Below are 72,089 nucleotides of genomic sequence, written 5' to 3' on the forward strand. Positions count from 1 at the left end.
ACACTGAATTTTTTTAATTACTCATGTATGTTGAGGAATTCTGATTTTTTTCTGTAGTTAGAATAGCTCTCCACAATATTAACTAACTAACTAAATAAATAAATAAAACAACCATTCAGTGGCTTAACAAAACAAATTTATTTCTCATCCATTTAGCTGATATATGTAAGCATTCCTATCTAACGTGGGATTGTTTGCTTTCTATGCTGATTCAGGAACCAAGTTGCTTCCAGAGTAAAGTTCTCCAATCCACTCGATATTTATAATTCTCTGCCCTCAGTCCTCAGTAGGAAAAAGATGCCTCCCTGGTCAACCTTCCTGGAAAGTATGCATATCATTACTGCTTAGATTTTGTTGGAGAGAAATCACACTACCATCAAAGACAATGGGTCAAAAAGAATGCCGTCCTAAGCTGAGAAGCCATCTTCCTAACAACAGCCATGTAATATGAAAGGGAAAAACACACTGTTATTGACGAACTTATCAGCTATGTCACAACTTCCACACAAATACTCAGGAAAGTTAAAAGAAAATTTTACCTCGGACACAGTTGATGTACCTCAGTCTTGTACAAAACTTAGAACTCACTAAGTCTGAAATAAGACTTTAAACTCTCTCTGAGGTGAAGTTGTAATACAGTGAGAATGATAATATATAGTACATTAGGATTTACTTACTCCTGTGTTGTTCTGGACTATAGACTGCCACACCTATCAGATGCACATGACTGACATGTATATCTTCATTTTGCTATTATTTGTGGTGAACTAATACAGGATTTGCTGTAAAAGTATAATAATGCAGTAGCAATATACTAATAAATCAATGCAGTTAATATACAAGTGCTGCTTACAAGTTACTGTGTATTCATCAAAGCCACAGAATTTGCAAATGAAATAATCTGTTACATAGTCTACAGCTTGTGAAACTAAAATTGTTTAAATTTAAGTGCAAATTCATTAAAACTTCATTTAAACAAGCACTATTTCATATATAATAACATAGAGATCTTCTTTGCTCAATTCTATATGAACACATTTCTACTCTGACTTCATAATTTTAATGTTCTGATGTTTTTATATTTATATTTTTATATATTTATTCTTATATCTTGCCTTGTTATGTTTACTATTGTTGAATTTACTAAATCTTTGACTGGGCTTATTTCAGTAGAAATACTTTTAGTTAACTGCAACCCACTAAGATTTTGGCTTCCAAACTACAGTATGGAAAATGGTAAATAGAATGCTAGGGAGTGACATAGTAAAAACTCATTAAAAACGCTAATTAGCAAGCTGAATCGTTCTGACATAACCACTTTACTAATCCACTAGCTAAATACATCATAAAAATGAGACTGTATTGCAAGTGAGCAAATATCCAAAGGAAGGCCTTTTTGAGTTTCCAGATTACTTTCAATTATCTGAATGCTGAATAGTCTACAGTATGATATGCTGTGTTATCAGAATTTTAATAGAAGTCCCTAAATGAGTCTTAGAGTCTAATCATACTATTTCCTTAACTTATTTAGAGCATTCTTGATGAATCCTATGTTCACTCTCACTCTTCCCCTTCCGCTCTTCAACCACTTAACCATTTTTACAGATTTTGGTACATTTATAACAACATTTTTCACATTTCATCTTTCATTATATTTGTATACAAATATTATCAGTTTTACTAGATAGAAAGCTCTGTGAAGTCAAGGATTAAATTCTGTCTTCTTAGTTACCTATTAATGCCCTGTTTAGTTTGAATTTGTATAGATACAGTACTATAGTATCTATACTGTGAGTGTTGAGTTTGTATAGATATTGTACTAGGCCTTGGAAAAGTAGTTCTGGAAGTTGGAGATGGTATCTGACTAACAGTCAAGTTAAACACAACTCTTTCCTTTTATTTTCATTACTTCTGTATGTATGAATGTGTGTGTGTGTGTAATTATATTCTTTTAAAATACAATAAGATTTCTTTATATTCAGTTAAAAACATTGACACAAAGTGGGGATTACGTGTTCCTTAAAGTCTAGTTTTGATAAGCCTCAAGGACTCACTGATCGTCATTTCTTTTTATGTGTGATGCTTTAAATTACCAGTGCATATTTTAAAGACTGATTTTGGATACTTTCTAGTTCCTCCTTAAATGGAAATTCCAATTTTTTATTTTTTCAGAGACACGAAATTCTCTTAGGTTTTCACCACATTAACATAGTTTCAAGGAGTTCTCTACTGAATATTCTGACCTGTACTCTGCACTTTAATGATCCTTGTATACACATTTGCTTACATAAGTTTCTTATTTCCAACTTTGTTGATTTGTCACTTCTGCCTTCCCTTTAATTTCTTGATTAGTTAGAACTTATAAGAAGCTTTTCTACGTTGTTGGTTTTTCCTCCCAAAACTTCAGTTTCAGCTTGCTTGTTTATTCTTCTCTCTCTCACTACCTCTCTCTCTTCTCCTCTGCTTCATATTCTTATATATTTATTTTTCTTTACATTTTCTTTTAGTTTATGTTGTCATTTGACTAATAATTTTTATATACTTATTTCTAAATAAATACTTTAAAGCCTAGGACATTGTACTGAATATGTTTTTGTTTGCTACATGCCACAGTTCTGATTTCGGATTACTGCATTTGGAGTCTAAATATCTTATAGTTCTAATTTGTTAGAGGGCTAACATTTCTTCTGTATTTAAGGTTCCACAGGAAATATCTTTCATGATAAGAAAAATTCATAAAATTTTCTCTTCACTTTCCTTACTCATCTCTCCCTTGGAGGCTGAGTGTGTTCACTGATTGCTCTCCGATATCTACTGGTCCAGTATTCCTGATAGTAACGTATTAATCTCTAAGAAGCCTGAAGGCTTGTCGCGGTGGCTCACGCCTGTAATCCCAGCACTTTGGGAGGCCAAGGTGGGTGGATCACGAGGTCAGGAGATCGAGACCATCCTGGCCAACATGGTGAAACCCCATCTCTACAAACAATACAAAAATTAGCTGGGCGTGGTGGCAAGTGCCTGTAATCCCAGCTACTTGGGAGGCTGAGGCAGGAGAATTGCTTGAACCAGGGAATCGGAGGTTGTGGTGAGCCGAGATCGCACCACTGCACTCCAGCCTGTTGATAAGAGCAAGACTCTGTCTCAAAAAACAAAAAAAGAAGAAGCCTGAAAGTACCAGAGGTTCTCCTTGTTTTGTTGACTCTTTCCTAAATTGATATGAAGCAATAATCCTAGTTAGGTAAGAATGTGCTACTCTCCTCAATATTTTCCAGGTTGAGAATCTCATTGTTTAGGCTGGAAAGATGGCAATTCATAGATCATTAGTCTTTTGGCTATAAATGTAAATCCATATTATATAAATGCATTTGTCAGTATTAAAGCATGCATCATAGTTTTAATGATCTGTCCCCCGATTTATTTTTTAATTTGCTTATATTCTAGCAGGTGTCTTAGAAGGCTCCTGCTGCTATAACAAAATACCTGAGCAATTTATCAACAACAGAAATCCATTTTCTCAAAGTTGTAGAGATTGGGAAGTAAAAATTCAAAGTGCTGGCAGATTCAGTGTCTGGTGAAGTTTTGATCTTTGCTTCCAAGATGGAACTTTGTTGTTGTGCTCTCAGATGTCGAAAAGTGGAAGGGGCGGAAGGGTCTGGCCTGTTCCCTCGAGCCCTGATAATAATCACCACCTAAAAGCTCCAAGTCTTAATACTGTTACATTGAGTCTGAGACTCCAACATATGAATTGTGAGCAGACACATACATTCAAACCATAGCAGGAGGGGAAAAAGTATATAACAGAATAGCACCTTAAAATTTTAACTTTTTAGTGAATTGGTCTGAAACCTTGAAGAAGAAAAATAAACAATGGACATGGAGCAATCTAAAGTCGTCCAAGTGGGTGGCTTCAAATTTTAATTTTAGTAAATACAGTCCAGGCAAGGTTTTGACAGCAGCAGTTCACTGAAGATTACTCTTGTTTTATCTCAATCACAGAGTTTATTTAGTAGGGAGAAGACTGACGTTTAATAGGTCACTGGCAAGCCTGGTAACTAAAACTATGATATCCTTTGCAACTGACCATTATCATTTATGTAAGTTTATTTTGATTAAGCTGGCATGGCAGAAGCAAGGATATATAGAGAAGAAAAGAGTCTTTTAGAATGCTGGTATTTTATATATTGAGGACTAGAAGTATGCATTGAAAATTTAGCCTAATTGTTTAAGGTCTGAAGACTTAAATTTACTCTGAAAAGAACTAAGTTCCAAATGGACTGCAGGACACGCTGTGTGCACTTTTTCCTGTGCAGTATTTAATGACATGCCTTAAACTTCCTTCCATTGAGTTTTGTTCTGTTTTCAGATCATGAGGGAAATTGTAGAAGGTTGTATCACTACTCTTTATGTAAACTACCCCTGGACATAATTGCACATTGGAACCTAATTAAAAGAAGTCCCAACATTGTTACACTATGCTAATTACAGAATCTCTGTGTACAACCACCCATTGTTCTGACCACCTTTCTCTGACTCTCACCCAACTCAAGTCCTTTAATCTTGTTTACTCTGCCTTAATTCATGTTTTATCATAATAATTAATCTGCAGACATGCTCAATTCCTTTCCTCTTCCTTGCTGTTTTATCTGCTTACCAGGAGCAAAACCCTACTTAAATACAATTCTTTACATTTTCATGCAACTGAAGAAACTGGAAAAAAAAAATGCTTTTCTGACTGCTCTCATGAAATTCTTGACCATGTACCTCAGGTAGGATTTTACTGAACAAAAATCATACAGCATTATTCAATTCTAAATAACCATTTCATATTTTTTCTTATCTTCTCAAATATCTAATACATTCTCCAATTGTACTATTTACTGTTGCACTGAACACTTTAAAGCAATCAGAAGAAAATTTCCACAATGAATTTTTGTGTGGTCACTGTGAGTACTAAAATATACCACTTTAAGGTTTCACAATCTATCATCAAACACAGTCTAATGCTTAACCAATCTATCTTCAAACATATTCTAATGCTTAACCAACAGATAAAAATGTTACAAGGGAAAACCTTTAATACATTTTCTCTTTTCTGGCATACTTCTAAAGTCATTTATTTGATTTCTGTATATATAATATAAATCCCAGATCACATCAAAAATTATTCTTAAAATATCTTTTATTTTGCATATATGTCATCATTACTCTTTTCCCCCAGTTTTTGTAATAGCCTGTTTCTATCAGATACCATTTCTCTGGTTTAAAAGAAAAAATATTAAAAAGCATGTTTTTATATTTTATTTCCTCTACAGCAGATCTGAAGAAAAATTTTTCAGCTTGCCTAAAGATGTATTTGTTTTGACTTTGTTTATGAAAGACATTTTCACTAAAATTCTAGGCTGACTCTTTATTTTTCATAATTGTTATTATATCATGCCATTGTTTTCTGAGCTCTATTGTTCATTTGCTGCAGTGCAGAGATCTGTTATTTTCATTGCATTTCTCCTTATACTGTTTTATTTTCTTCATCTAATGGCTTTTACATGTTATATTTTTTTTCAATTTGAATAGAGTGTGCATAGGTGTGCTTTTTTCTGCACATATTCTGGTTGGAATGTGCTGAACTCTTTGAATATCTGGGTTGATATCATTAATCAATTAAAAATACTATAAGACATCATTTCTCAAATATTTTTAACACCAATTCATTATATTTTATATTTCATCTGGGGCTCCAATAATACGTATATTAGACTGTGTGATATTGTCTCACAAATTTCAGATTATTCATCATTTTCTTCTTTATATATTCTCTTTTTCCCTTTTGTAATTCAAACTGTGTATTTTCTACCTGTTTTCAACATTATTTATTATTATCTCTGCTAATGAGTCAACAAACAATGTATCTATAACACTTTTAGTTTTTGGGGGTTTTTTTTCTTTTTTTTTTTTTTTTTGAGACCGAGTCTCTCTCTGTCGCCCAGTCTCTCTCTGTCGCCCAGTGGCGCAATCTGGGCTCACTGCAACCTCCGCCTCCTGGGTTCAAGTAACTCTCCTGTTTCAGCCTCCTGAGTAGCTGGGACTATAGGCACATGCCACCACATCCGGCTAATTTTTTGTATTTTTTGTAGAGACAGGGTTTCACCTTGTTAGCCAGGATGGTCTTGATCTCCTGACCTCGTGATGTAGCCGCCTCAGCCTCCCAAAGTGCTGGGATTACAGGCATGAGCCATCACACCCAGCCAACACTTTTAGTTTTGATAATTTTCATTTTGCTTTTATTAATTTTTAAATTTCACTTTTTCCCCTGTATGTAACGAATATTAATTCCCTTTATTGAATAGGTTTCTTAATGTATTTATCTTAAGTCTATCTGTAGTAATTTTAGAATTTGTTATCTCTCACTCTTGTTCTATTGACAGTTTCCTTTCTTGATGATGTACCGTATAGTGCCTTGTTCCTTTGTGCTTTGTAATCTTTTGCTTCATTGGATGCCAGACATTTTGATCATATAGTCTTACAAATGAAAGTAGGTTACATTTGTCCACAGAAAATTGTAGGCTTTCTCTTCTGTCAAGTTGAATACTTTTGAGGTAATCAAGTCTGCATTTAAACAGTTTTGTTTATTATTATTTTGCTTTTGTGGGGTTCAATTAATTGCATACTTCAGGTTTTTTTGTGTTCAGGACCAGAAGCTTCTGTTTTTCAAAAAGTCATATTTCAATTAGCTCTTTCGGCTTTTAGCCTTCAGCTAGCCTGAGGCAACTGCAACCCTGGAGAGATCTCTGCCAACTTTCTTGCCCCTCATCCAGATGCAGGTATCCAGTGTTTAATACTCACTGTAAGACTAGGAGAGACTTTTTCACAGTCATTAGTGAGCCACAGACTTTGTCAGCTCTCCTGTGTGTATTGAGCACAGACTTATCCACTATTTCCCCAACTGCAAAGGGTGGCTGCCTTGGACACAGTTAAAGCCTGAGGTGCTTATAGTGTTCATCTCTGTTTTCCAAACTTGCCCTAATATTTCTGCAGGTCTGATACATCTATACCACACAGGGTAGTATCTCCAGGTGTTTTGCTTTGCCTACAATCTGTCTGTGAATATATCCTGTCTTTAAATCTATGCCTGTGGAGAGTGCTCCTTCTTATGCTAGCCATCATTTTGCCTTTAAAGGAGTCATAAAAAGAATTCTCATTTTCTGTCTTCTTACCCAGGTCTGTTCTTTTTACATCTATTGCTCTATAAGGATAAAGGCAACTATGAGCCTCTTTGTGGGCAAGAGGTATTTATCAAATTGTACTTTAGTTCATTGGGTATTTTTGTGACATGAGTTCTTATATGCTTTTAAAAATTTGTTGGTTTTCTACTTACTTATTATTGTTAGAGAGGATTCATAATTATCTTCCACATGATAGGTAGAAGCAGCTTTTCTCTTTGCTTAAATTGCAATAAAATCCTTGGAATTATGTTGGAATGCACTAATTTGTGTCTACTTGATGTTTCAAATCCTTAATAGTATGTATTATTTAGATCTTATCCAAGATTTCTAATTTGTAAAATTTTTAAAATACTTAGAACTGACTCGTAATAGCTGTATTTTTGTTTCATATTTTTTGTCTATATATTTTAAAATAAAGATCTTGATTTTATTCCTGTATATATCTTGAATATTCTTAGTATATTTCACGTTGTTAAGTAACATTTTTTCTGTTGTGAATTTGTATTTTAATTATAAAATGTATTGGTTATCTTTCTTAGGTTTATCACCTAATTTTAGATTTGTTTTTGTTATTTTGGACTTCTCTCTCTTTTGCATACTCTTGGGTGCTCTCTCTCTCATCCCTGCTTTTCCCTCCTTTCTTCCTATGATTCTCTCTCTTAAATTTGACCTGTGAGGCTTGATCCAGGTTCTCATCTAGGTATGGAATGGGTTTAGTCCATGTTTTGTTGCAGGAGTCAAATTTTTGCCATCTGCCTATGGAACTAAAACTCCTTTAGACAATAGGATAAGTATGTTCGCTTATTTTTTTTATTGTTGCTCTCTTTTCATGTTGATTTATTGGTGGCGGTTTTAATTTTAGTTGTAGATGTGTATTCATTTTATAAGCCCAGTTTTGTAGCTTTTGTTTTGCCTACTGTCCATTGATGTATTTGCAGCAAATGTGATTGTTGATGTGTAAATTCACTGTACCACCTTGGCTGTACAAACCACCCCTCTATTTTTAACTATTTTTTTTTCAAGAAGCTCAACACAGATTTCCTAGCACAATTTGTTATCAATAGTGTTAAAAATACATATATATGATAATCATAGAGCCCAAACCTAATGCTATAATGTTGTAGAAAGGCCAAGGCTCATGGAAAAGCAGAGTAAATGAATGCTGATTACACAATGTGTTTGCTCTTCTCTTTGCCTTTCTCTTCACTGTGGCAGTAAGCAAGAGAATGTGAAAAAAAAAATACTAGTTAACCTCTTTAACTTCTATTAGCCTTTTCGCCTTCATGTTACTACTTAGTGTCTCCTGGATAATTTAGAAAACTTCTGCTTAATAACTATAGTGAAATTGGCTTTATAATTTCCTGAGGCTTCCATTAGGTGGAGGCAGCAATTTAGAAACTCTCATGGATAACATAAAACAGCCAAGTGCTGGTGCAAGACATTAAAACACAAAAGGCTTAAGCTGAAAAAAAGGGCTTTAAACTAAAGCTTATAAGATATTGGTGGGCTTTTCAAGTTTATATTCAAATAGTTAATGGCAGGGACTGTATTCTCACTTCCATCAAATTTTGTTTCAAATTTCCCTTAATGTGTAGTCCTTCAGTAGCCTGAAATTCAAGCCAAAAGCCCTTTACTATTTGAGTACAATTTCCTAATCTTTGTAATTTAACTGTTTGAATAATTTTATATGTCCTTTAGACTCCAAAAAGAGATTGCAAGCCACAGGACATGCTTTGTTTTAAACCAGCAGCTTAGTCTTTCTGGCTCTCTGAGACACAATGGGCACTGATATTGCAAGCTGGCTTAATGAATGAAGCCTTTGAATGAATGTCCAGAAGAAGCTAGGAAGTTTTTGTTAAAGTATCTGCTTTTGCTTTTTGAATCCCATTTTGCTGCTGTTTTGGCTGTTTAATATTTCTGAGATCTGTGTGACAATGATCCTGACTTTCTTGAACCAGTAAAAGAAATTCATTTCTTATAATGAGAATATTTGTTTCTACCTAGGATTGCTAAAGTCCTATTGCATGCTTTAAGATGCTTTGCGTTTGGTGAATTGAAGCCTGATATGTCAACATATTCTCTGTAAACACAGCAGCACAGAGGGCAAAGAAACACTTATCCAGCACCACAGCTAGGACAAAAGGAATTATTTTGACAGTAAATGGACTTGCAGCTTAAGTTAAGTGCATTAATATTGGGATGGTATTAACTATACAAAATTGTTTCTAAGCAAAGGTGACCAGATGTCCTAATTTGACTGACTAATTTGTTTGCTTAGTTAAATACCCTTGTAACTTGATTGTTTATAGATGTTTGCCTACTCTTATTTTTATCAATCTGCTAAGTGCTATGCATAGAAAAGTATATATTTGAAATTAACTATTTTTCATCACAATATTCTAGCTTATGTGCTTATTTTTCATAAACTATTTATCTAGTAATCACCATGAAATCAAATGGTTATTTGTAGTGGGATGGTTCTAAAAATATTAATGTGATATTTTATTTCTGATAGTATTTAATAAGACAAGTCCTAAATTTAAAACCATGTATTTCTTTATAGACAAATCTTTCTCTTTACTCACCAACTCTTTCTACTCTTTTGTAGTAGAACTTTTTGTCACCATTTTATTAGCTCATATTGTGAGCAAAGACACATTAAAATGGATAGAGAAGTTGATGTTGCAATTGCTAAACTGATTAAAATAACTGAATAATGATTTTAATTTACTCATTTTGGTTAAACCAAAAATACTTGTCTCTACCATCAAGAAATTGCAAAAGTGCATGTTTTGGAGCATGTTAATGAAATATATAATTTTTAAAATGAACAACATCAACAGTTGTCAAAACTTAAAGCAATAAAAATATAGATTTCATCTCTTGGCAGGGTAAAGTTTTCATGTTAGTTGAATAGTAAATGTTACTCTTTCAAATTAAGATGTCTCTACCAAATGGGGCATTTAATGAGAACTGACAATTTGGATCCATAGTTATTGTTCTGTGACCATATTAAATTGAGAAATACAGAGGTGTACACATATTAAAAATGTACACCATATGATTCCCAATTTAAGAAAAACTAAAGACAAACTATAAAATACATAGATCAACCACATGTTTTATTCATATTACTTAGCATACTTCCAATGAAGTTTCAAAATTCTACATTATTTGTGTCATGTTAATAAACCATACTATCTTGAATAATCATGAAATAAAATCAATTGAAATAATTCAATTAGTAAGTTAAGTGTGTATTTAATTAAGTCAATTGCAAGCATAATAAAGAAAAACAATAAAAAATCACAATTTTTATTCAGTTAGAGGTTGTAGTATTTGTCCCCAAAGGAAAATTAATCTATTCATAGTTGCCTTAATATTGGGGATAGTATTCTCAAACATTTTTAGGTGTACAAACTATGCCTTTTTGTTTATCTAATTTAAAGTTATCAAATTTACAGCAAATGTACTTTGGAATATAAACTCTCCTTCAATAATCCAATCCAAAAAACAAAGACTTATTTCTGAAATATACTATTAGAAATAAGGCATATTGGCAGGGCACGGTGGCTCACGCCTTAATCCCAGCACTTTGGGAGGCCGAGGCCGGCAGATCACAAGGTCAGGAGATTGAGACCATCCTAAGTAACACGGTGAAACCCCGTCTGTACAAAAAATACAAAAAATTCGCCGGGTGTGGTGGCATGCGCCTATAGTCCCAGCTACTCGGGAGGCTGAAGCAAGAGAATCACTTGAACCTGGTAGGCGAAGGTTGGAGTGAGCCGAGATCGCGCCCCTGCACTCCAGCCTGGGAGAGACCGAGAGAGACTCCCAGTCTTAAAAAAAAAAAAAAAAAGTCGTATTTTAAAAAAAAGAAGTAAGTGAAAAAGTAACTATATAACTAATATATTACTCTCTGAACTATGTAACAAAAATATTTCTCTACAAAATGCTATTATTCCTATAATCCATTTATTTCTATATACCATGTTTGTGTCACTATAGGTTGGTATGTACCCAGTTGTGACTAAACCAAAAGAAACAAATCTGGAAACTGAAGTACCAATACGTGAAAAGCGTTCTTTTGGTATTGGGAGTGCCGGGTATTTTTGCCATTGTATTTTACTTAGTAGTAATAGCTGGCTTTTTCTATTGAGAACGTGCTACTATAGAAATTTAAAGGGGTTATTTCTAATTTGGGAGAAAAATAGAACAAACAGCTTTTAATCTTATAAATAATCTGCTCATTGAAATGTCTTATTTAATCCAGATCTGTGCAAAATGAACTTAAAACTAATTTTTAAAGCAGTTCGAAAGCATCATTTAACAAAAGAGGTATCTGTCATAAATTTAGGTCTATTTGTGCACATTTTCTAAATTTTAAAATATAAATCAAATCTTTACAAATTAAATCATGTTTCGTTCTTGATTTATGTTACCATTTTAGAGTTGCTTTCCCTTGACTTATTGGTATAAAGTTGGAGATAGATATTAACATCTTGACTGTGTCTCTCGCAGTTGTCTTTGTTTCATGAACTACTTCTCCGTAATAGCATGCAGCCATCTTCAAGAGGTGAGAATTTCACTTAGCGGCTTAAACAGAAGTGTTATCTCAAGATAATATAATATCTGGAGGCATGTGGCTGCTACTGTTTGGTGAGTAATTCAGAGTAAAAGGGACACCATTGCTTGAGATTTCTGTGGCCTTTTCTATAAGATCTATCCTGTAACTTCAGTCATCGTAATCATATTCAACAAAGAAGAGAGAAAAAGATGGCAGAAAAATCACTCCCTTGGAAAGGAGAGTAAAAGTTTTCATTGAGGCCGGGCGCGGTGGCTCACGCCTGTAAACCCAGCACTTTGGGAGGCCTAGGCGGGCGGATCACGAGGTCAGGAGATCCAGACCATTCTGGCTAACATAGTGAAACCCTTTTTCTACTAAAAATACAAAAAAATTAGCCGGGCGTGGTGGCGGGCGCCTGTAGTCCCAGCTACTCCAGAGGCTGAGGCAGGAGAATGGCGTGAACCCGGGAGGGGGAGCTTGCAGTGAGCCGAGATCGCGCCACTGCACTCGAGCCTGGGCAACAGAGCTAGACTCCATCTCAAAAAAAAAAAAAAAAAAAAAAAAAGTTTTGGTTGGAGATTCCCAGCGGAGTTCTTCTCTAGTCTTCTCTAATATAAATTATTTCAGTGGTCATTTCTAGCAACACTGGAGAGTAGGCACAGGTATTTGGCTTCTCCAATTTCTGGAGTGAAGTTGATAAGGGAGGAATTATTTGGGAATGGGTGTTGGGTTAGCCAACTATTTTTCTGTCTCTGAAATTTTGCTTGACTCTGGCTTTTGTTCATCACTTCTCATGTGATACAACATTCACGTTGATACACACTCATCTACCTAAATGTTACCTTTTCCCAAAACTCTATCTATACTTCATCTCTAAGTTCCATATTCATACTCACATGCAGTACCAACCTGCTTCTCCCTCCTGGTATATATTAAATATATTAGACAACTCAATGTGCACCGTTTTGAAAGCCTGCCAAAAATCAAGCATCCCCTGACTCCCAGCAGACATATAACACAGCAATAACAACAACCCACCCAGGCATTAAACCCAACTCACGTGAATTTTTAAGGGACATCAATGCTAGAAATTCAGGCCGTGGCATTAACCTTCCCTCACCCCTTTTCTCTATCATGATCTGCTTAGAAAATCTCTAGAGCTATTAGAATTTGCTCAAATGCAAACAACTTGAAGGCAGTAAATCTTGTTTCTCTCTGAATCTTTGCAGCCTAGAGGTTTACATAGCCTGCAATAGACACTTTACAGAATGTTTGCTGAACATCAAGAGATTTATTATTGGTATACATTCAATGGTCTCATTTTGCACAATAGAAAAGACCTATATATTATAACAGACCTGATAATTTCCAAAGCTTTATAAGCCATTATTTGCTTTCTTAGAAAACAAATGACATTGAAAATTTTTGACTTAAATTTGGCTTATTGAAAAAACAATACATTGCTTTTGAGTTTCCTGTGAGGAATTACTTCTGAAATTGTGACAGCTTGCAGCATAATATTGCCACCAAATTAATTTTTAAAATCTACTACTTAAACCATTTTATTGTATCAATGGTTTTAACAATGACAAATAATTTATGCCCTACTCAATGTTCTAATAAAAATCAGAAGTTTACTCTGCACTTCATCGAAGCAGTCATCAAAATGTGCTCAAAATAATCTGTGGTCTTCCCCAGCCCCGTGCCTGAAAGTATGTGTGTTGTGGGTAAGGAAATATTTTAAGAGTTTAAATGAATATTGGCAATATCTTAAGATTGATAACTCTTATTTTGTATATTGAATAAAGACTCTCAGATTGATATGCCTCTTGGCATAATATTGCAGAAAAAAATTTTGCCTTGGAACTTAAACTTTCAATATTAGGTTAGTTCAAAGAAGCAAGTCACCTCTGACTTTGAAAGGAATACAAAATGTAAGACTTGCATTTGCCAAATGAAAACCACTTTATTATTTGTGTGTGGTCATTGACTCTGTGGTCATACTGTCAAACTTTCAGGTAGCTATTTGAGATGTCACATAATTGTTTTCATTTATGAGGTCTGTAAACAGGATCCAAATTTTTGTGGTTCAATATGTTACGTAAGTATGAAATTAGATATATTTTAGGTGATTTTCATTTCCTAAATGAAAGACATCAATCCCATTTAGATTGTTGATCTTGATGTTTTACTAGTGTTTTGGACTGAATAATTTCTCTCAAAAATGCATCTGTGGATGCCCTAATGCTCAATGTGAAAATATGTGGAGACAGGGCCCTTAAGGAGGTAATTAATGTTAAATTATGTGAAAAAGGTGGCTCAGCACTTTGGGAGGCCAAGGCAGGCGGATCACCTCAGTTCAACAGTTCAAGGCCAGCCTCGCCAACATGGTGAAACTCTGTCTCTACTAAAAATACGAGAACTAGCTAGGCGTGGTGGCACACTCCTGTAATCCCAGCTACTCAGGAGGCTGAGGTAGGAGGATGGCTTAAACCTGGGTGTCGGAGGTTGCAGTGAGCCAAGATTGAGCCACTGCACTCCAGCTTGGGTGATAGAGTGAGACTCTGTCTCAAAATAACAAAAGAAAAAATTGGGGCCCTAATCCAATGTGACTGATGTCCTTTTAAAATGAGGGAGAGGCACCAGAGCTCACTCTTTCTGCTGCAGCACAGAGGAAAGAAAGGCCATATAAACACACAGGGAGAAGGCCACCATCTGCGAGCAGAGGAGTGGGGCCTCACCAGAAACCAACCCTGCTGGCACCTTGATCCGGGAATTCCAGCCTCAGAACTCGGATAAAATAAATTTCTGTGATTTATTCCACCAAGTTTGTGTGATTTTGTTATGGCAGTCTGAGCAGACTAATACAACTTGTGAATCAATTTTCCATTAACCTTACCTGATAAATGGTATGTTGTGCTTTTCTATGAGACAGCAGAAGACCTAAGAATTGAGCGCACACCGTTAATTGACGTAAAGAAATTAGCATTGAAACTGCAATTTATGTGGCAGGTTTTTTTTTTTTTTTTTTTTAGATGGAGTTTCGCTCTGTCACCCAGGCTACAGTCCAGAGTTGCAATCTCAGCTCACTGCAAGCTCCACCTCCCAGGTTCACGCCATTCTCCTGCCTCAGCCTCCAGAGTAGCTGGGACTACAGGCGCCCGCCACCACGCCTGGCTAATTTTGTATTTTTACTAGAGATGGGATTTCTCCATGTGGGTCAGGCTGGTCTCAAACTCCCGACCTCAGTTGATCCACCCGCCTCGGTTCCCAAAGTGCTGGGATTACAGGAGTGAGCCACTGCGCCTGACCTTATGTGGCAGTTTTAATGGATTGCCAGATTATGGGGTAAAAATTACTGGATCTGAATATTTTAATTCATGATTATAGTTCGAATCTACATCAGGAGACAGTAGTGTAAATTTAATTCCCAGCATCAAATTTTATTTTTAATTTGTTTACTGCAAGTTCATTTTCATACAAAGAATGCAGAAAGACTAAATATATCAGTCATTTTTTTCATAGTTGAAGGGCTTTTCTTTTATGAAATAGAGATTGATAATGTTTGTTATATAATTTTAATGTAAATTTTAATAGACTTGATTAAATTACTAGTTTGTACAATCATAAACCTACAGTTAATCTCTATATAAAATGAATTTAAAAGAAATAATTTGGATATCTTTATTGACTTTTCCCCTCATTTATAGAATAGTATATTTTAATTATATTGATTAACAAAAACAAAGACACATAAGTAGAACAACTTAAAAATCCCCAGCATATCTACATAGTAGGACAACAGTGGACTTAAAAAGATTCCACTGAGAAAAGAATATTAAGAATTTGCAACATTTTTATCTATGTGGGAAGTTACTTTAGGTGCCTTTTTATGGTTATTATTATTGCTTGAAAATAAAAAGACTTAAAGAAATATGACAATTATGGTAGGTGCTGGAATTTTAGTAAATTTTCTGGCACTGACTCCAGGCTCTACTTTGTTTATGGCTTTGGGAAATGTATTTAACCTCTCTGAGCTTCAGTTTCTTCCACTGAAAAAAAGAAAATAATTATGGCACTCACTTTCTAAGGTTGGTTTAAAAATTGAATGAGATAATATACAAAAAAATGCTTTGCATAGTGGATGGCACTTAATAGACACTGAGTGAACATTGGCTATATAATCATGTAAGAAGATATTTATAATCCATTTTTCTTTGATATTCAAAATGAACTTTAACATGTTTATGTCAGGCAAGTAGAATTATACCAATTTCACATAATATACATTTCAGAGATAAGTCTAGCTCACTCACCCACTTATAATCATCTGAGAATTTGAAATTTTGGCCCTAACAAAAAGCATTTTACCTATAAAAATAAGAATTTACAACACCTTTCTGATACGTGTAGAGGAAAGAGTTTGCTTATGTTCTACCAATATGATAAATGCTTCCAAGATGCAGTTTCTGCATAATACAGAATCATTGAAATAATCAAAGTAAGCAGTCAATTATCAGGTTATCTTGATACCAATTTGTTTTCTCTCTCTCATGTTCCCTCTCTCTCTCGTTCTCTTTCTCTCTGTCTCAGCTAAAACAGCATCCCCAGGATAAACAGGTGAGGAATCACAGAGCAATTTAAAAAGTATTACAAGATACATAAAATCATATATTATGAAAGGAAACACTCAAGTGAAAATGCCATTTATACTCTAATAATGTAGTCTTACTTTGTATCTTGATACACACAAACACTTTCTCATTTGACAGAATAATATACCTTTGTTCAGCTGAGGGTGTTTTGGAATTAATAATAAAGAATGAGGTGGTTTATGGAATACTATGCAAGGAAACTTCTAACTTTTAAAAAAATATTACATGAGGGATTTAGTCAAGAGCTAAAAAAAAAAAAAAAAGGCAAGCATAGTGGTGAGGAAAAGATATTATCATTAATTACTTTTCAAGGTTGTCTGCTGCCTGCAGATTTGTTAGCTCCATCATGGAATATGTCACAAGGGAGTTACTTCTGAAGGAGTAACAGAAGTGTGTGAAAAATCTCAATATGATGCATGAGTGTAATCTCCTCTTTGCAGATGTTAATTCCCTGCTTGCTGCAACTAGGAAGCAAGTGCCAACATATTTGGGAATGCTCCTTCCTGCTGGACAGCACAAGCAGACAAGTTGGAAAGGAATCCTATAACAAGCTAGCTGCCATGCATATGGAATGAAGCTTAGTTAAAAAGTCTTTCCAAGTGCTTGAGTATTTTTAGATGATATTTAGCCCCCTTTAAATTGAAAGACGAAATGCAGCAATTGAAACTGAGTATGTACTCTGATCTTGGTGGGGAGGTAATTCCCCATAAGATGTTGTGTCTCTGATGAACTCTCAACAAATTCAAAATATAGGATGTTACCAAACTTGCCCTTTTTCACAGAGCACTTTCTTAAAAAAAATCATGATAGTAAAAGAAAAACTAAAGAAACATTTTCAATTTTCAAGGTCACATAGGATAACTTTGAAAGTCTAAGTTCATAAAAACAACAACAAAAAAATATAAAGAAAAGTAAAAACAAGGATCAGGAAAAGATCATAAAAAGATTGACCATCTAAACAACAAACATTGGCTTTCTAAAAGAAAAACATATATTTATTTGGGAATAGAGCATTGCAATGAGAATACTCATGCCATATTAAACCATGTGGATATTTAGAGATGTAAAGAAAAACTGTGGTTTCTAAAGGAAAAAGAATGAGGAGAATTACATAATTGTTTTGAAAGCATTATCCCTGGCTACAAAGATCACAAGGGTGATGCCAGTCTGAGTTTGGACAGGCAATTGCAGGGCAGATATCTTTGCAGAAGTATTTTGCGTAAGGTTGTGATGGTCTTTGTACAAGGGTGTGGTTTTTGCAGAGGTTACTGTGATACTTTTTGTTATTACGCATACAAGCATGAGGACTTTCTCCTCACTGCCTTTCCTGGCTCTATTTGTGGGGGATTTTTTTTTTAACATTAGTAATTCCATTTTGATTCTGACAATTTTCACAAGATTATAAAGTTTATATTTTTCCCATGGAAAAAATTAAATATATAACTTAAAATATAGAACAAAAAGTGGAGGATTTTTTAAAAATAGAAATGTTTTCGGTATTAATATAAACTTCTAACTGGTCACACATGATAATCCAACAGATGGCCTTAACTATCTAATAAAACAGTCATTCTATATGAACAAATGCAGAAGAAAATTTGTTTTCTAAGTGTTTTATTCAGTTCTAATTGTCCTAATAATAGCTTAAACACATTGTCCATGTACTGAGAACTTTTATTAACATCCCTTGGGATTATGAATATAAGAAGTAGAGAGCTAATATTGACTTTTTTAGTATTTGCAATCCACAATTTTATAAACTTCAAATGTGTAAAATAATTTAATTTCTAGATAACTCTAAAATACTCTTATTTTCTTAATTTGACACACGAGGAAACCGAAGAACAGCACAATCATTTTGCATTCCCTAGTAGTTAATTTTTGTCAGATCTGGGATTTGAACCACTGTTATGTATTGCCAAAATGGTCTCCTAAACCTTTTTGTAATCAGATAAATTCCAAGGATGGAAGAATTAAGAGTTTTTCTCTAGAAAAAAACAATGTATGTACCTATTATTTATAAATGAAATGAGAAAAAGAACAAGAAGAAGCAGGAGAGAAGCAATAGAGAGATAAAGAATTAGTTAATTAATTAAGAATTAATTAACTAAATTAATTTAAGAATTAATTAAATAATTAAGCCTGAATACCTACAGATAAAAATAAGCCAGCATTTCTCGAAAGTTCAAAGGTGTGTCTGTGTTGGGGGATGGGGGGGCAGGGGCAAAGATGGCATTTCTGTTAACAGTTATTTTGATATAAGCTTAATTATTTTCATTCTAGGCAAATCTAATCTGATTTTAAGATAGCAATATTGAAAAATGGGACAGAATGGCTTAAAAGTCACCATTGTACAATAATGAGGTGAACGCATCTCATTCATCTCATAAAACAGTGAAGTGTTAAAGCCAAATTCAGCTGTAATTTTCATTTGTTTTCTGTCTCTCAAGGAATACTACACTCTTCCTTAAATAACAAAAACTGCGGCTGGGCGCGGTGGCTCACACCTGTAATCCCAGCACTTTGGGAGGCCAACGTGGGCGGATCACGAGGTCAGGAGATGGAGACCATCTTGGCTAACACGGTGAAACCCCGTCTCTACTAAAAATACAAAAAATTACACAGGCGTGGTGGCGGGTGCCTATAGTCCCAGCTACTCGGGAGGCTGAGGCGGGAGAATGGCGTGAACCTGGGAGGCGGAGCTTGCAGTGAGCCAAGATCGCGCCACTGCACTCCAGCCTGGGCGACAGAGCAAAACTCCGTCTCAAAAAAAAAAAAAAAAAAAAAAAAAACTGGAAAATTTGTTCTAAATAGCTTAATGGGAAGAGATAATGAGCTATGCAGCTCAACATAATTCAACAAATATTTGTTGAGTATCTACTCTATACTAGAACCTGTTCCAGATGTTTGAAATACTTCAGTGAACATACCATTTTTTATAAAAAAAGAAAAGAAAAAAGACCACTTCCTTTACCTTTGTGGAGCTTGCATTCTATCAGTGGGAGACATACACTACACCATTGTTACACTAAGTAAGTATAATATTTAGCAAATTCTTATAAATTGTATGTTACCTCAGCATCCATTTTGAAAATAGGTTTAACTTGCACATACCAGAAGCTTGGCTTAGTGACCCTCAAAGGAGTTTTCACTTCCTCCAAAGTCCTATATGTGGTCGCCTCCCATATCTGCCTTATACAACTGTCTCCTGGTGACCACCTCCCTATGAGACAGCAGATACAACCTACCCCTCTGGCCTTCTCACCTCTCATGGACTGTGTAGATGCTGCAGTGGCCCCTGCTCAGTTACAGTGTGACTACTGGACTTGTTCCTGCTTGCTATAAGCCCACGGTATTAGTCCATTCTCACGCTGCTAATAAAAACGTACCTGAAACTGCGTAATTTATACAGAAAAGAGGTTTAATTGACTCACAGTTTTGCATGGCTGGGGAGGCCTCGGGAAACTTACAATCATGGCGGAAGGGGAAGCAAACACATCCGTCTTTACATGGTGGGAGGAGAGAGAAGAATGAGAACTGAGTGAAGAAGGAGGCCCCTTAAAACCATCAGATCTCCTGAGAACTCACTCACCATCAGGGGAATAGCATGGGGGGGAAAGGCTGCCATGATTCAGTTACCTCTCACTGGGTCCCTCCCACTATGTGTGAGGATTAGGGGAACTACAATTCAAGATGATATTTGTAAGGCCGAGCATGGTGGCTCACAGCTGTAACCCCAGTACTTTGAAAGGCCAAGGCAGGCGGATCTTCTGAGGTCAGGAGTTCAAGACCAGCCTGGCCAACATGGCAAAAACCCATCTCTACTAAAAATACAAAAATTAGCCAGGTTTGGTGGTGGACGCTTGTAATTCCAGCTACTTGGGCGGCTGAGGCAGGAGAATCGCTTGAATCCGGGAGGGAGAAGTTGCAGTGAGCCAAATGGTGCCACTGTACTCCAGCCTGGGTGACAGAGCAAGACTCCATCTAAAAAAAAATGAAAAAAAAGAAAAAATGATATTTGGGTAGGGACAGTGACAAACTATATCACCCACCAATTAAAACTTCCCTTGGAAACCTGCTTAGATAATGCCCTCAACCCCCAAAAAAGGCTTCAACTCACAGGTCTTTCTGCCTTTCTTACTCTCTACCTGATGGTTGAATGTGTGTGCTATATCGCTTCCCATTTCCTATTGTCCCTGCAAGACTTGCCCTTTTTTCTCTGGATCTGTAAGCAGTAAACTGCTTCTGTTATTTCATGTGTTTTCTTGAGTTGCCTCCTCTGTGGCTCACCTGAGCAACACACCAAAACCTATCTTCTTTCCTAGTCAGAGTGCTCCTAGAGAGTGGCTATGGTAGAAATAAACTGGACACAAGTCAGACAAGAACCACGAAAATGTCTGCCCATATAAATGAGTTTCCTGTGAAAGGGACCAGTGATCACAAATTGGATACCTAAATATTAGAATGTATACAGGGATAAAGAAGCATTCTGTGAAAGGCACATTGTCATATGTACAACCAAATACAAATCCTCTGGAGCCCCATCAGGGCATGGGCAGAGTTGATAGCTAATCTCCTAAAAGAGATCTTGAGACACACACAGGAAAAAAGCACTTTGGCAAAATACAATCATAGCAAGATTATGTTATGTATAGGCATCGGAAGTATGGATTATGATTTTAAAAGTGAGACTGTGGTAGGCCTCAGTAAGAAGAGCACATGTGAGCTAGTGAGTAGAGGTAAAAGCATTTGTTATAAAGATATCTGGGGAGACAACCAGTACAAATGCCGTAAAGTGAAAGTGTGGCTGGCATGTTCCAGGAATTTCAAGAAATACTCCTCCTTCCGTGCCCTCTGTGATATGAAGGCCATGAGTTATCGGGAGAGCAGAAGATGAGGTTAGAGAAGAATCAGAGGCCCAACCACACAGAGGGACTTGTACCAATGTAAGGATATTGTGTTGTTACTTTTAGTTACATGGAAACCTATAAGCAGGATTTTGAGCAGATAAGTGACATGATTTCACATATCATTAAAGAATCACTCCAGCTGCTCTGCTACAAATAGACAGCATGGGGGCGAAGATAGAGCACAGAGACAGTGAGGAAGCCACTGCAGAAGTCTAGACTAGTAATGATAGAGGCTTGGGTTAGAATGATGAGCAGTGAGATATCAATGAGATAGTTAGAAGTAGTCAGAGTCTGTTTACATTTTAAAGGCAGAGCCAGAAATGTTTCTGAGTGCCTGATGTGAAGGAAAAATATACTTAAGTATAACATCACATGCCATTTGTGTCTGAAGGCATGAAAAGCTGAAATTGTCATCAACTGAATTGGAAAAGGTGGTAGGTGAAGTAGATTTTGGGAGAGATAGGAAGGATTCAGTATTAGATATGTGGAATTTGAAATGTCTATAAGACACCCTAGTTGAGAAGTTGAGTAAGTAGTTTGACTAATCTGTATTTTCAAGAGAGAGGTCCGTATTGGACATGGTATTTGGAACTCATTGGCACATAAGCCATTTGATTGAATGAGATAACCAATGAGATAACCACTGCAGTGGAGAAGTAGAGGAGAGATTTGAGGATTGGGTCTTGGAAGTCAATATTATTGTGTAAGATATAAAAGAAGGAAAAGAAAGAAGACAAGAGTTAGGAAAGCAAACAAGAAGAGTAATATCCTGGAGGCAAAATGAGAAAAGTGTATCAAGAAGGAGATAAAGGTGGGCTGCATTAGAAAGGTGGGCAATATAAAATCAAATATTAGATTTAGCAAGGTAGAGGTCAATGATTACACCAAGAACACTTTTGCTAGAATGGGGATAAACGTATGATCAGTGTAGCTTCATGATAGGATATGTAAAGGAAATTTGGGAATAGTGTATCTACACAACTCTTTCAGGGAGGTTTACTGAAAAGGGAAACAGAGAAGTAGATTGGTACTTAGTAAAGGAAATAGGATCAGGTCAAGATAAATTACATTTTTAAATGAGAGAAATTTCAGTTCATTATTATGCTGATGACAATGACCTGATGGGATTGTTAATTTTATGTATCAACTTGGTGAGTGTATTGTCCACAGTTGCTTGGTCAAATACCAGTCTAGAGGCTGTTGTTAAGGTATGTTTTAGACATGGTTAATATTTAAATCAGTAAATTTGTATTAAAGCAGATTACCCTCTGTAAGTTGGGTGGACCTTCTCCAATCAGCTGAAGGCCTTAAGAGAAAAAATCACTGAGGTTCCACTAAGGGAAAAGAATTCTGACTTTAGATTGGCCTTCAGACTCAAGACTCCAGCATCAACTCTCCCCTGATCTCCAGCCTGCTGCTCTTCAGCATTCACACTTGCCAGTCCCCACAATGGTGGGAGCCAATCTGGGGGATACTGGCATTCAGTTTAACACCCTGCTCTACAGTGATTAAGGAGCAGTTAGAGGATGTGGTATAGATACCATACATGCATAGATTTGGTGACTGGAATCTGTAAGTTTGCTTTCGGTGGTGGAAGCCACAATTTCATCAGCTGCAACTTAGGAATAGGAAGCATGGAGGTTTGGAGAGAGGAAAGGACGTCTAATAATTAAGATTTAATGTGCTAAGGATATTTAGTATGGTTGCTAAAATGCATTAAGTTTCCACTTGAAGTTCACGTCAAAAATCTTCAGTGAGACCTGTCAATCTGGTTGTGTATTTTTCTCCATTCATGTCAAACTCCATGGGTGCAGATAAAAAACAGCTGGAGAGTTAGATTTAATCAGAGTGTGGTTTTGTCATTCAAGCAAAAAGAAACAAGAGAGACCATGGGAATCAAGTGTGTGACCATGGATTTCAACTGGGTAAAAAAGGGGGCAAAGACTTTAGAGGATAAAGAACAGTGAAATAACAGAATTAAAGGATTTATGATTCTTGGGGTCTGGGTTAGATAGTGAACAGTAAATACAGGAAACCAGATAATGTTATGTCTTTTCACAAAGGGACTGTATTTTTTAAAAACAGAGTGTTCTTTTAAACCAGTACTCCGCATGAAATAATGGAAAAGAAAGTCTTAAAAAGAAATTTCTACAAAAAAAAATTCTATAGTGATACAAGGATTGCCACCATGTCCAGTTGTAGGCCCTAGAAAACTAGTCTGAACCATATAAATAGTATTTTTTATTTGTACTACAATGTAAGTAATTCTGGTCCAGGTGTCCCAATCATGCAGACGGGCCAGAGGCACTGGATCACGGAAATATGTGCCCACATGTTTAGAGCAAATTGCTTTGTTACTTGGCAGGAATCAATAAAGAAAGCTGGAATATTCTTTTTTCTCACAGCTATGTCATTTCTATATTGCCTGACCTAAAGGAAAAGAAAAAAAGGGCCAATGTCCTCATTACAAGATAGACTCCTGAGAATGCTTATTCCAGCAAAGAAGAAGAAGATCTTCCTAAAAAGCAAGGTCTAACCAATGTTTTTAATATCATTATTTTTTTTTGGCTTGGTTGTGGAGTGAAATAAAAAGTCTTGCTCTCTCCTCGTTGTATATTGGGCAATGGGAGATTAAAGAAGGAGAGAAGATTAAAGAAGGATAGGATAAAGAGAATGGGAGATTAAAGGATAGGCACCAAGTCTTCTCACAGGCCTATGAATAGATATAAGGCAGGGTATATATAAGAATATTTTGGACCCTATGTACAATATCTGTAAATTATCAGAATTTCAAAACAATGTCTTTTAAGAAACTTTAAAGACATGCAGTTTACACAGTATCAAACCAGTAACAGAATATAAAAATGGTTTGATAAACATTTATAATTCCATAGAACTGTACTGTATCCAAGCAAGGGAATGTGTTGTATGTCAGCCAATGCCAACGAAAGCTAGGGTAAACCTTTGAAACACAGGCAATTCTCTGTGGGACAGTTCAATAATAATTGAACTATTGCATCTTTTCCATCGTGTTTGTAGATGTTTTTAGCTAAATTTGGATCTCAGGTTTAGCTTTGTGTGGTTTAAAGTAGCAGTAAATGTAAATGTCTTGAACCTCTAGGAGTATGGTGAAGATCAAATTACACAACATATATGAACAAAGTAAAACTTAAAAATTGTTAATATCCAAATAAAATATAAGTTTATTAGAACAAGTTATATATATATATACACATATATATGTACACACACACACACACACACACACACACACAGGTTTCCTCAGTTAAACATTGCCTACAATAAGTCAGTAACACAAAATGAAAATCAATATCAATGTCAAATAACTTTTTAAAAATATACCTATTATTTCATCAAATAAAATGCTACCTGCTGCCTGCTTTATAAAGTTAACCATTTTTATGTCAATTGACAATTTCAGTGAATTGGATAATCAACACATTTATTTTATCAAAATGTTTAATACGTCACTATTAAAATACATTTATGGATATAGGTATTTAAAATTAAATTGGCTATTGTGAACTTATTCTTTCAATATCATAGACAAGCCTCTACTCACTGTTTGCATACCCTTTTCGCCTTCCTTGCCTCGCCTTGAGAAAGAAGTGAAATATAATATAGTTTGGACAACAGGAATCGAAATAGTGCAATGGGCTAAGGATAACCCTTTTTTATTGTCTGGAGCAAGTGGAAAGAAAATGATGAGATGAAATGTTAGCACTGTATGTAAATGGGATAAAACAAAATATGGAAGAGATTCTCTTTTAGCAAACTTTCACAAGTGTTCAGAGCTTAGGGAAAACACTAATATGCTTAGCTCCTGAGTTTTGGTGTCAGTGAAATACAGGCATGCATTTTTCTTTCTAAAGTAAAATAAATCTTATTCTCGAGAAAGTTCATGCTGTTAAATAGGCAGATTCAGATGCAAGATAGGCACGGGGAGAGATTTTCTTCAAAATTAAAGTTCTATCCTTTATTAAAAACACAGTCTTAGTGAAAGAAACATGTTCCAGAAATGTGCTTAGTTATAATTTGAATGGAATTATTTGCACAATTCAAAATTATAAAGCTTTAGTTTATCGTAAAGATCATTTATATGTCTAAGGAATTATCTGGAAATATTTCCCATAAAAATACATATTAAAGTAACAGAAAATTATGGTTTATTAGGAAAATTATCTTTTATTATATGAATAGGTGACATTCTTAATGTGTAGGCAGATAATGAAATGTCCTTCAAAACATTGTAAGACAGATGCATTTATTTTTCAGTGATGATAACATGTTTACTATAGTCTTTTATTCATTAATTCAAAACATTTATATTTAATATTTTCTATCTGTTATGTTCTGTATGCAAAGTTTTAAAAAACATAATATACAGAACATAACATATAGGTGAGAAATAATGTATAGAAATTATTACAAACAAATTAGAATATTATGAATTCTGAAGAAAATAAAATGTGGAAAAAAACTCAGTTCAGAGTTAGCCAAAAAAGGAAAACCCCTGTCTTCAAGAGTTTAAATCCTGCAGTTCATTTATTTCCAAGTGTATAATGATATTGAAATGTATGTCACATACGATGTAAGAAATGGAGGTTAAAATAATAAATAAATCAGTTACAATTCTTATGTTACAGTTCTTTTGAAGACATTATAAATAGATACATGTATGTGTGTATTTTATTAAATGAATGTGTGTGTATTTAGATGACAAGTGATGCAATTACTATGGTGAAAAAAGTACAAACTGCTGAATATAAGGCTGAATGGATAATTTAGTCATTATGTGTCATAAGCAGATTATAAGTCACAGTCTGTAAGAAAAGAAAAAGTAAAACAAGATAGACTTCTGAGAACACTAATTCCAGCAAAGAAGAAGAAGATCTTCCTAAAAAACAAGGTAAAAAACAAGGGGATAAAAAGAAACAAATATATAATTCAGTTTTTGAAAAGGTACGTTGGAGAGCTTTGTGAGACCTCAAAGATATATTAGGAAACAAGAAATGTCTCTTGTCAAACATCAAGAGACAAGGTTGGGATAAAGTGCTGGAAGGAAGTTGCTATTCTTTCCATAGTGTTACTCTTTGAAACCAGAGTTAAAAAGTAAAATTGTCTATTTAAAAACTAAATTTTATGACTGGGAGCTGTGTCTCATGCCTGTAATCCCAATGCTTTGAGAGGCCAAGACAGGAGAATCGCTTGAAGCCAGGAGTTCGAGACCAGCTTGGACAACAAAGCAAACCCTGTCTCTACTAACAATAAAAAATAAAAATAAAGTAGCCAGGCACGGTGGTGTGCACCTGTAGTCCCAGTTATTTGGGAGGCTGAGGCAGGAGGGATATGTGAGCCCAGGAGTTTGAGGCTTCAGTGAGCTATAATCATGCAACTGCACTCCAGCCCAGGGAAGTGAGACCTCATTTCTAAAAATAAAAAATAATAATAATAAAGAATGAAAACACTATATATTTCACACACACGTATATTACATTTCATAACTATCAAGCACTTGAAATTTAATTACAGAACTGCATTGTGCAACTATGGAAAGACTGGGAGCAAAAAGGGCTCCAGCTTGAGTCCTAAGTTACTCCAAAGCTACATGACTATTAAAGAGGGAGCAAGTGGAAAAGGACACCAAGAAAGAAGAAACAAGAAGGGGGAGGGGTAGAGAGAGAGAGAGAAGAAAGAATTGGCAGGAGGAGAAAAGAGAAAGTGCATGAGGAGCTATATCATAGAAGAAATAGAAAAGATATCACTAACTGAAAGAAATAAATGCTGCCATGAAATCTAGTAAAGTATGGTACAGTGAAATATGTAAAAGTTGCCCTTCACTTTGGTGTGGAAATTGATGGTGACTGTAGGAGAAATTTTGGTTGAGTGATAGTAGCAGATCCCAAGTAAGAAGGTGTGTAACAAAATGGACTGGAGTGTAGCAAAATACTGGCTTTATATGAAAACAACTCTTAGAGTCCTATGGCTATGAAGATGGTAGAGTATAAGGCAGTAGCTGTAGGCATTATTTGTAATTAAAGGACATAACAGGTGTGGTATTCTGAACTCCCACTGAATTCACCAACAATAGACCTGATCAAAACAACATACTGCTTTTAAAATAAAAGCGCCACACATTTTAGAATGCATTTATGGAAATATGTTATCTTTTAAAACTGTATTTGAATATGCATTAATATTTTGTCTTTATTAAGACACAATAACTATTGTGAATTATTTCATTGATATAGAATTATGTAAGATAAATTTTAATGCAATTAAATTCTTTTTCTATATAACATGAAGAACTTTCGAATCTTAAAATCTTCCATTCAATATACTCTTTTAATTTATTGAGCAAAATGTAAAAACACAGGAATAGCTTTGCATACTACAGTCATTTTATTCTTCAAAAGATTTAGCAAAGGTTATAAGAGAAATGGAAATTCTAAATATAAGTTAATGTAATATAGTCTGAAGATACACTTTTCTAAATTATCAATAAAAGTGAAATCACACAACAAATATTTATGTTGCATTTAAACAAACAAAAAGTAGGACAGTTCTATATTTAGAAACATTGAGAATTGTTAAGAATATTAATTATTAAAGATAAGTAACATTAACCAATTGTGGGTTTTTTAGCACATGTATATCTTTTCTGTAGATCTGAGTAATGATTTGAAAAGTAAAGTTTAATACATACAATATAATAGTAATTTTCACCAAATCTATAATATTCTATGTGAGCAAGTGATTAGAATATCCCCAAGCAGCTACAAACGTTCATTTTAAGATGTAATTTAAAATCAATTACTTGAATAAAAGTCAAGTTATGGAACATAATTCCCATTTTACAGGGATACGTTTAAAGAAGCTAGATTGAGTCCCCATATGGCTATTTTTTAACTTCTGATTCATAATTTTTAATAGTCTGTCTTCATAGAATTTCCAGTAAAATAGGTGATCTGTGAATATATGACGCAATGTGAAAATGGGAAAACCAAAAGGTCTTTCAGTAAATGAAAGCCAGTGTGTCCAAATGTGTTTTGAAATTTTAAAATGCTATTGTGACCAACTGCAATTCTGAAAATGTCGTAAAACAGATTTATATTAGAAAGGAAAAAGATATAAATTACATACCACTTGAAATAAAATGGTCTTTTTAAACATACTGGGTCATTAGAGAGCAAGCCCCACCCCACCACTTCCACAGTGGTCCCAAGCTTCTCTCTATCCTGTGACTCAAAACTTCATGATATAATAAAGTGAGGAAGTATTCTCCATTCTTTCCAGGATTATCCATCTCCCTTATTCATATTGACTCATGAAAAAATTAATAGGACCACCAAAGCTTTCAAATCAGCTTCATTGTACTAAGAGTTGTGACATATTATCATACTTGCTTTTTGCAAGACCCCACTTTGTTTTACATTTTCTCATTTAAAGACATTTTTCACTTTCCTTCACCTCCACCTACTTCAACATAGGCTTGACATGTGCTATATGTGGATATGTGTGTATTATGTTATATTATGCAGATTGTTCTGGCCATACATTTGATTGCATAAGCGCTATGTATTACAGATCCCATTCCATTGTTAAATTTTTAAAATTTGACGTTGTCCTTAATTTCTACCCATATTGTTTTTAACTGTTCCATAATATTCCACAGTACAAGACTACATTATATGTACCTATTGGCAGAATAATGAACACATAGAGTGGCCTCTAAATTTTGACTACAATCCTTAACATATGCATGTGTTTCCTTTTTAGACATATATAAAGAAATTTCTGAGATATATTCATAGAAATGTAACCAAAGAATGATAGGGTATAAAATACTTAGTTTAATTAAGTTCTTTAAAATTTCTTGCCATAATGCTTATATCACTTTATACTATTCTTGGTACATAAAGCTTTCCATTATACCGTAATTTCACCAATGCTAGATATTATCTACCTTTATAAACTTTGACAAGCTCTTATAAAATAGTATATAAATTTTAATTGAGTATTTCTCTAGTTACTCAAAAGTATGATCATCCTTTCCTGTATTTGTTGGATTTTCAGATTTCTCAAACTGCCTACTTTGTTCTTAGTGAACTGTCTTTTCGGTGTACTTTCTATAGTTTTTTGTTTGTTTTGAAGATCAATATTTTTCTTTCAGAATTAAATATCTGATCATTGTTCTGTCTTTACTTCAAGAGGGAAATTATATCCATAAGAACAATTTTCCCCTTCCAGTGATAAAGGGCAATTTATTAAAAAATGACTTTTTAAGTATAGTAATCCCTTCTAAATATATATAAGGCCTAACACATGTGTTATTTGTTTGTTTGTTTTGTCATCTTGGGATTATGAAAGCTATAAAATGACTTTAGTGGTTGAATGCAAATCCTTGAAATGTGTTTACTACATATTTATGGCAATATCAAAATATAAGTAGATATGTTACTATAGAGTTTGCAATTAGGAATAGGGGATTTTAAAAGTTAATCAGTTCCAAAGAATTACATATCAACAAAGACATAAAAAGTGGTTAAATTAAAAATGATTTGTGGTGAAACTTTGGAAATAATAAAATTGTAAACAAGTACAAATAAGATAAAAATTATGGAAAATTACAACAAACAAAACAACTCTAGGTATCTATTGATTCCTGAAAACACCTGTTCTTTAAATTCTCATTGTATCAACACTAACCTTATTTTGAAGACCTCATTTTATAGCAAAAAATAGGATGCATATAATAATAATGAATACTATCTTTTCTTTTCTAGGATTACTCAAAGTTATTGAGAAGAAATACAGGTAGATGCATCATTACTTGTTTCTCCCTTGACATAGCCAGAATTCCATGCTAGTGAGTTTCTGGTGTAGAGAAGTCAGATCTTTTGTCATAGTAGAGAATATTGATTTAATTATTTTAGCTGTTGCATGATTATCTCTAGTAAGGAAGCACAAGTTTCTTAGAATTCATTTGTGCAATGCCAAAATTCATACAGTGTTAGAATTCAATAGAAAATAGACATCCTGTGAATACTGATTAACTAATGCATTCACTAAATATGTACAAATTTGACTGTATCTCTTTAGAAACTTACATTCTAGCAAGAATAAGTTAATTAGAATGAAAAGCTGAGGTAATTCAAAAAATATATGAAGACCCTAGGCTTTGGGGGCACAAAACTGTGAGGTACCTAATTTTGTTTAGATGAGGTCTCAGGAATAATTAAAAATATTTTCTGAAAGAAGCTGTAACTGAGATTAATTTTAGATGACTAGTAGTAATTAGGTCAGAGAAGGGATTGGAAAGGACATTTTAATATAAAGGGAACTTCATATATGTATTAATCTGTTCTGACACTGCTAATAAAGACATACTGTGAGACTGGATAATCTATAAAGAAAAGAGGTTTAATGGACTCAGTTTCACATGGCTGGGGAGGCCTCACAATCATGGCAAAAGATAAAAAAAGAGCAAAGGAATGTCCTACATGGCGGCAGGCAAGAGAGAGTATGTGCAGGGGAACTCCTCTTTATAAAACCATCAGATCTCATGAGACTTATCCACTAACACAAGAACAGCATGGGAAAGACTTGTTGCTCTGATTCAATTACCTTCCACTGGGTCCCTCCCAGGACATGTGGGAATTAGGGGAGCTACAATTTAAGATGAGATTTGGTGGGGGACACAGCTAAATCATATCAATGTAGAAGGCAGAAAGGACAAATTATTGGAACTTAGGCTGTGAAGCAGAAAGAATTGTGACGTGAGTTTAGAAAAAGGATTCAAGTAGTAGAATATATATAGCCCTATACACCATCTTGAAATTTCTTGTGACTTGCTTTATGGGCCAGCATATTGATCAATTCTGGGAAATGTTCTCTGTGTACTTTAAAATATTGTATTAAATATGATTATATTAGTGCATCAGGCTATTTTCATTATATTGTTTTAAATTTTATCAGTTGCTTCTGGGTGTTTTACTTTTTTTTTTGTACTCTCTTAGTATATTCAAACTACTGTAACAAAATATCTTAGAGTAACTTAAGAACAACAGATATTTATTGCTCACAATTCTGGAGGCTGGAAAGTCCAAGATCACGGCACTGCAGATACAGTGTTTGGTAAAGGATCTGTCTGCTTCACACATGGTGACTTCTTGTTGTGTTCTTGCATGATGGAAGGGAAAAATAAACTCGCTTTCACTTATTTTATAAAGGCACTAATCTTATTCAAAAAGGTTCCACCCTCATGACCTAATAAACTCCTAAATATGCCACCCCTTAATACTATTGTTTTGGGGTTTGGGCTTCAACACATGAATTTGAGTGGGATACAAACATTCAAACCATAGCATGCACTTTACTATAATGTACTTAAGTATGCTTTAAAAATATGAATTGTCTATCCATGGGGTAATTAAAAATTTTTTAGTTTATGGCTTGATGTTTTTCATAATCTTGGAAAATATAGAGAGCTTGTATAACTTCTAATATTAATTCTATTCCTTAAAACTCTACTCTCTCTGGTCATTCAATGACATGCATTTTACACATTTTCACTTTGTACCATATGTCTCTTACATTTTTAAGAGGTTTTCTTTCTTCGTCGCTCTCTCCCTCCCTTTCGCCCTTCATACTGTTCTTTCTTTCTTTCTTTTCTTCTCTCTTCTGTCCCTTCTCCTTTTTTAACCATATGTAATCAACAGTCTGAGTATTGTCTAGTGTTCTATTTTCCAGTTCATTAACCTGATATTCTCCTTTGTCTAATATATAGATAAGTTATCTATTGAGTATGCCATATTGCTAGTGCTTTATTTTACTCATTATACTCTTCATTTTTAAAATACAAATTTATTTTTTCTAGATTTATTATGAGTAGAAATAATCAACTTTTTTTTTACATATTACAGCTTTTAAAGTTTATGTTGTTTACTTTTGACACTGACATTGTTAGTTTTGTTTCTGCCGATTTTCAGATATTTGGTCTTATCTTTTGTCATACTTGGTGCTTGTTTATTCACTTATTTGCTATTCATTTGAATACTGGCCATCTAGAAATGTCAATTTCTTGATAACAATTTGTTTTTTCTTCAAGTGACGTTTACTGTCTCTTTTGTTAGATAGTTACATAAAGTCACATTATCTTAATCTAAACAGAGCCAGAGTATTCAAGGCTGGGATTAAGGCTTTGTAAGGGATGGCCTATTGCTGATTCACTTGCTTCTAGAGCATAGCACTTCCTGGGTCATAACTGCAATGTAGATTTTATGCTTCTTTCTTGGCAGCCCATGAACTCCAATGTTTGTCTCCAATATAAGACAACAAATATTCTGCTTGGCTTTTTGGTTTCTTAGTTTCCATTCCTTAGCCTTTCATATGAGCTGCTTATAGACTGGGAAATACCTCAAGACACAAATCATTGTTGCATGTGCTTTAGCTCACCTCATGGAACTGGCCTTCTGTCTGAGATTTTGCCCACTAAACCTGGTTGACTTGACAGCTTTCCAGTGACTTCAAATATAAACTGTATTCTTCTTTCTTAGGTATTTCTAATCTTTTTCTTTGGATCTGTTAGTCTATGATAAAGTAATCATCAACAGGAGATATATTGTATTTATTTCTGACTCATTCAGTTTCAGTAATTCAAATATAAAGCAATGTATCCTAATAAAACCCCAAACCTTTTAATATATATTACATCAACAGAAATAAACACACCAGAAAATACACAAGTCACACACAAATACACACATACACAAGATGGTTTATCCTTTTTCTTTCTTTACCGTAATTTTAGCTCTTAATCAAAACATAGCAAAAAAGACAAAAACATACAGATAATACATCAGTATATATGTAGGCATTAGTTACTAATAGAAAGCCAAATATTTGTTATTTTTCGATTCATAAATAATGATTTTAAGGAATACTCTAGTTTAGTATTGTCCATTGAAACATACGGGCAATATATGAGATATTTTAATTTTCTAGTAGTTACATTAAAAAAGTAAACAGAGGTTAAATGTATTTTAATTATATATTTTATTTAAACCTGTGTCTCTAAAGCATTACATCAACATATAATCAATATTTGAAAAGAATTAACGGGATGTACTACATGCTTTTTTGTCCAAACTGTCTTCAGAATTCAGTGTATATTTTTCAGTGTATTTGGTGTATTCAGTGCTTATAGCACATCTCATTTCAGACTACCCATATTCCAACTTCTCATTAGTCACATGTGGTTAACAGCCATCATATTGAAAAGTAGAATTCTAGTTTCATTTTAATATTATCTTTATAATTAACAAGTGAGTCTGAAAATCAGGAAGGTAGATATATCTCTTGAATTTTATCTAGATAATCTTTGTAATATAATTGATGAGAAAAAAACAAATACAAATCAAGAGAGGGGAACTTCAATTAATGTCAAGATATACTATATATAACTGTTTAATCTATTCTCTTCCGTATTACTTATCTTTATTAGAATTAAGATGTATTGGTAGTTTTCGCTGAGTTCATCCTATTTATAAATATAGATTTCCTTGCAGTTCAGTTTTCCTGTTAAACTGTGTTTATTTTATTAAATTAATTATCCTGTAAAATAATAGAGAATTATAATTACAATGTAATTGAATGTTAGTGGTTTAAATAAAGCCCCTTATTAATTTTGCCAAGGAGATAAGTTTCTACACCTCATAATTCTAAAAATTATTGTAAAACTTAGAGGAACATGGGACCCTATATATTTCAAAGTCAGAATATTGGTATAGGGAGAGTAGATTATTCACTTATTTCATTTATAAAAATGAAAAGATTTATTTTCTCAAGTTATCTCTGTGAAATATTTTTGTTAGTATGTTCCAGAAAAATTTGTTTGTTTATTTATTTATTAATTTTTTCTGAGTAGGTTCTGGTGGACAATTTCCAGTCTGGTGTCTGCATTTGGAGAGATTCTACAGCACATGCATGAATGGTAATTATATTTTATTACAAAGTGGTTTCCAAAATGATCAGAGAAAGCAATAAAATTCTAATTTCATTCCAAAAATATCATTTGTTTTGGTACATTTGAATCATATAATCTATGCTTTACTTTATGCAGTGCCAGCAACAGCTTCTGCTAAACTACATAATCAATTTTTTCCAAGACATTCAGCTCTTCCAAACCAGTAAATTTTTATGAAAGGTGGGGTTTGGGGAGAAGTAGAATAGAAGGGTTTGAAAAATATTAAAGCATGTAATCCTTTAATTTATGTTGCCATTAATGACAGCCAAGGGTCAGAGTGCTAGGTTTATTACCTTTTAAGCACAAATTAATAGTTGATAAAAGTAGGAACGTGTTATGGAACATACAAGTGATTGTAACACCTACAAACATTGAAATACCAGAGCTAAAGCTGTTCTTGCTTGTGGGTTCCTATGTTTATTAAATCATAGAAAATGAGTTTTATGAACAATCATCCAGATGGCAAAATGTTCACATGTCACACAACATTTCACATATTTATGTGAAAAGCAATCTGTAACCACGTGTATATTAGAAATGAGAAAATGAATCTTCAAATATGCAGGGGATGCCATTAGGTACACAGCTGTATGAATTTGATGTTTTCCTGCCAGTGGATTTACCTGCTGCCACATAACTTTTGGGAAGTCAGGGTGTGTCAACCTACATAACAGAAAAAGTCTCTTTAAAACAAAAAGGTAGTTGTTTGGGACTAGAGCATTGACATGAGAATACATGTGCCGCAGTAAATTTATGTGCATATTCAGAAAGGTAAAAGAAGAAAAAGGTTTTTAAAGAAAAAAACAAGGATAATTACATAATTGTTTTGAGATAATTATCCATGGCTGCAAAGATAAATAACAAGAATGATTCCAGTTCCAGTTTGAACAGGCAGTTGCTGGGCAGATGTCCTTGCAGAAGAATTTTGTGTGTAAGTTCGTGATGGTCTTTGTGCAAAGCTGTGGTTTTTGCAGAGGCCATTGTGATAGGTTTTGTTATCAGGCATACAGGCATGAGAACTTTCTCTTCATGGCCTTCCCTGCCTTTATTTGGCAGGGAACTTTGTTTTTTTTTTTTTTTTTTTTAACAGTAGTGACTCCATTTTGATTCTGACAACTTTCACAGTAGTGATTAATCTTTACAAGAAATTAAATTCCTAGGCATAAAGTGCTTTTCTTTGAAATCCACAACATTTAAGACTAACCTACACATTTATAGTTTAACAAAAAAAGAAACTAATTTTTACATTACGCATGATTCTCATATCCAGAAATACAAAGATGTCACAGAATCGCATATTTAACTTCTCCTCTCCCTTTTCCCTTTATCTTACCATCTCTCTGTCCCCTTTTCCTCCCACCCCTTCTCATCTCCCTTTTTCTGTTCCTCCCCTTTCAGAATTTAATGAACACCCAATTGATTCACTTACGTGATTAATTGCCAGATGCAAAAATGTATAAGAGATAGCAAACAAATTTACTTTCTTGTTTTATTTTACAGTGAGAGAAAATTCTGATAGAATATATATATGCATGTTTTATATACTTATTTACACGTTTGTATAATTTTAACTGCTTAACTCTTGAATTTCTTAAGATCAGAGTTTCTTCTTTGACTTAGTGCCCATAGGACTTGGAATTCTTCCTGGACTATAATAAACTTTTAAAAAACTACTCAAATAAAATTGAACCCACTAAGTCCAATTGAATTCTACTACAGATCTTTAGAAAATCAATTACCTTTAAAGTATAAAATGTATTATTTGCTCATGGACTGCCTTTCATAGTTTCCCCATAGAAATTATATTCCATTAATGCAAAATTGTACACATGACATTATATCACAATATGTTATAATAATTTCTGAGTAAATCTTGAAACGAATTGTCTAGCATTACTTTTAATATCTTTTACATTTTGAATTCTCAGGATCATTCTGAGCTACTTTACAATATTGCTAAATTTATTTATAATCACACAGATAATCCACCCTCCTTTCTTAGCCTTTTTATAAAAATTAAAGCACTAAATATTTCCCTGCTTGGTGGCCCCATTCAACTAATTCCTGAACAAAACAAAATCCCATCAGGATATTCTTTTTAGCCCATAAACTGAACATTATAAAGTTTGAAGTGTGGTAGCTGTAACAAGATGGTATGTTTGAAACTTGAATTTGAATTTGTGTAATAAGTTGCCAATTATGAAATGAAGAAAAGTTATTTTGGCAAAAATTGCAGAATACAAATCATTGCAATGACTAGAAATGGTTTAGCTAACATTCTTTGTAACCCTGCTAGCTTACTGACAATGTAAATCTTTACATGTAATTGATATTCACTCATCTACTGTCTCCATACAGAATAATATGATAGATATTTAATATGTCATTTTACATATTTCCAACATGCGCTGATTCATTTATTAAAAATAGAAGAAGAAAGATTATTTAGCACAGGATGAATTAGAAATATTACTGACTTAGGAGTTATTGTTCAGTTCTTTATATTCTTCTATATCTGAATTCTGCTACTGAGCCCTAACTGCCTTTTATCTTGTTTCTTCTCCACAAGTAACTAGAGGCTAACAGACTTACCTGTTGCCTTTTCCAAATTCTGATGTTTTCTGTTTCTCACTTGCCTTTTCCATATTCTTATGTCTGTGTTTCTCCCCAAAATTGATTATACTGTCTCACCATGTCTGATAACGTTTTATGCCATACTTAACTAGACATACTGATATCACACTATAGAAATAGCTTTCATTCATTTTGGGAGGCTGAGGCAGGCGGATCACCTGAGGTCGTGAGTTTGAGACCAACCTGACCAACATGGAGAAACACCATTTCTTCTAAAAATACAAAATTAGCCGGACGTGGTGGTGTATGCCTGTAATCCCAGCTACTTGGGAGGCTGAGGCAGGAGAATCACTTGAACCTGGGAGGCAGAGGTTGCTGTGAGCTGAGATGGCACCATTGCACTCCAGCCTGGGCAACAAGGGCAAAACTCCATCTCAAAAATGAGAAGAAATAAAAAAAAGAAGAAGAAAAAGAAATAGACTTCATTCTTTTGAGAACCAGATGACCCTAGTTTTGTGTTATAAATTTACCACTCACTGGAAAATGTTATTTAATTTGTCCGTGTCTCAGTTTCCAAAGATGTAAAATGATAGTATATTTTTAGAGGTGGTTGAAAATCAGGTTCTGATATAAAAGACAGGACAACATTTAGGCTAGAAAACTTGTTGCAATCCTTCTTTGAGAATTCATTTCATCTCTCTTCTTTAACCCTTCTGAGAGATCTGTTTTGTGGCAGGCTGGACCAGGACCTCCATAATCATATGGCCTATTTAGCTATAAATTGATGATTGTGATAATTGAAGATAATGTTTATACTTTTCCCAAATCTAGCCTCAAAATAAAAAAAAAGGAGAGTATTTTTTACATTTTATAAGCTGTTAGCATGTTAAAGAAAATTACAGTGACAAATTAGCAATTTTAGCTCATTCAGTCTAACTGGAACACAGCACCATCTAAATAAGTAAGAATTATATTTGTATGTTACATTAACATATTTCACTATTTAATTTAAAAATGTATATTTCCATGAATTTGCTAGTAATATTTTGGCAAATAGAGCTTTACAAAGGAATATATGACATATATTAATAAACCACTTACATATAATTTGATATTTCTAAATGCAACTTTTCTGATGTATTTTAAGCATACTTGTTGCAATTCTAGTTTAAAAGTCTTATTTGTTTTATTATTTTTCATACTAGAGAGCAAAGCTGGATTTTACATTTTGTTCAAATAATATTTATTTTAAATGAAACTAGTCTAAATGATTTTTTTCTGTAGTATCCCCAAAACATTGCTTATTTAAACATTTCAAAATGCAAAAATAAAATTAACATCTATTAAGTTACTTAACCATCTCAATATGAAAGTGAGCCATACTGGGAATTATTATCATATCCAAAAATCTTTCATTGCTATTCTTGATCAAACACAACCTACAAACTTTCCTGAGCCCAAGGTTACAAATAATGTGGTTATAAATAATGCTGCTACCCTGTTGGAAGAATAGTCCCGTGTATTTTCACATAGCCTTTGCTTTCCTTAGAATAATGAGAATAGAAAATATAAAATACTTTTATTAAATTTTATAATTTGCTGATGCTATTTGATTCTTACACAGTCACACATAATTAAAGAAACAAATTTTTCATGCTCATTAATACAAAAAGAAACTAATACACTTACCCATAGGGACTGCATCCCTACGAGATGCATCTGTCCCAAAGCTTATTTTGTGCTACCAGAAAAAAATCTGAATACCTTAAATAGCTATGATTTGACATGGCTATGTAGTTCATTTTGTCATTTACCACCTTTGGCATATATTGTTTCTCTAGTGCTACTTTAATATCATTAACGGAGGGAAAAAGAGATACCTACTAAGTGTCATAACATTGACATAAATATTTACCTTATATATCCCTGCATATACTCTGTAGTGTTCAGAGGTTTATTGCATTCATTTTTGAATTGCACACTGTCATTACCAGACACATTTTCTCTAGATACAACTCGAACTGCTTTGTTTTTGTCTTTTGGGATATTAAATCATGACTGACACCTATTCTACATTATTTTTCTCCCTTTTCTGTAGTAAAAGACTAAATCCTTAGTCACAGAGTAGTGTTACATATGACTCAGGCCAAATCAATTCTGTTTGCCATTCTTGCTCACAGAGATTGTTCAAGGAATAAATATGTAGTTCTTAAGCCAGAGCAATAAGAAACTGTTTTCATATATTTTGCTTCTATGTTTGTTCTGTTTTCTATGAAGAGCAGATAAGGAAAACCTCTTTTTTCTCTCTAGGACACTCTTAGAAACAGAAGCACATATTTGTTTGCAACCATAGCTTAAGTTATGTAAAGAAAACTGGTCTGAGAAAATGAAGTAAAAACACAAGGAAATCAGAGAGGAGATATGGAAAGAGATGAGACCAGAAGAGATTGTGATCAGTTTTGTAATTCTAATCATCTATTTATGTTATACACATTTCTAACGGGCTTATAGATCTTTTATAAAGTCGTTGAATTCCACGTGTTTTTACCTAAGCTAGTCTGCTGAGTAAGTGCTAGCTACTGCAATGCTTAACTAACAGTATTATGACATATACTAGGGTTACATATTTAGATCATTTTCAGATGCCCCCCCAAATTAATACCAGCCCCCCTGAAAGTTCTGAACTAAATGAAGGAAAAAACAAAAGCAGATAGAGAAATAACTATTGTTGCTGTGGTTGATATTAGAAAATATTAGCTTGGGTGTTTGGCAACAGGGCTTTGATACCACACTCTATAATTGGATAGACTTATCCTCTTGATCAGGGCTGTACTAGACCTTTACCTCTTTCTGCAGTAGAGCCTGTCTGTGTAAAAGCTACAATGTAGACTAAGGAAGAAAAACATGTGTCCCAGAGAGTAGCCTAACTGCAGATAGACATAAAGTTTAGGTTTAAACCTAGATCTAGCTGCATAGATTTAGCAAGAGACTTGCCAATTTCTCTTCCAAATACTCCATTAAGGCAGTTAATTTCTTCTGCCAGAGAAAGAGGGTGAAGGTGAAAAGAAGACCTAAGTGTTACCTTGATGGATGCTGCTCTGCATGGAAGAAAGCATTAGGACTGGTAAAGAGGCTCTCCTCCTAACACACATAAATACAGCTACATGAAATTTTTAATTAAAAAATATATTTTGTGTTACTATATACAGCATTTTAGAAAAAGAAAATCTAAAATGGAAGGCAATATGCTTAAAAGAAAGCTTGCTGTCATGTCAAACATGACATTTTCTTTTTTATAAAATACTGCTTTGTAGCCACTATGTTCAGTATAACTGGCTTCATAAGAATGTTTTTGCATCCTAATTTTAAAATAATTGAAACATGAATTTCGGATGGAAAGGAACAAATTTCAATAGAAAAACCAATATATGCCTTTTATAATCTAATCGGTAGGTTGTGAACAAATACTACCTCAGCAATATTGGGACTCTAGCCTTTCAATTTCTGGTAATCTTCAGTCATACAGCCTCTTCTCCACTACAAAGAAGTCACATTTCCATTTTATATTCCATAATTTTTCTCTTTGCTCACATATACTTAGAATTACAGAATTAATCTAAATGAGGATAAGAAAGATTTTATTGCTGTGAATCCAGTTTTATAAGACACTGCTAATATAAGACAGTGTCTTAGATTCCCAGGACTCAAAAGGATGGTCACTGTTGCATTTTCAATGGCAAATAGGAGGAATGTATTCACTTTGTCCTTTTGTATTTGCCCCATTAGTTTTTCTAATGAATAATTAGTAATCCATTGTATTAATTATTCAACATGAATACATTCAATACAATCTGAAGTTTTGTGAGAGCTGGCAAGTGCAAAACTGAGTCAGCAAGGTAAAATAATTCCCATAAATTTCTCCTACATCTAACAACCTTTAGGTAACATTTATTAGACATATAATCTCATAGATTCTGAAGAATATGTCTACATTACAATTTAAGAAACAGTACATTAAAAATTATATTCTTTCACTTTTGATGATCACTCAGCAGCAAAACAATGGAAAACACACATAGATATGACCAAAGTGTCAAGGTAGTAAGAAGTTAAAGCTATGCACAAATCACCTGTGGAGTATTTGTGAAATATGGGATCAAATAAATAGATATTTTAACTATGATGTGGGTGCTAAAATTTTAAGCAAATAATTCCTAAGTGGGTAACTAACATAGACAAGGTACCTAAGCTGATGAGACAGTTTAAAGAAAACATTTCCTTATCTTCATATTGGTCCTGAATGTTGCAGTATTTAAAATTACGTTCCCAAGACAGAACCTCTGTCTGAATTATAAGTAAAAGTCACCAATGAAAAGTCTTCAGATGAATTTTCCATGTGATTGTCTCCATCCTTACTTGCTACATATGTCGAATATATTGTTGATAATTGTATATTTCAGTCACCTCTATTTACTGGACATATGATGAGAAAAGATATACAGCAAATTCACTGTAAATCTTAACTCTTTGACTGAATAAAGATTTCTTTTAAGGAACAATTGAACCCTCAAATTAAACAGCTTACCAAAAATAAAAACAAATATTTAAATGTGATTTTAATGCAACAGCTTGATATAGCCTACTTTTAAATTACCATTACTCTTTGAAATATCAACCAGTGTAGTCCAATGATATTTATAGAAATAAGATATAAGAGTAGCTTAAAAGATTTAGAGAATCACAATTCAGAAATTAGGCATGGTTAAGACATAGTCTATGACCACTAAGTAGCTCAGATAGCGATATTTACTGAAACTTTCCAAGATTTTTCTTACAATGAAGTATTTTCTAAAATCTTCATACTTCTTTCTAAAAAATGAAATAAACAAACATGAGCCATTTTTTGTTATATGAACTCTTAAAGAGTAATTCCATCTACTATTTACTGTCTCATTCAAAAGCTATTCTCTTATGAAGTGCTTGAAATCTTTTGTCATTTAAAAACACTAAGCTAATATATTTGCCTTCTGTTATGACAAGGATGGCTAGGAGCAACAACAATCATTTCATATAAGAAACAACAACAATCACAATAAACACACACACATATACATATATAGGCACATATCCATATAATTTCTCCATCACAAAGGGTTATGTATATTGTTTTAACTTTCCTTAAGAAGTAATCATTTTAGATTTCAGCTAGTGCCTTTACTGAATGTCAGATTAGGTATTACCCTGATTTGCTCTTCACTATATTATAAATTTATTACTAAGACAAGTTCAAGAAATGATATTTCTCATCAAGCTTTAAAATATTAGTTTCCATTTTGCCTCAGAATAAGATGTTTTATTCATTGGCAAAATTCCCAGTCCAATAATATAAAGGGAATAAATTATGTACATTTGGATGGCATTTTAGTGGATTCTTAATTAAGAAATGGTAACCATCATCTAAGGGGACACATTTTATTTAGCAAGTAAAAGAACAGATCCATTAACCCCCATACATTCCAAGATTTAGCACTAGGGATGAATATTAAATTACTATTAAGTTTTTTTCACTGTGTAAAAAATGTAACCTTAGGATAGTGATTAAAAATAGGGAATAAATGAATTCTCATAGCTGTATAGGTTTAACAAACATTTTGAATATTTAAATATAAAACATGGTGTGAACACAATGATTATGTAGCATATTTTTTACTAAGGAAATAGCTAACTTTGAAGCAGTTTAAAGCAGCTTTTTCATATTGCAATTTTTGGCAGAGATAGCTTTTGAAAAGGCAAAAATTTCTTTAAGGACACCTACATCTTTGTAATCATAGGCCAGCTATTTGATTGGATATGCTCTGTTGATGAGGAAACCCCTTAAAATCAGCAGTGTATATTAAAAATTTACTCAACAAAAATTTTATAATATAGCTGTAGGTATGTTTCTGAACAGAGAGAAAACAGAGAAGCAAGAAGGTACAGTCTTGAATGGGAAAGGAAGGAATAAATTAATAAAACATTTTATATATGTTATGTATCAATATGACATTAAACTAGGGTAGAAACTGATATTTTGCTAAAATAGTATCAAGTTAAAATATCTATGTGTTGAAACACATATGTATAAAAGCTAACAAATAATAGCAAGCATTTTTGAAAATTTTAGAAGAAATTGCTCCTTACAAGTAATATTTTCAAATTAAAAGCAATTGAGTGTTCTAGCCAACATGTTAAATATTTATTGATTTGTGTAATTCTGCTACAAGTTCTTTGCTCGTACTTGCAATGGAGTTCATTAGCTTCTCAATCTGTTTTCAAAGGTGTGCTGCCTATTCATTTAAGAAACTGATGGTTTTACGACTAGTAGCATGGTGTATTTAACAAACACTGGCCTAGGACTCATAAGCAGAGATGACTACAGGTTGATGATCTAATAAATATTCTAGTCATCACTGCCTGGGCTAAAGGTAAGAAACTGTCAGTAAAAATCTATTGTATGTGACTTTCTTTCCTTATCAATAAAAGATAATATTGACTTTAGACACAAAATGTACTTTAAAAAAAAAAAAAAAGCCAGAGATACTTTTATAGTAATTCCTTGATATTTGTAACGAATTGATTCCAGGATATTCACAGATATCAAAATCCACAAATACTCAAGTCACCTATATAAAATGACATAGTATTTGCATATAATCTTGTACATCCTCCCATATACTTCAAATCATCTCTAGATGACTTACAATGCCTAATACGATGCCTACACATTGCTTCATTTATATGAATTCGATGTAGTCTTCTGCGTGGGCAAATTCAAGATTTGCTTTTGAGAATTTGAAGAATTTTTTTCCCAAATACTTTTGATTTCATGGGTGATTAAATCCATGAATGCAAAACCCAAGAATTCTCAGGCCAATTGTATCCTTCAGTCAATTTCAATAAATTATATTTATCTCATGGCATATATATTTGATGGTTGTAATAGTTGGAAAGAAGGGGATTGGTTCAAATTAAGCACCTTTGTTTTTATATTTGCTATATAATAATTTCTTTATCTCTCAGAAATAATTTTGACTCTTAAACAGTATTTGAATGTCATATGTTCAAACCACATCTTCCCAATTATTTTGAAAAATATTACTCACTTAATCTTAAAGTTAAATTTTAAAAATAACTGGAGTATCAATATAAATATTTTATAAAATACTAAAAAGGTAATGCATATTTCCACTTTATGTAAATGTATACTTTTACATTGTAACACTTTCTTATGTTAATAGCTGATTAGTATATTATATTACGGTGATACAGTTATACACACACAAATATGCCTAAATTTGAAAATTGATAGAAATGGCAGAAATGAATGTATGTATAATTAATTTATTTCCAACCACAGAATGTATCTTTAAATTTTATACTAATAAAATGAAATTATTGAACCAGATATGTATGTTGATTATCAGAATCTTGATATATCTTGCCAAATTATTTTCGGGTGAAAAACTCACTTTTAGAAAAAAAGTAAAATAGTCTCAAGTTATAGCCCTGTCAGCATTCTTTTAGATATTTACTATAATGTACTGATCTCTAATTTTATTATGACTTTAAATTATTTTTATCAATTTAATTGGCACAGAAATCTCATTACAATGCAATTATTCATATTTCTAGGCTTCTTTTAAAAACAAAAATAAATTTAAAATATATAACTAACAATTAGACACCTGGTTTCAATCAACTTTGATATTGTGGGCAAGAATCTTATTTTCACTTTTTAAATCACAAAGATGAGCTATAATGATTATAGACAATATTTGAACAGGTAACCCAGGATATTTTAGTAATATTTATAATGGGCATTTTTATTATTATTTTATGCTTTTTGTTTGCAATTCTTGAAAGGAAATTCAATGTTAGTAAAATATGGTCTCTGTATTATTGGAATATTCTCATTTCACTGACAGCCTTGAATAAGAGTTTAACCTATGATAGACTTGTAAAAAGATAGTCCTTTTTATTTAATTTCTTGAAGTCTTCATTCCATCTTATTTCCCTTCTTGTATTGCTGAGAGGAAGGACCTCGATCTCAATGCCATTCTTTCGTAGCTATCCTTTGAGATTTTCTCTTTATAGCTGATATTTTCGTTTCATTAGGTTTTGTTTGGGGTGGATTTATTTTATTTATCCTGTTCAACAGTTTGTGTCAACTTTTAAGATAAAGATGCATGTCTTTTTTTTTAAATTAGAACAAATTTTCATTATTTTTTAGCTCAATTTTTCCACCATTTTTAAATTATATTTGAAATAATAATTAAGAACATAGCGATGGCTCTTAATACTGGACACATGTTTTTTAACAGCTTTTTTATAGTTTTCGTCTTCCTGACTCTGTGAAGTTCTCATGGAGTTAGTAGTTCTAAATTCTAATTGATTAAAATGTCCTAAGAATCTGTACAGTCTATAGTGTGTAACACCTAGTTTGTTTTTACTTCAATCATTACGTATTTTATCTTAAGTACGTTAAATAGCTTTTTATAATTTACTTCATCTTTCATTTTTCTCTTATATACTTTGATAACTTAATGAAAGTTATGTGGATGCTATCATATTTTTATGTCTGAAGTAACTAAGCATACTTAGTGTATTTATTTATCTACAGGAAATGAATCCCCTTTCTGAGTTTCTTGGGCTACAAGTTATTATTATATTTTAGAGTAATACTAGTTGTTTTAGTAAATATACCTTCATTTATAACATTTCAGAAACACCTTTTTGTTCATATAACAGTACAAAATGGCTGCTTTGTAGGTAGATGACCTGACTTCTTTCCGTCCTAAGTACTAGCTCCTAATATAAAAACCTCATCATTTTCTATATCCAGAAGACAGAAGGGGAAAGAGACGTGTGGAGAAAGTAGATTCACAACTTAGAATCTTTAATTTGTAAAGATTTATCTTCACATTGCAATTGGGAAAATAAGTCATATGGTCACAAATAGATGTACAGGAACCTGGGAAGGGGGACCCTGGTTCAGTCGCTGCTTTCAACACACAGTCATGGGGACTCAATCTTGGAAAGGAAAGTAAGCACTTACAGGAGGGCTAGCTGTTTCTGGCAATACACAGGTTTTTTTCTTCATGTACTTTGGTTTCCAGTTTGTCAGCACACCCTTGTTCTCTCTCTCTCTCCTTTCATCTGACCATCCCCCACCTCTATTTATTCCCCTCTTCAGTTGGTTTTGTGGTTGTTTTACTTAGATACTCAAGATCTCTGATCAAAAATACTTTCTATATTCACAACTCAGATATTCACAGCTCAGTCATCCTTCATGATGTTGACTTTGGGGGCAGTGTACCGATCTAGCTGGTGGTTTGAGTATGATATAGGCTATGAAACTGTGTGTGCTTCTAAATCCCCAACAGTAAAATTTTAGCATAAACTATGGCCCAGATAGAGTGTACAGGTAGGATTGCCTTGTCCCACCTCAATTTTTAAAAGTGAGACTGGTTTTAGTTCCCAACTTAGGCCAGTGATACTGTCCACTGTTACTCTACAGACTTCTCATTCCTCAACCAGAATCCAGGTTGCTAGCAATATCAACCTCTTTTTACTTTGAATATTTGTTTGATTTCTGGTTAATAGAAACATCATTTTTTGTTTTTGCTTTTGTTTTAAGAGGAGGAGGTGGTGTCCCAAGGGCATTTATATCTTTGCTGTCTATTTGGAGGAGAATGGAGAGTTCCAAATGATCAGAGCTTGCACGTTACTAGATCCCCTTTCTATAAGTATTTTTTTTATATATTTTGTGAGTTATATTTGTTCATATACCTCATCACTCACCAATTGTAAATATTCTTCTATCTTGCCTTGTGTCATCTTCTAGTTTCTCTACATGTTAAGGTATTAAAATGTATTCATACTTAGTGTGACCAGTTGATTAGGCACCTCCACTTACTTCTGATGTTTATGTGGAAGAGTAAGCCAATAAAAGCACACCGTTACCAATCTGCATCTTTCTAGGATTCTTTTTATGCAAACTCTCTATACTCTTATCTTTTCATTTTATTTTGCTATGTATGTATACAGCCAATATTCCCCACACTGTATACAACCTGAAAGTTCTTACAGGGATGGAAATAAGGGAGCTATCAAACCTTTAGAACAGCCACAGGAAGAATGACCCAGAAAAAAAAAATTACATGATTATTACAGTTGTAACCTCCAGATATTTGGGAGTGAAGCAGAATTTGTCTTTTAAAAACAAAGTTAAAGCAATCTGAAGCTTTTCCTGAGAGTCTAGGAGACTTTGCACCATAGTTAGTAAATTCATCCGTGGTTCCTTTGCTTCTCAGGGCCAGAGAAGTCACAGAGCTTACTCTTGCCTTAGGGATAAATTTGTGCTCATTTGCCTCGATCCTAAAACACAGTGAGTGATAAGGATAGATATTGCTCCCATGTCTCCCTCTAAAATGTCTTTAAGGTACACTTCAAGAAAAAAAAATACCTTTTCTGATTCTGATTTAAACTTTAGTGTCATCCAACGATTCTAAGTCAGTCATGAAATTTAAGCAGTTTCAATTTTCTGAAGTTCAAAGTTAAAATTGTAAGATAATAAAAGTAGTACTTAAGAAAATAAGGCCATCTAAATGGCTCTGGTCTAAAAAAATCATCTTTTATTTTACATATTTTTTTCGCATATTTGCATTACTACACTTTTTTACTAACTCATATTAAAAGAGTACCGTGAAAAGGCTACTACTCATCACAAACATTGTAATATAGGTTAAGTCCATATTCTAAGATCCCATTTTCTATCAACATGTTTTATGCCATGAAGGCTTTCAGGTTTATAGTTCCATTTGTGTTTGCATGTAGCTATCTTTTCAGTCAAAATGACTCAGATTCTCATTGAATACTTCACTTTGTATAAACTTAAAGTCAAATATTTACTGCTGAGACAGGTATACATCTAAGAAGGCTTTCGTTTTCTAACTTACAAAATTCTTTAAATTTCCAGAGGGAAAACACTGCGATCAATTGAAGTTGTCATCCTCATGAAGCTCATACTGTTTTGCCTGAAAAATAAATGTAAATGCACATTCTTGGTCTTAAAATACATAGAAACAATACTTTTTTCCCTGCTACTAGCTTTGTAAGATAAATAGGGTTCATGTTTAACATATATACTCAATACTTGGGCAATTTGTCTTCATCTAATGAATTATTCTTTACCATTTTTAAATTATCTGCTCAGATTACAAGATTCTTTTTAACAATAACCAAATTTTAATTAGTAAAACTTTTGGTCACTTTGTATTTTCTGATGTGCATATTACAATAAAATATTATTTTGCTGATTGAATGAATATTGCTTATTTATTTAATAGATAAATATATATACAAATATTTATATATATTCACATTTTATTTTATGTATATACTAGGACAATATTATATTTATTGATATAATTTAAAAGAACAGTTATTGATAGGATTACTGAAAATTACTTTTGACTTCGTAGCGTCTAATTCCTGATTTATTTTAAAATTTTGTTTGTTTCCCTTAGTTGTATCTAAAAGAAGGTTTAATTCTGCCTTCTCTCCCATTAAATTAACTGGAACTTTATTGGGGTATTGATCTAAATTTGGTGTAGAAGAGCAAACATTTATTGCCAATGGTTACATATTATATAAAGATGATGCACAGAGGTTTTTAAGATAATTTGTTAATTATTAAATGATACACAATAATGAGAGAAAACTGTCAACTACAAATAGGTCTAAAAATAAGAGAACCTATAATTCAATTACAGACAATAAGCATGTTTATGCTTCCCTCTAGGTTATTTTATATTTACATATGAATATATATATAAAATGCAATTATAAACTTTCTGTATACTTGTATAACCTGTATTTTCACTTATTTTGATAACTTGCATATTATTCCAATATATTGAGCCTCACAAATTTATTTGAGTAATCTCTTATTGTTTCTAAATTGCAGTTTTGGGATACAACTTTGGAAATTACTGGTTTCCAAATTATTGAGTCCTTAGATAGAATAAACTTCAAGATGTTGATGAACTCAAAATAGATATTTTATGTACTTTCAAAATATATGTCAAGTTATAATATCAGAAATTTTGTATAAATTTATACTTTAAAAATATAAATCAGAACCAACTACTGTTATTTTATTAACACAGTTTTTAAAAATACAAAATATGTCACATAATATTTGCATTTGCATGTTTTTCATCAGTCATAAGAATGGTGACAGAAAAACAAGACGAAAATTTTCTCACATATCATCCATTTTAGAGAAGCAGGCAGAAAGGATTTAGGTATCATAAGGAGAGACACCAAATAACCCTGTAAGACCAAAAAATCTTTCCAAGCTGTAATGAATGTCTTGATGTTCTGTTTCCTCACTTCCTCTTCTACACTCTGGCCTGGAAGATTCATTCTCCTAGTTGCTGAAAGTGTGGGCAGACAATAGCTCCCAACTGAGTCACTCCTAGCACTTGCCATGGGCTGAGGAGAGCTGCTTGCTCAATATCATTACCTTCTTCTTGGAGTAACCCATGTCAAGTGACCAGCTGAGTTGGGAATATAAATGCCTAGAACCCTCATTCCAATTCAGTACAATTTTGAAGAGTCATTGCAGCTCCAGTGCCCCTGTTAAGATTGACTGAGATCTTTGGTATAGTTCAATTTCTTCTGCTACCCAGCCTTATGTTTTTTTCCCTTAGTGTTGTTGATTCTGAGTGTACTGATGGATAAAATTCCTGCAAGTAAATCTCCATCTATAGTCTTCTGAGAGAAACCAACCTGAATACAATACACATTGTAATCCTGACACACCAATGAAAGAAAACAAAGCAATATTTTTTTCATCTAGGTGCTTGTTGAGAAAGAGACTGATTAATCCTGAAACAACCTTATTCTTCAATAATAAAAGTACTACTAGAAAAGGAAAAGTTAAACAGGAAATAATATAGAAAAAGAAAATTGAGTTGGTCAGCAGCTCCGGGGTAGAGAAACATAGACCTTGTGTGTACATTGAAATTTTCCACTTTTGCAGTAGGTTAGCAATTCCAAGGGTGACACTTGAAAATTTAACAATATGTTTCTCCGTTTTTCTAGAATGGAGTATCTGCTGAGGAGACTGGAATGAGGAAGGAATTCATTAAGTCTGATTGTCTCTGAACAGCAAAGTTCCTGAGGTCAGTCTGAAGTGAAATAAACTATTCAAAAGCTTAAAATATCCTGAATAAGAATAAAACATGCCAGTAATTAAAATGATTTGAGGATTTTATTCTAAATACATTTTAAAGATCAAAGACTAAATCTACCAACAGGCAAAGCATGAAGACTAGAGTTCTGTGAATTTAGCCTTTAGACTTAATCTCTGAGGAAAAGAAAACCAATCTCAGACAAAGACATACGAAGCCAGGGAGAATTGTAGATATATTATCTCTAATTCCAGTGGGGCTATCCATGTTAAAAATTAGTAAGAGGGAAAAAAGTACATGGTAAAAACTGCAGAAGAAATAAAGAAAAAAAAAGCATAAGCAGTATTATTTGCTAACATTGAAAGACACACAAACTCTTAAAATTAGAAACTGTAATATCAATACGAATAAATTTTACATGTAAAATACCCGAATAAAATAGATAATGCAGAACTAATCAAGCTGAGAAAAGAAGCACAATTACTGTAGAACCAATACATGAGTAAGAAAAAGTATGTAAGAGTAGAATTCACTTATGTTGATACCTAAATAAATCAACTGGAAGGGAGGATTGGATAATCATGAGAGAAGTCACAGGAAATTTAGAGAATATCATTATCAGTAGATAACTTTATCTCTCACCTTCCTGTTTAAAACTTCAACCCTTCTATCCACCCTGTACACTCAGCAGAAAACTTTTCCCAATATTTCATTTAAAAAATGGCAACAATCAGAAGAGAGCACCTCTCCTTCCACTCTTAAGTGTACCAGTGCCCCTTTATGTGACCACCTATGTTCAGACATTACTCACAATACAATAAAGAAATGTCCCTGTTTTTGTCTAAGACCTTTCATTTATGATCTAGATGACTTGCCCTTCCATTAGATCAATGATTTGAACACTGAAATTGTCCTCGCTCATCCTGCATCATTAGAAGTTCTCTCTTGTTTCTATCATGTATGGAGTTATAGAAGAAAACACATGTTAAAAAAATTTTCCTTAAACAAGCATCTCTCTCCAATAACTTCCTAATTCTCCCCAGTCCATTGGAAAAGTAGTAAGCTAAGAGAGTCGCATATTTTACTGTTCCTGACTACTTCTCCACTCACACACTTTTCAAGTCATTCCATATGGACTTTTATTCCCACTTAGTTAAAGAAAGAGAAATAACAAAGAACTTAGTAGGGTTGATGGATGTTATTATAACATACATTTATACAACTAATACTTAGAAGGTATTTATGTATTGGACTATGTCATGAGAATTTTTAGTAAGCTTGCTACTTAATAACACTCAATTGGAAAATAGAGAGAGCCAGATTCTTAAGAGTACAAATGAGAAATGAAAATCTGTAATGGATATCTCTACTTGTAATCTTTATAGATATAAAAAAAGGAGTCACACAGCATTCAGAGTATTCGTAACCAGATGCTTATGAATAGAGTTTAATTTATTGGTGCACCTTTCCCCTACCATTCTTTGTAAGTACAATTAAGCAGGTAGAATTGAGGGAGTTTCTATTTCCACTCAAACATTTGAAAAAGATGAAGTAAAGACCATATGTTCAATAGGCTGAGAAACCTATGGCGATACTAGCTAAAATAAGAGTATAAGTTATTAGCAGTTACTGATTTTGATGTTGCATATATTTGTTTGATATTATAACACATAAAAAGGTAACTTTTAAAAAGAGTCTTCTGACATCTATATTTGAAGTCTGAACCTTTTATTCATTTAAAACAGAATAAAAATCTATTAATTATGTTTTGGCACTGAAAAGTATTTATTTTCTAATTTTTGACCAATACTTGTTCTATATTAATAATTTTAAATAATCACAAGAATATATATTGAAAACACTTCTGAAAATCTCTTTAAAAGCCAGCAATAAATGGTTGACTTTGTACATATATGTGTATGTATGAAGCTTATGAATATTTGTATATATGATGTATATATATTTTTAAAGCAAAAACTATTCAATGATACTTGTTAAAGCAATGTGAGGAAGAATTTATTCAGGATCATGGTGACATGTATAGAAACAACTGCAACAGGGACTTGCAATGGAGGAAAAAGATTGAATTTAACTCCAATACGAGATAAGCAAGTACGAATTCATAGCCAAGAAGCTGGGTGGGGAGTCAGTAGATGGCAAGTGATATAAAAGGAAACATCAATGGTAAGGGGGATTCTGGTTGAACCAATGTAACAGGATTTTTGCTGAAGGCAGACCAGGGAGATAGGATATTCTGTGGGGGGATAATGGAGAATGCGAAATTCAATAAGATAGGGAGAATGATTAGATATCAAGATTTGGGGTTGTTAAAATTTCTGAGAAGCCATTGTTTTGGATTAGATTCCTGCACTAAGCCCCAGAAGACTGAAACAAACCAAACTGCTAAACGTCACTTCATCATGCTAAACGTCACGTAATCAAATGGAAATTTTAAAGAAACAGGTAAATCCCAAGATAGACTAGTTTTTTCCTGAAAACAGGAGACTTCAGCTCATCTGTTTTAGTTTAATAAGAAAGCCCCGTCTGCTTTAAGCCTTGCAAGAATAGTAATCTGAAATAACTTGACTTTAACAAATCAGTTCGGATTTTTTCTCTCCTGTTTTTTTTTTCCCAACTTACAAAACCTACTGTCCTGCCATTGCCCAGTGGGAACTCTGTCATGAGACTTTGTAGAATGAAAGGTGCCCTGATTCATTACTCACAAATAAAGCCAATGAGATCTTTAAACTAAGTTTGTTGTAATTTTGTCTTTTGACAGGGTTCTTGTTAAATCAATTTAGCAGAGTTTTTTGCTTTAAAACCAGATTTTACAGGTAAATACAAATGGGCCTAGGAGAAAGTTTAGAAGCTTAGAAGCTTCACTAAATTTTTGTCAGACAGTCTTTGTTTATATATATGTGTATATATATACATAAACATGTATTATTTATACATAATTTTATTATATGCGAAGATACTAAAATATATATTTAAATTGTTCAGATAGTTAATGTAGAATTATCTCTCCTGCAAACGAGTCCTGCCCCAATAACTTTCACAGACAAATTGTTTCCAATATAATAAGGAATAAATAATTCTGATTTAAATGATTATAAAATACAATTAAGAGGCAAATTTTTCTAATACTATTTTTTTGAGAAGCTAGGGAAATACTGACTGAAAAGAAAACTGACAAAGATAGTGTCAATAAAGGAAACTATAGACCAATTACAATTTTGAACATCTATATGTTATTTAAATATAATATTCACAAATAGAACTCGGTAGCACAATAAGGAATAATAATGACTGTAGTTCATCCTTGAAGTATGACATTATTCAATACTATATATGCCCTGGGTCTTCTTGACCACTTCCCAGATAGAGTCAATTTATTAAGACAGGGGAATTGCAATACAGAAAGAGTTTAGTACATTGAGAGTCAGCTAAACAGGAGACTGGAGTTTTATCTTTATTCAAATCAGCTTCCCCCAAAATTTTGGGACTAGAGTTTTTCAAAGATAGTTTGATGGGCAGGGAGCTAGGCAATGGATGCTGCTGACTGATTGGGGATGCAATCATAGGGATGTGGAAAATAGTCCTCATGCTGAGTTCACTTCTTAGTGGGGGCCAGAGGACCATTTGAGTCAAGAATCACCAGGGTGGGTGGGGCCAGATAGTGATCAGAATTGCAAAAAGCTGAAAAGACATTTCAAAGGCCAATCTTAGGTTCTACAATAGTGATGTTATTTACAGGAGTAACTGGGTAAGTTGCAAATCTTGTGACCTCTGGAAAAAAGGCTGGTAATCATTTAACTATGCCTACATCTTAGCAGAATTCAGACCTTACTTATCCTCTTAACCTGGTAACCTTTCAGTATTTTTACAAAGGCAGTTTAGTTTTGGTGAAGGACTATTATCATTTAAACTATAAACTAAATTTCTTCAAAAGTTAGCTTGGCCCACGCCCAGGGGTGACCAAGGGTAGTTTGGAGGCTAAAGGTGAGATCTCTTTAACTGTCATAATTTTCTCACTGTTATAATTTTTGCAAATATTTTTATTTGCAAAATAAAATAATTTTATTAAAAAATTATTTTATTTTCCAGGATATAAGTATAACCCTTTCCAAACATTACCAAAAAAAAAAAATAATAATAACTTCTTTTAGAACCTATAAAGTTGTTTAACCTTCTTTCACTTTCTCAATGTGTCTGTCCTGGCCACTTTATCTAAATTTGCAACCCTCCTTTCTCTTCACTTCACACTCCCATACCCTGATATATTTTTGTCCTTAGCAGTAAACACATGCCACCATGATGTATATCTTAACAGTTTAGTTTTTCTCATATTCTTGATTCTCTCACCTTAGTAGAATGTAAGGTCCATGAAGGCAAGGAGTTTTGCCCACTTTTTTGTTGTTGTTCCTCCCTGCCCCCCACCAGGATGTAACATTAGTGCCTGAGTGGTATTTAGTAGGTCTTCACTATACATTGGTTGAATAAATGAATACATGAATTATCCTAATATATATATTTTTAAAATTAACAACTATTCTTCATATAAAAACTTCAGCAAATATAATTATATTGTAAATGAATATCCTATTTTTTAAAAATTATGTTTTTTTCATTTCCTTTCCTTTTACATTTTTTCTTTTTCCCCTTGTGTGATTACTTAGCTCTGTAGAAATGCAAATGTAACCTTTACCCTCCTTTCTTTCCAACACACCCTCCCCTGCAAACACTACTGGCTCTTCTAGTTATACGTTCGTTCGCTTATAAGTTCCGAGGACCAAATCTTGAAACAAACTAGGCACCTTCCAGAATTCTCCCCAACCAGGAGATTGCCTCAAGACAGTGGTTAATTTATAACACTTTTGTACCTGCAATGGTGGTGGACTGGTCGCCAAAAGGCCCATTACTCAAGATAAAATCTTTGGAGCAAGTCAAACAGATCCTGTACCTCCATACCTCTTTGGCCCCTGGATACCAAAATTTCTATTCACAAGCCCCCACTTTCTGCCCAGAAATCTGAAGTGGTTTCTTTAGATGTGAATTCGGGGGCTTCCCTACTGCTAAGCTCTGGAATAAATTTGTTTTATTTTTATCACATCTGGTCCTTGCCTTTTTGCTTTGCAAGCAGTAAGCAGCCAAGCCTGCATTAGGTTACATTGTCACTTGACATGAAAAACACATAATGAACTACTAAAAAAAAAAGTGTCTGTGTGTGTATGTGCACATATACGAGAGAGAGAGAGACGATAGATATTAAACAATAATACAATGTGAGAAGTGTTTTTCTCCTAGTCTTACATTTGAAGGAAAAGCTGTTAGTAATTCTCATTTTTTTTTTTTTTTTTTTGAGATGGAGTCTCATTCTGTCACCCAGCTGGAGTGTAGTGATGTGATCTTGGCTCATTGCAACCTCCACCTCCCTGGTTCAAGCACTCCTCCCACCTCAGCCTCCTGAGTAGCTGGGATTACAAGTGTGCACCACCATACCCGGCCAATTTTTAGTGGAGATAGGGTTTCACCATGTTGGCCAGGCTGGTCTCGAACTCCTGACCTCAAGAAATCCTCCTGCCCCTGACCTCCCAAAGTGCTGGGATCAGGCGTAAGCCACTGTGCCCAGCCAGTAATTCTCTTTTCTTTATCATTTCTATATAGGGAAACGAGGTCGTTGTGAGAAAAGGGTAAAATGTGGAAATTGATCAGATGATGCTAAAAGGTAGATTTTATTATTGGCACTAGGTTTTTGCCCCATCAGGCATCCATGCTTCCTGGCAGGAAATTCTTTGGTCCCTCTCACTAATGGCCAATGAACATATTTGATCCTTAACTTTGGGCTTGACCAAAAACCTGTTTTGATCAGTGGCGTGTGAATGAAAGTGACAGTGTGCTGATTTTCAGCTTAGGCCTAGAGAGACCTCACATGATTCTGTTTGCCCTCCTGAAGCTCCTAACTCTATGGAAAGAATATTCCCCACTTAGGTTTATGAGCCTTCCTTTTCTAGGAAGAAAGTGAGATCTAACACAACATAAATCAGCTGGCTCCCAGGGGACTGGTGGAGTCATGAGTAAGTCTGCCCAAGTTAAACAGACTGCTCAGGGGAGCCCAGTGTAGATCAGCTGATATCAAGGCAACCTACAGAAGCAAGAGCAATAATATATTATTGTTATTTAAAGCCACTGACTTTCACGGTGGATTCTGTGCAGCAATAGAATGTAGGTAGATTATAAATATAGTGATTGGACTGAACTCTCTGATAGCCCAGGAGGTCTAAAGATAGAAGAAATCACCATTGGAGAATAGAATGCACATCTAATAAAGTATGGGAAAGGTTATTCAACAATAAACCTTAGAAGATTGACTTTGCCTTGGTGTGTCAATCAAATGTATGTAGCATATGTACAGCCTTCTGAGATGCATTTACCTCAAGCTTGGAAAAAAAAAAAAGGGGCGAAGTAAAATACCAAGCCCTTTATTTGTGCAGTCTCCTAGAAGAAGACAAACTGTTCTTAAACTGTCTGAGAAATATGCAAGGAAATTTATTCACATGCTTACTCCAATATTTGTATAGGAACAATATCATACCTGGAACATTATTTTTTTTCCTCTATTTTTCTTTGAGTTGTTGAGAATTCATGAAATAGTCAGAAATACAAGAACCAGCGTGAAGGTATTTTCTTCCACCCAAGTAGTTCCACCACCAGCCTTGTTACAGCGTTTAAGTAACAAATGCTTTACAATTTTGACAAGGAGTAAAGAAGATAATATTACTTAACTGCCTGACCACCAGATCTCCAAATAGTTCTCTGTTGCTACAATTTTTATTTAATATAATTCAAATGGCATATGGGCTAGATTAAGGATGAGGAGAGAAACTAATATTTTGTTGACTATTATATGCTTATATTGATCTTTGCTAAGTCATGAGTTGAATCTATAAACAGATGTTCTGATGAGTCTAGAACTATGCATCTTCCGAATGCATTAAGTGGCTATGCTGAGGTGAAATCCTTCAATGATTCAAACATTACTACAAATAATTAGCATTTGGGCCGGGATGTTGTATTAAATGATGGTATGGAGAAGACATATTTGAGACACATACATTTGGCAATGGTTTTTCTGGAGGTTTATAATGCCGTATATCACCTGGATGAAATCGATTTCTCTCCCAACCACGTCTTTTCTGTCTCCTGACAATTATTTAATACAAGTCTGAAATTCACGTCTCTACACATCACTCAGTCAACTCCTAACTACACTAAATTTTCTTATTCTCACAGAGCAAATTTTAAAATTAAGGAAATCAAGATGACAACATAAAATACTTCAAACTCATGAAGAATTCTTAGTTTTTAAAATTATACTTAAAGACTTTTACATATATGGTTGACTCTTGAATAACACAGGTTTGACCTGCACAAGTCCACATATATTTGGATTTTCTTCTACCTCTGCTATCCTTTAAATAGGAAGACTAACCCCTGCTCTTCCTCTTCCTCCTCAGCCTACTCAATATGAAGATAATGAGAATGAAGATCTTGATGAATTAGTCACTTTCACTTAATGAATAGTAAATATAGTTTATCTTTCTTATGATTTTCTTAATAACATTTTATTTTCTCTAGCTTACTTTATTGTAAGAATACTGTATATAATACATGTACAAAAGATGTATTAATCAACCATGTAAGTTATCAATAAGGCTTCTGATCAGTAAGAGTCTATTAGTAGTTAAGATTTGAGGGAGTCAAAAGTTATGTAGATTTTTGACTATATGAGAGATCAGCACCCTAATCCCAAGATTGTTCAAGGGTCAACTCTATTCTGTTTTCATCCATATTTTTCAACTTTCACACAAATTTAAACACTAAAAATCCTGAATGTGACCCACATGGGACAAAAATAATACCAAATTTGACTGTCTCAAAGCTATCAACATATGTAGCATAGTGAGCAAGGAAAGAAATATACATAGAAATATATATATTTTGTTGCTCTATAGTCCTGTTGCCATGCTTATAGTTTTATGGCATTTGATCACTGAAAGGCCTTCAATCAACTCATGAAGAAAATATTCCAACATTTAAAAGTTTTTTTTCTTTTTCAGAACAAATAAACTAAGTGCTTTTTAAAACTGTAACCTGTAAGTAGATGAAGGAGTATTATAACCAGCTGTTCTTCATTTCCACTGAGAGAAGACATGGAAATATGTTTAATTCACAGCAGGAGTGGTTTAGATTGGACAACAGGAAGACAAACTTGAGAGGAATTCATACTAGACCCTAAAAGATATTACCAAGGGGAATTTGTAGATTTTTTTTTTTCTATTCAGGTCTTTGCAAATAAATTAGATTCTATGGCTACTGCGAGGACCTTGAATTCTTGCAAGTAGGTCAAGGAGGTGGACAAAGGGATACTAAAGTAACAGTCTTTTATTACTCTATACTGGAATGGTAGGCGTTGACCTGTCTTGCTCATTCTCTCTTTCTCAATATAATACTTGCTTCCCCTCCCTCCCTTACCTAATATGAATCAATAATGAATAAGTTCAAAGTATACCAGCCATTTCTTCGTTCCACCTTGGTGCTTTGTTTTGAGCAATAAACTCTTATACCACAACGAAAGACGTAGAAGGAGATTAAGTGATGCCATTTTTTAATTGAATTAATGTATCTCATATGTCTTTCTTAATACTACAATGTGCCTGCCACATGTTTTCTCTTCTGAATGTTTTATTTTATTAAAATTGTTTTTTAATGCCTTAATAGTGCCTTTTTTCTTTATTTGAACTGAGAATATAATATGAATTAAAAGATCCTTTGCATTCAGAAAACAGTTTTTTTTGAAAATATATTTGAGTGAGTTGCGATTAAGATGCTACTATGAAAAAGCAGAAAGAGTCAAAAAGGTACCCTTCCTTTGCTGCTATGTCCATCAACTAGGATATGCTTTCCCAACTAGTATTGTATGCCTAATAGGAAAGGAAAGCTTTTTTTTGTGGCTAAATTAATGATGAGATTCGCTATGTTCTGCCCTAAAACATGACTATACAAGTCCAGGATGCATCACCCTAACATATTCTTCTTTGGCAGGTTGATGCTTTTGAGGTGGTTATTTTAAGGAACTGCAGACACAGGAATAGCTCTTAAAAGTTGGTCTTTTATGTCTATTAAATAATTTTCCATTTGTAAGAGTGTCTCCTTATCTGTACCAGGGAAAAAAGAATTAAATCACTAGAGACTTCTAATCAATGAAGAAGGTGTAGACTTAAATCTGTGCGACAAATCTTGTCTTTGTTTTAAGGTGCTTTTCCTGGTCGTCTCATCTTAATCTGGCTTGTCTCCTCACCCTCTCATAACTTGCTTTTAGTATCACCTAGAGGCCCCAAGCTCTTATTTCTCCATGTAATTTCCTATTTCAAGAGGAAACACAGTGTAAGCCTCAATCTTCTGGCCAATTCTTTGAGCCCTGTATTTTTGTGGGACTCCTATGTGTATGTACATAATTGATATAGTTTTTCTCTTGTTAATCTCTCTTATGTCAATTAAATTCATAGACAAGCCAAAGAACCTAAGAGGGTAGAAGGAAGCATTTTTCCTCCCCTGTATTACTTATTTGTATTATTTTTGTGTTAGGTATTGAGGTTGATTTGGGGGAGGCAGGGGGAATGGCCTCAATAACTCCTTCTAACCCTATGTGTATGCTCTTGTGTAATATCTTTGTTATTCCTTCAATCAAGAAAGAGAATCCATTTTCTCATCTCTTGAATCTGGGCTGGACATATGATTTCCCTTGACCAACAGAATGATGCACATGTGACATTTTGAGAGTTCAGGAGATGGCTCCTCAAGAAGCCCAGCAACTTTTCTTTTCCTCTTGAAACATTGTCATGATCCCCCTAAATAAAGAAATGAAGTCACTGGAAGATAATAAACCACGTTCAAAAGAAGTCAAAAGCCACAGTCCACATGTAGCATCCAGCAGCTTCACATGTGAGCAAAGACATCTGGGATCATTCCATCTCTGTCAAGGCATCTCATGACTACAGCTCGAGAGCACCCCAGATGGAACCCCCGAGAAAAGCTACTCATTTGACCACAGTTCACATTTCTGACCCACAGTATCATGAACAAATAAAATGGTGTTGTTTTAAGCCATTGTTTTGGTGTGGTCTGTGGAGCGGCAACAGTCAGTTCATAATGATAACATAAACACATTACATTGTCAATTTATGGTTTACGGACCAAAAATTTTTAACATGCAATATGCTTTTTACTCATGAAAATTATATTCTATACCAGATAATATAGTAAAAGAAGACATTAAAAGTATCATAAGATGATAAAAAGGAGAAAAAAGACAAATTCAAAGGAGAGAAAATAGAGATGAAAAAGAAAAATAGAACGATGCAATCAATTTGATTAGGGTCTCAAAGGGGCATGGATTATTTTATATATGGCAACTGGATGACTAGGTAGATGATGATTTTATTAATAATGTTCACATAGGTTCTTATTCTAGTTTTTTTCATGCTTTCCCCATGTCCTTATCATACTATTTTAATAGTCTTTTCTAAGCCACCTTCATTAGTCCTTGTTTCCTTGCCAAATCTATCAAAGGTATAAAATGATCTTCTTCAATAGGATACAATGGTGTCAGGAATGCAAATTAACCAAAAGTGGCAGAGTGGTGCTGCATGGAAGCCCAAGTCCTGAAGCAGTGAGCATGGTGAAATATCAAGTAGCAATAGTGGCACCAATGCTAGTTTAACCTTATTTTTTCTGCCGAAGGATCTTGGCTGTGCCTTGTCTTCCTTAATTCTTGCCCAAGTTTGGCGCTTCTGCATACCCATTCATTTTTTTATAAACTCTTTAATACATTTGTCTTGCATAACCAAAAGTGATTTCTACTGCTTGCAACCAATATCTAACGGTGTAACAGTACTTGAACTACCTGAAAGGAGCAGATCTGCAAAAAAAAAATTGGGAAACCAGAGATTGTACAGCTACACCTGTCAGCACTGAAATGGTGAGATGGGTAGCTGGCTATGCATTCCCTAGAGGAAAAGCTAAGCACATTCTTGTCTCTCACCTTTTGGAAAGTAGTTTTCAGGGAAAGTATGCTTTTGGGTGAAAAAGTGACCACTTCTATGAAGGACATGAGAGATTTAGTATGTTGGTTTTATTTTAATGACATCCGATACTTTTTTATAACATGAAAATTTAAATGCAAAAACATTTAAAGCTGTTGTGTATTTTAGTCCATCTTAATGATAACTTGCTGCTAAATAAGTTACCACACTGATATTATTTCTATCCACCTGGCATGGCACTTGAAAATCACAACTAAGTCTTTGTCCACTTTATACTTGCTCTCATGGAGGTGGAGAATAGAATCATAGATACCAGAGACTGGGAAGGGTGGATGAGTGGGACGGGGGAAATGCAGAGAAGATGGTCAAGCATTATAAGCAAAGAATTAAACAGAAGAAATAAGTTCTAATGTTTGATAACAGACTAGGGTGACTATACTTAGCAACATTATTTTGTATATTTCAAAGTAACTGAAAGAGAGTACTTGAAATGATACCAACACATGAAAATAATCAATACATAAGGTGAGGGATACTCCAAATGCCCTGGCTTTATTATTACAAGCCATGCATGTAATAAACACTCACATACACCCCATAAATATATAAAATAGTATGTATCAATGGAAGAAAAAAATGATAATTTTGATTTTTGTCTGCAGACTCCCTAAGGAAATTTCCATGTAAATGTAAATTGACTAACCATCTAGGTGAGTTTATGGTGAGTTTTGTAAGATCTTCACAGCTTTGGTTTCCAATAATATTGAATGATAACAAAATACATGCTGTTTTTTTAACCAATAATGTGTATTTAGTGAAAATCCAGAGAAGCTCAGTTTTTAAATATTTGTTATTTAACGGAAGGTAAAAGAGCAATCGAGAGAAGTGACAATCACGACAGTCTTAAGTGGAATAACTATTATTTATTGCTTAAACTGGAACAATTATGAAAATTAAATAGGTCATTATTAATTATTATACTTGGACAATGGACATAGATTGGCCCACTTCAGCAAACTGGGATGTACAGTCTACCTTCCTTAAACCATATTGAGGATGCAGTCTTCTGACTTTTCTTAATTCAACTCGAAGTATTCCTCTCTTTGGTAACATTCAGCACACTTGAAAATAATTTTTTAAAATTTGGATTCCCCACAAGAATGCAAGCTTCAAAAGGAAAATAACCTTCTGTATCTTATTCAGCATCTAGCACAGTGCATGGTATGTTATTCTAAATCTTTAATAAATAAATTATTCAATGCTAAATTTCTGGCTAGCATTCAGTCTAGAAATAATACAAAAATCCATGTATATATTTTTTTCGTTAATGTTGTATATTCATGACATAGAAGGCATTGCCTATGATGGTATTTATGGACCTTTATGTTACTAAAACTCATTTTATGTTTCTGGAAAATAATACTAGAAAAATTGCATTAACTGAAGAACTGAGATACTGCCTCCTATAAACAATGAATGTGATGCAACTCTCACAATTCTGAGTACGGAGGCAAAACTACAGAAAGATCATAAATAAATTGAAACATTAATATTAGTAATTATTTGATTAGCTATTTTGGAAATATTTTAATTTCAAATTACATTTTTGGTTATCTTTGTTAATTTTATGCATTCTATGTGTGCACAATTGTGAAATACGTATAATTTCACTTAATTACAAATTTTAAATTGCCTGATATTACTGATTGAATATGGATGGATAAGATTGCTAAAATTGCCAACTGGTATTTGTGTTTCACTCACTGTACTCCTTCAAAATATTTAATTCACATTTGTAATTAGCATCTCAAATATTGCATGTGATATAGTCTGTCTCTCGAAGCAGAATTATTACTGACAGCTGTTAGTAGTAGATGTCTGACTTTTTTCCACAAAATGATAGAAGATAAATGTGTTCGTCCTTGCTTTTCATTTTCATATTTTCACTTCTAAGACTCATCAGTAAATTATTCCTTATAGGTTTTTTTTAAAAACAAAACAAAACAAAACAGTTTGGAACCATGAAATAGAATCTTTAAGAAAAATAAAATGCAAATACATCTTGAATTATTACTTGAAACTTTTATATGGAAATCCTTTATGTGAAATTCAAAGAGATGCTTAAGATGCCGTTGATGTCATTTTTTTCTGCCTTCCTATTTTAAAACACACAGGCATATACACACTTTCATATTGTAAAGTCTTCCCATATTTTAAACATTTTTTATTATTTGGAAAGATAAATTCAAATAAATAGTTTTTATAGTAGTATGTGTTTTGTATTTGGAAATGAGTAACTGTGGTAGAGCCATGTTACTGATAATAATTATTTCTCATATTAGAAATTAAAATAATATAAAAAAATTTACTTTTCATTGTGGTATCAGTTTCTGTGGTATGGCATGTTCATTCTCACTTTATTGTATTACTTTTGAAAGTAGTTATTCATCTTACTCAAAACACTATTTTCGAATTCTCAGTTGTTTTGCTTCATCAAATTTGGGAAACACAAATATAATTATCAATTTTGAGGCCTCAGTTTTATCAAATATAGAAAATAAATACATTTTCTAATATAAATTCTGCTTTCAGCTACACAAATCTTTGACAGCATGATTGAATAGTTTTTTTTATTCATCCCATACCTTGAAAAATAACCTTTAAAAAAAAAAAGTAAAGAAAAATAACCTGTATAATCTTCATCAGTTTTAAGATAACAAAATCTTCCTGCAAAACAGACACTGAGGAAATAATCACAGTGGCTCAGTCTGCCTTGTTCACTCCGTTTTATCAGCTCTCTGCTCTTTCTGTCCTTGCTGACCTCCAGAGTTGAGGCTGAAGAGCATCTTAAGGCTTTTTGTCAGCATTGATTTAAAAGTAAGCAAAAGATCAGCACAAAAATTAAAGCCTGAATCACTTTTTCATATATATAGCATACTTATTAATTGAATTTGATAACAACTATGAATACAATTATAGGCAATTTACTTGATATTTGTGTCCTTGGAACATTTGAAATTGCAGAACGAAAGTCAACAGAGGAAGGAATGCTATCCAGAATTAAGAAATAGAGGTGGCTATGAAGTGCACTTGATCATTTATAGAATGTACACATTTTAAATTTTAATAGACTCTACCAGATGAGGCCTTTAAAAAATAATAAGCATATTACATAGGGGTCTTATGAATTTGTGTCTCAAAATGTGTTATGCTGTTTAGGAATTCATTTTTAAAAAATTCTAAGACTTGATAATTTTGCAATCACTCAACAAGTAAGAATGAGGGTGAAAGGAAATTAGATATACATGTTTAATTAAACATAAATATTTAATTTATCAATAAATCTTTTCAAAGGGATAACGCAATTGCGAATCTTAAAGATACTCAATGTAGAATGAAATACAAGAATGGACCCAATAGACATCTGACAAACATGTGTATATATTTATGTATGTTATAAATATATGTGAATTCTTAATATATTTTCATTAATAACTACTGAAACCGATAAACTAAAAAAAGTTGTAGTCTTCAACTTAAAACAACAGTTTTGTTATTCAAATAAAAGACACACTTTTGACAACATTTTTAAAATTAAAATAACTCTTAAGATATGTTAATGATAATGCAGATAAAAGATAGGAAATAAATTATAATTCAGAAACATCTTATATGAAATTCTGAGAATAATGACAGTAACACAAATAAATCTACCAAGTCAACTCCTTTGCTGCCTTTATTTCAGTTAAAGTCTAATTCTTTTTTTATTACTTAGGGCAGAATCTAAGTGTCCTCTCTTTCTGTCATTTTCTTACGCTCATTAGGAGGAAATACAGTCTGTCTTGCCTCCAATATCCAACTTCTAATCTCTTTTAACCACCACCAATATTGCTACCCTGATTCACAAATAATTGCAAACAGGGCCAGCTTCAAGTGTCTGCAACCTATTTTCTGGTGTCCAGTCTTCCAGATCTTTGTGTTTAGAAGGGCTCTGTTCTTAATGTTTTGCTCTTGGCATCTTGATATCTGAATAATTATTTTAATAGAAGTTGAACATTTTCATTTCACATTGGGATCCCAAAATTATATAGCCAGGCCTGATTGCAAACATTTTCTATACGCTCTCTTTGCTTTTGCTGTTGTTCCCACTAGACTCAACAGAACAGCCAGTGAGATAGTAAAAACTTGTTAGACAATGCCATTCATTTGCTTAAAATACCCTGATGATGTCGAAGTCCATATTTTAATCTGTAACTTCTTAAATGATCTCCCTACTCTCTTAGCTCTTTTATTCTCTTACTATTCTCTCACTAGTTATCGTTGACTCAGACACTAACCTTCTTGCTGTTCCTAGATATCCACATACTACCAAATAATTATGTCTAAATCTTTGCCTTTGTTCTTATCTAAGTCTAGGATATGCATTCTCAATTTGGTCTATATCATTCCCAAGAGAGCAAAAGTTGATTCTTAGAGGCCAAAAAAAACCAAGATCTTAGCTATTACAGCTATTAGTAGTTATCCAATGTTAAACCCAACCCATCAAAATCTTATTTCTTAGGATTTAATTTTATTTGTGTGTACTGGGGTAGATACAGTTAATGAATGCCTTAAAAGGCTCCTAAGACGATAGTTAATGAATATTGAAAAACATTGGTTTAGAATATCCTCCAACAGATATTTTAAAATATTACCTCACTTCCTTTGGGGTTTTTTGGAGTGCATTGGCGTGATCTCGGCTCACTGCAACCTCTGCCTCCAGAGTTCAAGGATTCTCCTGCCTCAGCCTCCCAAGTAGCTGGGATTACAGGCACCTGCCACCATGCCCAGCTAATTATTTTTTATTTTTAGTAGAGATGGGGTTTCACCATGTTGGCCAGACTGGTCTCGAACTCCTGACCTCGTGATTTGCTCACCTCGGCCTCCCAAAGTGCTGGGATTATAGGCGTGAGCCACCATGCCCGGCTTCCTTTGTTTTTTTTACTTAGAAGTCACCTTCTCAATGGAGCCTTCCCTGGCCACACAATCTGAAGTTTCAAAACTTGCTCTTCGTTCCACCTACCAGTTGCCAACAATTAAATTCCCCTTTCTCTGATTTTTTTATCCTTAATATTTATCACAGTGTAATCTACTTTATATTTTATTTATTTGTTTACTGTTGGTCTCTTCAATTAGAATATATTTTCCACTGGAGGTAAGCTGTTGCCTGCTTCAATTACTACTGTATCCCCAGTGCCTACAGCAGTCTTTTATACGACAGGTACCTAGGGTGTATCTATGAATGACTGATTTAAACAACTAGACAGAAATAAAACATGTCTAATATGTAGTGAGTTTACTGAAAATAGCTAAAATACTAATAGCATCAATAAATTGAATCAGGGGTCCTTTCACTAATAAAAATATGAGCAATATATTGCAAACAAAAAGAAAGTTTTTTCTTAATTGGTAAAATAGTCACATTAAAGACTTTATTTCATTTAAGCCTTGATTTCACATAAACTACAAGAAACCAAAATATTTGTGTAAAGAAATAAGGGAAGCATCCTTATTTTGACCTTATCATCTTCATTTGTAAGCATGTATGTATACTTATATATGTAGATATAAAACATGTATTAATATGCAAAGTCAAATGCATAATTATAGAACTTAAATTTTCCATTTTAAATGAAAGTGATTATTAGATGCATAAGACTTTCCTGATGGACTCATAGAGACACAATCGGTTCATAGGCAATTGTTTAGCTTGGCTTTCACCACATTCTGAAATTCACAATATCATGCATCAAAAACGTATTGAAACATCGAAGAATTGGCAATACCAGGCACTCATTGTTATAAAGCAGCAATAGCATGAAGCTGAATAGCTGCTGCAACATTTGGAAGAATTTTATGTTCCCCAGTTTGCTGCAGTATGTGTAATCTGCAGGCTCTTTCCCTTCTGGACAACTGCTTAAATGCTCTCTCTTTTTGTTTCTCCCCATGATTCTCTCATCACCAGGTTGTGTTTTCATTACTTCCTCTTATCAAGTATCCTTCTGTCACCCTTGTACTTCATTTTGTTTTTATTTTTATTTTTTGGCACATCTTGCTACTCCAGTAGACCAATCTATTTGGTCACAGCCCTTGTAGCCAGATCTTCTGCTCTAAATTTTTGCCTCTAAAATGATTCCTGGCTATCATTTATTTCTTATTTATTTATTTATTATTTATTTCAATAGAGATGAACTCTTCCTATGTTGCCCAGGCTGTCTCAAATTCCAGGGCTCAAACGATCCACTTGCCTCGACCTCCCAAAGTGCTGGGATTATAGGTGTGAACCATGGTACCCCTAGCTGTGATTTATAATCAAGAGCTTGTTTCAAGCATGGCATGTTCCACCATTTATTATTACAATTTTTCTGTCAATTATGCTGCATCAAGCAAGCCCTATATTACAAAAATGATGCCAAATCAACAATGTCCCCAATAGCAATTATGTCTGAAGTACTGATTTTTCATTGAGGATACCCTTGTATCAATTTTACATTGAGGATACTGTATCTTATCACCCTGACTAGATAAAACTCTTTAAGTAAAAGACTTCTATTTTATGTATTTGGGACAATAAAGATATGAGCAGAAATTTAAAAAATAATAAGTTAAAAAATAAAATTTGCCAAATCCCAAGATTATTCCAGAATAAACTAAAAAGTAGATGCATTTCTTGAAAAACTCACTTAAAAACACGAAAGAATAAAGTTCAAAAGGCTAGTCCAAAAAAACCAATATTAAGATGGAAAGTGGGGCCTATAAGATATATAAAATAATCATAACAGAATTCTGCAAGTCTAGACTATTTTGGGAAAGAAATGTACATTTTTCTATTATCAAAACATAGAAGCTCCATCATCTACTCCCGTGTGAAAATAAACATTCATTGGATTTTCAGATTTTATTTTAAAGTTTGCAATATATATATAAAATCATAGTGCCAATCCTTTATAAACCCATACCCAACATAAAATATGTGAGTTGCTGATTTGGTAGTTCATTTTTCCCTGGGTATAACAAATGTTTCTTGCAAAAAATAGTTAATATTTGCTGACCTAAAAGCAAACCTTATGATTTGTTTTGCATTTTACAAGTTTTAGCTCACCTAGAATTGTCTAGATTTCTCGGGAGCTTGTTTTGTGTTCGGCAAATCTTCTCAGGGAGGGTCAATCACACCCATTCTTCTAAACCTTTACAATCTGATTAGATTATCTTCCCTCTCTCTTGTAAAGATTTAAGTAAATGCCCTTTTAAGCTCAATCATTAAAGTAGAAATAGTTGAAATTACACATGGTCACAATACCAACCACAGATAAGAAGAGTTTCAGGAGAGATTCAAAATAATACAACAAAATATCAGGAGTTTAATTCTTAGGGAAATTATCAGAAAAGCTTATCTTCTCTCACCTGAACTGATAATATAATACTGATTACACTGATTTAAAGATGTAAGGAATGATGATAGAATATTAACTACACATAAAATAGAAGAAGTGTGTATTTGATTTGGTTTTTAATCGAGTCTGGTTCTTCAACACTTCTGTAAATAAAACAGGTTGGAATAAAAGGTTAATTGTTATTTATAAAATATTTTAAAATTTTCTTGTGTATTTGCTATGCTATTAAGGGAGAAATTTTAAATAAACACTTAATCATCATATTAATCTGAAAATATTACATATTTGTTGCTACTTTAGAAGGAAAACATTCTTATCTGCAATTTAAAAATGAAAAAGGACTTTTGAGATAAATATTTATTGGCAGACTTTAAAATATTCAAGCAGAATTCAATTTTCTGCTTTGCACTTTCCACTTACATAACCTTGGTTTCCTAAATTATGTAATTTTTCTAAGCCTCAATTCCTACATATAAAGAATCTATGATAAGCCCAGTGTCTGACCTAGAGCAAGTATTCCATAAAGGGTAGATTTTTGTTTCCAAAAGTTTTAGAATAATGTGTTTAATGGTGTCCAGCAACCAAAGAAGAACATTGCATTAGTTTTCTTTCTCTTTATAAAATTAGTATTAATTTTGAGACAGCGTTTAGCTCTGTTGCCAAGGCTGAAGTACAGTGGCGTGAACACTGCTAACTGCAGCCTCGAACTTCTGAGCGGGCTTGACCATCTGGGCTGAAGCCATCCTCCTGCCTCCACTTCCTAAGTAGCTGAGACCACAGGTGCCTGCCACTGTGCCCATTTTTTAATTGTTTTGTAGAGACACCATCTTGCCATGTTGCTCACTCTGGCCTCAAACTCCTGGGCACAAGCAGTTGTCTCACTTTGGCCTCTCAAAGTGCTGGGATTAGAGGTGTGAGCTACCACACCTGGCCTGAATTTGAATATCTGCAACATCTCTGTATCATTTACAATTGTGTTGAGGTGCATGTAACTGGTATCTGACAACAGTAGTGTAAAGTAATTAGGGGCTCATTTCCCCCATGTGATTATAAGTTTGTTTCCCAGGATTGGTGCGGCCACTGAAGGAAGTATTCAAAGAATGCAATTCAGTGATAGTGACAGAAGATGCAAGAAAGAACAATTTACCCTGTATCTTGAACTGTATGTCCCCGCATGTCCTCCATCATTGACCTTATAGAAAAAAAAAATCTCTATTTAGTAAGTCCTTTAATTTTTATGACATTTAACTTCCACCTTCTTGAATGTACGTATCTTAGTAGGAAAACTATATTGTTTTGCTTTCCTATTCAATTGGTGCAATTAAAATGGTGCCACCAGTTACAAATATAGTTACCATGAGTATGAGCAGAAGGTCAAAATAATAAATGTCACTGGATTGTATGTTGTGACAGACGACCAGAGAGTCAACACTGGGAAGAGTGAAGGCAATAAATCTGTGTTGCAATCGTTGCTAAGCAATTTGAAACTGCTTTTCACCCTACCAACTAAGAGAAATAAAGAAGAACACGGACTAAATCGGTAGATACTTACCAAATGCCAGGACTAGTGTTGATGTGTTCCTGCAAAAATACAAAAATGACATTTAACTGTGATTGGGACTACCCCATGCTTGAGTTTGTGCTATTCCACTATCATCTGCCATGATCGCCCTCTTTGTGCATAGGACATACTGCTGACTGGAGATATGATCGTGGCCACTCTGCTTCCTTCTTCGAATCTTTACTGGGTGTAATAATTTCTGCAATTCCTCATGACATAGGGCATTACACCTGATTAGTGACTTGGCTGGAAGGACAATTTAGGGGCTTTTGCTTGACTTTTCCTACCATAAGAGCCCTTAATTCCCAAGTTAGCAGAATCAACATAAATTTTATTTCAGGTGCTGAATATACCATTGCAGTTATATATTTATAACTGCAGTGAACGAGGAAAATAACCAAGCAGTTGTTTCAGGAGTCCATGAGACTCATTAGGAGATTAATTTTAATCCCAGCTCTATTTATCACCTGAACTTCATGAACCCTGGTTCTAACGAGAGGCTCCTGATGGCTCCTTGAGTTCCATGGTTTCAATTGCAGCTGAGATGTACGGCTCATTATATGAAAGGCAACCTGTAACACCCAAAGGTTCCCACCTCTTGATACATACATTTTGTGCAATCTCTTATCTTAAGTCTCCTTTCTTAAGCCTCTTAAATGAGCCTCTTTACTCATTTCTCATGAACAGAATACGGCAAAAGTGATGTGATTAACTTTTGAGATTAGGTAGCAAAGAATTTGTGGCTTACATCTTAGATGCCTGCTCATACCCTCTTGCTTGGTCACTATAAAGTAATTAAGTTACCATATTTTTTAGTTGCCCTATGTAAAGGCCTGCATAAAAAGAACTTAGGTAAGTTTCTGAAACAGTCAGCAAGGAACTGAATTCCACAGTACAAAAGCCCACACAACATAAAATCCTGTCAACAACTACGGGAGAAATGGTTGTGTATTTCTCTGACTGCTTGCACGGTGTTTCATTAAATATTTAACGACCAGAATTGTGCACATAGTTACAGAATGAATCATAGTTGATATTTTTATTTATATTTTGGTTATACTAACAAGTAAGACAAAAATAAAACAACAAAGATACATGTGATATCTTCTTGCACTCATTACTAGCATTTTTGCTAAGTTTGACAATAGTTTTAAAATATTCAAATAGTTCCTCAAGTATTTTTGTGCTCTTTACAATTTAAAAAATAACAAGATACTTTAAAAATTTAATCTACATTAACATTTTTTATCACTTAAATATAGACATAAGTATAGACAGTCAACATAATAACAAATCGAGAAGTGATTTGTACCATTTGTGGTGTTCTCTCACTCTGGCTGATTTCAAGCTACCAATTTCACTGATCACAAAGTTGAAAAGTTATATTTAGTACCACAATACTTTTTAGTATTTCTGCATCACCTGAACAATAGAGATATCAATAATCTCTAAAGCTTAGATAATATCAAAATGTAATAAATTGTTAGAAAGTATAGGTTTTGAATATTTGTTTTTTGAGGTTAATATTATTTTGATGTAGGTTTATATAATTAAACTTTTAATATTGCTTTAGTTTTACCATTGTCTCACGTAATTTCTGAAATTTTATGTTGCTGTCAGTCCACAGAAGCAAGTGAACCTTCAGCCAAAATTTAGTTCCGATGTCAAGACTGATGATGTCATACATACCAAGAGGGTATGAAAAAGTTCATTATACACATAATGAGGCTTTCTGGGAAGAGTAGGGCAGATTCCCAAGCAGGCATAAAACAAGCTTA

The 72,089-nt window shown here is 33.6% G+C and overlaps 1 long non-coding RNA gene across 1 annotated transcript; it reads right to left on the minus strand.

Annotated features, from left to right (window-relative positions):
* Positions 1-20,214: 20,214 nt before the first annotated feature.
* LOC129528077 (uncharacterized) lies at positions 20,215-32,971 on the minus strand. Its single transcript, XR_008673266.2, has 3 exons — positions 32,831-32,971; positions 31,459-31,555; positions 20,215-20,426 (listed from the first exon to the last, which is right to left on the minus strand). It is a non-coding gene; the product is annotated as an uncharacterized lncRNA (long non-coding RNA).
* Between the last annotated feature and the right edge of the window lie 39,118 nt (positions 32,972-72,089).

Source organism: Gorilla gorilla, chromosome 19, assembly GCF_029281585.2.
Source record: "Gorilla gorilla gorilla isolate KB3781 chromosome 19, NHGRI_mGorGor1-v2.1_pri, whole genome shotgun sequence".
Lineage (NCBI taxonomy): Eukaryota > Metazoa > Chordata > Mammalia > Primates > Hominidae > Gorilla > Gorilla gorilla.